Genomic DNA, 71784 nt, shown 5'->3' on the forward strand with positions numbered 1-71784 from the left:
GGGTTTGAATCTAGGAATCCCAACATCGAATCTGGTGCTATCTTTGATTTGCCCTCTTGACCCATGACTCAAGCCATTCTTTATTTAACTCCGACTATATCCATTTCAGAGACAGGATAAGAGGACCTGAGACATAGCAGATTGTATATTCCACCGCACCAGAACTTATTAAGAAATAGACTCGTGCTTATTGAGTCTCTCAATTCACTCTATCAATATTGTTAGAATATTTAAATAATAAATCACATATTCATTTAATAGTTTAAGCATTTAGAACAGTTAACAGTGATTTTATAAAATCTTACATGGTATTAGAATTGGGAGTCATGAGTTCAAATCTTTCCAGATCTCATTTGTCTTCCTAATTAAATTTTCATGCTAAGTATTGGCAAAATACCAGATTAAACGTGAGGGAGAATGTTAGAATATTTAAATGATAATCACACATTTACTTAACAATTTAAGTTTTTTGATCAATTTACAAATATCCCTAGCAACTGAATTTTCATATTCAAGTCTCTGCAGTTCATGGAGAAACAATTGACTGGCCTTTCATTGGAATTAGAGAGGTCCAAACATCTTACCAACGCGTGGAGAAGTTATATTGGGACTTTCGTCCATTAGATTTGTCAATTACTTATAAACAATAAAATGACCGAATTAAGTTTCATACATATTTGTTACATTGTGTAATAGACAATATCCCGTTGTATTATTCATAGAATGAGTCTATTGTTTTTATTTTTATATTTGTATTTCAGAGTCATCGGGCTTAGTGGTGAGGGTCGAAGGGACAATAGATGGATTGAGAGTCTGGGTCACTTGGGGTTCATATGAGATTCCAAAACAATGTCATCTATAGTAATTTTTATTTTTCACTTTTTGCTTTTTCAAAATTTGTGGCCCTTACACTTTGCCTAGTAACGGGCAATGGTTGCCGTAGAATTTCAGTAGTTCTTTTTCTCAATCTTGTGTATATATTATTGTCTGTAAGGGAAGGGGATAAGATAAGATGATTTGTTAAATTTAGCTTTTGGGGTGGAGTAGAAATTTTTTACATATATCATAGTAAAGATTTTTTTGCCATTAAATATACTAAAAAAGTAGTATTTCATCTATTGATATATACCACATGTTGGTATTAGTTGACAAAATTTGAAAAAAAAAATTCAATTACTGTGGTAACATATGATAGCATTGCCATGTTTCTCTATAATTGATTACAAGCATGATTAATATACCGACAATAACAAGGTTAATTTAGTTTATTAGAGAGGGGTATGTATAAGAAAATAGAAACATAATAGCTAACGAATTAGCTAGTAAAAAGAAATGTTTAAAGCTCATAATCAACTTGCAAGTTTAGTGAAGAGGACTTCATCAAATCAATGAATGAAGAGTTTAACCAATTGATTATATAGGTTTCTAAATAACCTTAAAACTATTTTATAGATTTCTCATGGTTGAAAATTAATTTGTAATCCCTATTATACAAATTAACAATTATTCCAGCATTACGTATATATCTATTTAATTGATTAAATGGTATCCAATAATTACACAATTGATATATTCAATCAAATTAAAAGATATTTACATTTCTCTAATGATGCAACATGTGTCATATTAATTGGAAAGTAGAGACAAATAGTCATTTTTCATTAGCATCCTATGCGTTAGCATCACATAGTTGTTTGTGATGACAAGCATAATTCATTAACGTCGCCCACGTACTAAAAATTTGATTCCATTTTCTTCCCGTCCAAAGAAAACTTTATTGAGCATTGCAATCAACGGTGACAAAAATATCCAATTTTGTTACCTTAGCGTAAACCAATAGTGACTAGAATATTATTTTTTTACTGTGGGGTACACTTAAGGGGTCAAATTAAATAGTTTGTTCCCTTAAATTGTTGTATCCGTAAATTATAGTCCATAGCGGCGAAACTTTCTTTTGTCACTTTAGGGCTGATCAAAAGTAACAAATTCTCAGGTTTGTGCCTTTGGGTTGACCAATGGCGACAAATTCTTAGACTTGTCATCTCAGGGTCGACCAAAGATGATCAAATACTAAGTTTGCCGCCTGACTAAAGGCAACAAAAAATCATGTATTGTCTCTTTAAGGTTATGAGGTTTTATTTTTGTTGCCATGGATTCAAAGTTTTCCCGCTTCGATAGTGACAATTTCAATTTTGTCACTTTGGCCTAAGCCTACGTCGACAAAACTATGATCATATCGATTTAGTTCTTAACTTAAGGTGATGAAATTTCATATTTGTCACCCTAGCTTCAAATTATCCCAACTTTGATTGAATTAATGATGACAAAAGTATGAACATGCCGTCTAAGTTTGACTAAAGGCGACAAAACTCATCTTAGTATATAATGTGAGGTGACGAACTTAAGAATTTGTTGCTTTTAGCCTTAAAGATAAATTGAAATCGAACCAAACTTCTTGAATACAATCCCGTTGAGATATATGTTCTTTGGACGACACTGTGATTCCATTCGATTCAAACGATTGTCCATCTTTGGTGGCCCTCTGCCCCATACCTGATTATGGGCTCCGAGTCATAAAAAGAGGCCACATTGGCCTGCCAATGCTAAATAGACTCGAAGACCGATTCAGACGGAATGGCCCAGGCATCAGTCATGAAGCTCGACCCGATAAGGCCAGCCATGTCCCACCTGCTCGAAACAATACTGTATAACTTTAATTTGATGATCGGATCTCGACAACGAGTGAGGCCTAACTCGAGAGTTTGGGATTGCCCCCTGTCCATATTTATGTCGTAAAGAAAATAGGATGCATGAAGATGATAAGACTATAATAAACGTAATTAAAAGCACCGATAATTGGTAATTAGAGATAATCTCCCCAATTAGTAGATTATACGATATATCAGATAGTAGGTACATGTCTTTCTAGGAGTATCATCAGCAACATTCAGTCCGATGTTAGTAGATTATCCATAATGTCAGATAAAGTTAAATGCGCATAAATTTTTATTGTTATTACTCATAAGGAAAATGACAATTATAGATGTTCTAGTGATACGGCTAAATTCAATGCTTCAGCGAAATAAATATTCTATTGTAGAATGCACATACTATATAATATAGGTATCCTTTAGAAGATTCTTGATGGATGACTCGCCATACACCTCCTTGTGAAATCAGATTGCTTTTTGAATGGTGGACCATACTCTCTAGTGAATCAACCGGAAAAAAGACTAGATACATCCTTAGATTTTTCCATAGAGGAAAAGCCTTTAGGGCTACATTGAAATATCTAGATTTTTAGTCAGTATAGGATTAGATAAGATAAATTATGAAATCTAGAGATTTTACTATGTTGTATTTACTGTTTGGTAAATTGTAGTAGTAAAATCGGATATTTTTACATCTATCTTGTCCATTGTTTATTTATTATTATTTTTCCTCTTTTTTCTTCTTTTTTTCCCCATCCATCAGTATCTAATAAAATTTTATTAAATAGTAAACTATACCGATATGCCTAAAATACTAAAATATCTAAAACATGTAATATATATATATATATATTTATATTTATATTTTGAACTTATATTATAAGATATAAAGAAATTTGAATATATAAATAAAAATAGGAATAAATAAAAATGAAGTTGTTGTTATTTTTTGCATTTTTATACTAAAAATTCAATTATTATTCTACTGTTATTAATTTAACAAGCTTGTTATTCGAGAAAAATAAATTTTATTTTATAAATATTAAAAATCCTATCCACTTTTATCCCACTTTCCAACGAAATAAATTTATTCAGACTATATCTCTTTTATATATGATTTTATCATGTCTTCTGCAAGAACCAAACACAGGGTATGATAAAATTTATCTTCTCATGAATTTTATCCTGATTACAAAGTGTAGCCTTAGATTATGTCTCATGGTGGGAGAGTTAGCGTAAGGAGAAGGTGGTAATGCGGGGTCTAATTCAGAGGCTAATTATCGAGAGCAAAGAAGCATGGTGCATAAAAAGATGAAGGATAGTATAGATAGGTGATGCTTTGGCCATACTCATTATTACTGTAGATGCACTTGCTCATTTGCATTTAATACACATTTCCATAGTGGCAAATGTCATATATCGTGGGTTTAATTTGAATATTTCAATTGATGAATATTTCAAAGTTTAAGAAAAATTGACTACCAACCTCAAAATTTTTTATGACACACAACATAGTTAATACGTATTCCGATTGATGTTTAAAAAGCGCATGCTTAATCTAAGGGGTCCTACAAGTAGTTAAAAGTCGAGGAGGGTTGATCTTTGTTAAACTTATACTTGAGTTTTCTACTATATCCATAAGTACCAACTTATTAAATCATACGCATTTGCAATGCCGATCAAACTTATTTATCTCACGTCAAAATTATTGTTTGGTATGTTTTTCATATGAAAATCAACGTAGTATAAATCAAGGATATAAAAATAAGCTCTTTGGAGTATCCTCATAGACATACCTAGTCCGCGCTTGTTATTATCTGAATTCTCTGTAAGTCAGTATCTTATTTTTTGAACTTCAATTAAAAAAGAAGAAGAAGAATTTCGTCTTTCCATGAATGCATATTATATCATCTTCCCTTTGTGTCATTTGAAAGTTTATCTCGACGCTTAATTAAGATCATATCTTTATTTGAATCTTTGGACAAATTGACATTTTTATCTTAAGTCAGCAAAAGGAATGGCGAGAGGTACATAAAAGATTCTGTATATCCACTTTATAGTAACTCTAATTCTCTACACTCATGGAACCAATTATCAGTCATTGCATCGCAGTTAGTGCTGGAGTTAGTGCATAGTGTATGATGGAAAAATGGAAGTTTCAATTTGAAGAGAAGGGCACTAGAAGTGTTAAAAGTTGTGTTTGGCGTTCAATTTAATGCAAGATAAGATTTTTTTTTTTCCGGATCACATAGGTACCATTTTTTTTTTTAATACGATAACTCAAGTGTCAACTTCGATTTGAGTCGCTTGAAATGTCTGTTTGGTAACGCTTCTATTCTAGGAAATAATTTCTTTTCAACAAATAGTTTTTTTCTATTTCTATTCCCGGGAACAATTTCTCAATAAAAGAACACGTTTGGTAACTACATAAAATTTCTATTTTTGGAATGAAAAAAGAATAAAAATGCGTTTAGTATAATTCACAATTTATAATTTCTTTTAATTTTTTTTCTTATTCTTCTTTATCACCGCCATTGTCGATCGTTGCCGCTTGTCGCCGACTGTTGTTGTCGCCGATCGTCGCCGTTGGCCAATGATGACCGTTGACGACAGATTGCTGCCTGCCACCACCAACCATGCGATGATCAATTGTCCGCGATCATCGGTGACTGGTGGCGATGGTTGGCAATGGTGGCGGTTGGCGGCGGTCTTCGGCGGGTAGCAACAACGGCCGTCGCGCCGATTGGTTGGTCGGCTAGCCGGCGGGTAGTGGCATCAATTGTCATCGGTGGTGGGTGTGGCAACCGGCGACGACGGTGGCCGGTTGTCGGCCAGCCAACAAGCGGTGGCCTCAATGGTCATTGGTAGTGGGCCATGGCGGATGGCAACGACTGCAATGGTGGCTAGCCGACGGTCAATTCGTGGGAGGGCGGCGAGAGTCGGTCAGCTGACGGGCGACAGCGGGAGGTAGGCAGTGGTGGTTGGCAACGACGGTCGACCGGTGGCGGTGGCCAGATAGTAGGGGCAACGACGAAGGGAAGGGGCATCAAGGAAGAAGAAAAGAAAAATAATTTATTTCTAGAAATTGTTTCCGAGGACAGGAAGTTACTTTTTTTTTTTCTTTTTGTTTCTATTCCAAATCTATTCTCTAGCCACTTTTCTATTCCGGCGAATAGAAAATTTAATTGACGTTACCAAACAGATTTTTGTTTCATTTTTGTTCCAGGGAACAAAAGAATAGAAATTAGGAGGAATATAAACGTTACCAAACAGGGCTTTGAAATATGATACAACCATATTCTATTATTTTCTCAATTCTATGTGACTTGTCGAAGTGCTCGGCCAACATATAGTCTTTAAACGACGTCATGTAGCAGATTTAAAAATGATTACTTTAGCATTAGTGGGTGTAAAAAAATGATCACTTCTGTGCTATTCTAAATGAAAAATAATCACTTGAGTGTAAAAAAAAAAAATGCCACCTCGGATAAAATTTTTAATGCCACGTAATATTTTTGGTGGGAATTTCTCACCGTAGGCACTTAAGTGATCATTTTTTTTTTAAAAAATTTGGCACTTAAGTTAGCCGGTGAAAATTTTTGGTACTAAAATAAGTGCCGAACACAACTTTTTGTATTTCTAGTGTCATTCTCCCTTCAAGTTCTACAATATTTTGCTTGTTCTATAGGGATAATATGAACAATAGATCATGTTTTGTAGGACTAAAATTTGGACTCTTTTTTGCTACATAATATACATGATAAAGGATATCAAGCATACTGTCGTTTGTGTTCCAATATATTGCTCAATTCAGATGAAAAATTATTGCATGAATATGATGGATGCAGTTCATGCCCGCTTTAACTCTTACAAATGCTAAAAAAGTTATGAACTTATTATACTTATACCAACTTAGTCATAAGCCTTTTAATTTGGTAAATTTAGTCTTAAACTTTTTGAAATTTTTTCAATGTGGTCCATCTAACTAATTTTGGCCAAAAGTTGATGACGTGGACGTTGACTGTCCTATGTAGCATAGTCGACTTTAATGTAATTTTTTTTTAAATTTAAATTTTTTTAATTTTAAAAATGTTTGCCCTCACTCCCAACTAAGCAAGGGCCATGAGTCCTCACCTACTGATTGGCAAGGGCTTGCAACCCTCGCAATGCGATTGGCAAGGGTCTTGGCCCTCCCCTAGTGGCCAGTGGCTCCTCGCATGCCATTAACAATAAAAAAACAAAGAAAAAAAGTTAAAATTTTTCAAAAAATTTATGTTGGCGTTGGTTGTGCCAATTAGGTTGGCCAACGTTTATGTCATCAATTTCCAATCAAAATTGGTCGAATGGGTTATATTAGCAAATTGTCAAAAGATGTAGAATTAAATTGGCAAATTAAAACGTTTATGACTAAATTGGCATAAGTACAATATTTTATAATTTTTTTTAGTAATTTTCCCACTTTACTTTCAAATTGATATACATGTATAAGGTAGTTCCTTTCAAGATCACGTTTTTTCCACTCATCTTTTGGTTTAGAAATCCTTGTCATGTGTTTTGACCAAACTATCCATTATTGGGCCCACCGCTTTTGTTACAAGTGATCCCTTTTATTATTTGGTCAACATTTTATATAGTTATTTATTTTCTTCTTTTTATATCCTTGTGGGTCCCACTTTCCTCCTTCTCATTTCTCTAGCATATTAAGTCTCAATTCTTGCGAATCGTCTCTTTGTTTTCTCTCTTCAATGCCATTTTCTTCTTTTTACACCTTCCAGCTCCTCAAGTTGCAACACGAGAAATTGAACATCTATTATGCCAACCCTACCATCTGCCACACTTTTGTCGGCATTGGCATTGGGCTCATCATTAACTTCCCCAACAAGCCCCCTTTTTTTTCTGCTGCACAAGTATTTCCCGGCTCTAGATTACACTCAAAGCAAACCCATTATCTTACAATCTCTCATAAAAGCATACTTTGAACACTCAAAAGAGAAAAAAAACCAATACTACTCTTATTTGCTTTACTATATCTAATATCGGAGAAGAATTTTAATCTCATATTTTAAACTCAGAGAGAGAGAGAGAAACTCACATAATCTTCCTATCCAAAATAGGAAACCCTGTTTAGGAAACTTATTCAAATTAGAAAATTTACTCAAATCTGAGACATGTTCTCAATACTATGGTCAATCAAGCAAACTCCAGTCGACCAAGCTATACACAACGACATTTGAACATTTTTTTTGTGTCCACAATAATATATAGGTAAATTAAATTAAATGATAGTTTTCTTTGTGCAAGTAAATTTTTTTTCTCTTTCACATTGAAAAGCCCTTTTCAAGAATATTTTGGCTTGTCCTCTCGATAATTCATTTTTCTCTTAATAACTCGTCTAGTCAAATCAAAACCTATCCACCGACCAAAAAAAAAAAAAAAAAAATCAAAACCTATCCAAGCTCTAAATGCCCCACGAAAGATGCCGAGAGAAAAGTGCACCCAAGAAAGTTGCAGGTCTTACCTAGTGGCCCTCGTAGAGAGAGAGAGAGAGAGAGAGAGAGAGAGAGAGAGAGAGAGAGAGCATGAATATAAAGTAAGCAATTGAACGTAAGAACCAGATCAAAGACCAGCCAATAAATAATTGCATATCCTTCTGAGATTTTCCTTTCCATGGAAAGGTTCCACAACAGCTGTGGGTGAATCAACTCAACTTCTATTCAAAGCCGCAAGATCGTCTACCAAAGTCACATGATATTGGCAAAATTAATATCGGCAAGTGACGGTGCGAACCTTGCACATTTCGATACGAAACCCATGCAAAAAGTTAACTAAATTTGCTTTCCATTTTGCTGTCAACCTATCAAATATCATGGCCCCCTTGACGTTCGAAACCCATCGACTACGCAACCCAAAAAACAATGAGTGCTTGGCTGGCTTAGCCAGTCAATTTGTAGGGGAGTATATACCCCCGCATTCCTCCATAGGATAAATAATTTTCCTAATTTGATTATAATGATAATCATTTCCTATGAATTGTATCGTGCCCAGCTAGTAATCAGTTGCTCCTACAGCGGGACAGCTGGTTTCGTGATTCTATACCTAGGAACCCACAAATAATCTCTCTCTTAACCCGTTTGCAACTTTAAAAGCAAAACCGGCAAATTTTTTTTTTTGGTCTTCATGTGTATTATATTGGTGGAACATGGTTTTAAGCCAAGAAATGCGAGCTTTGTCAGGGAAGAAGGTGAGTACGTATGTATTCTATGCAAGCCAAGCAAAGCAATATGTAGCATTAAGGAACCCCAAAGTATTTATAGTACTCTATTCAAATACTATTTTATTGACTGATGGTACATTGTGAGCATGCATTAAAGAATTAAAGTCGCTTTTTTTTTTTTTGGAGTTTGGTACAAGTCAACTTTTATAATTATTTATAAGATAAATCAAAGCAAAGCAAGTCATACCCAAAAAAAAGAGCGAAGCAAGAAAAGACACGGGAGCTGGTGACGCTTCACTAATTATTTTTCCTCACAGTATCAATATTTTTCAAAAATATGATAAAGGAAAAAGAAAAACAAAAGAGAAGCGTTACCTTATTTAATTAGGGTAAAAGCAACAATAAATTAAAGCAAGAAGCTACGTAAACGACGGTCGACCAGCTCTCACGGAAATGATGGACGCTCGGAAGAATCAATGCTTTTCGACAGATGAAAGCTCCCTGAGATGCACCAATCTCCGACCTTCTCGTATCTGAAAAGTCAAAACATTCCTTCAAAATGCTCTCGCTTCTTGTTCTTTTTCTCCATCTGTTTTTCCCTTTTTACCAGCTCATCAGATACCGAGCGATTCAAACGCGGAAAGCGCAGCGCTAGCTGCCTTCTCATCCCACCATGTCACCTTTCACCTTCGCCAAAACAACCTAGTCATCAAACAAATCCAGTGCTCTCACATATTACCCACACTAGGATAGTCATTATCTAACGTGGAACCCATCGTTTTTGTTTCTTTGTAGGCATTATTCCATTGCACGCCAATTTCTTCCTCTATAAATGCCCTCCCTCTCGGGTATTCCATTATCACCTCGCACACCAGCAACAAGACTCTTCTTTCTCTTCTTTTGCCTATTTCTCTCTGTTGGCTCTCTGATCTTTACACACACTTATATAAACGCCAATCCGGTAGTAGCTGTACATTTGGGAAGATGGCGAAGCTTGCTTTGACAACTTTTCTTCTGGTGGCTTTTCTCCTCAGCTCCTCCTTATTTGATGCCACCATGGCCGGCTCAAGTAAAACTCCTTTTATCTCAATCTCTCCGGGGCGTTTCAGCATTTTTGTTGGGATGGTCTTCTTGAAATTTTAATATATTGAATGTGACTTTTGCTGGTTTTGTGGGTTTTGAAGGCTTTTGCGACTCCAAGTGTGCGGCGAGGTGCTCGAAGGCGGGAAAGAAGGACCGGTGCTTGGAGTACTGCCGGATTTGCTGCAAAAAATGTCAGTGCGTCCCGTCCGGGACATACGGCAACAAGGATGAGTGCCCTTGTTACCGGGACATGAAGAACTCCAAGGGACAGCCCAAGTGCCCTTAATGTGGTCCTTTTCTCGTTATGTAGTATGGCGAATATGAATATTTTGCTGCGTCTATGATTATGCAGTCGAGGGTACGTTGTCAATATTGTTGGTGATGATTCTGTGTAATAATACTGTGGGATGTATGTCTGTTTCCCTTTCTTTTTTTTTTCTTTTTTTCTTTGGGGGGGGGGGGGTGATATCGTCCCTTTTGTCATGTTTATTGTAAACCACGTAAAGGATAAATCTCTGTATACCTTCCTCTCAAGTCACAAATATTACCATGTATTCTTAGGGAAGTTTCAGGGAAAACCATGGACATATATTATAAGAACATAAAAACGACACATGACGTGATGCAATTCAATGGAGTGATCATGCCTTGTGATTTGTATTTTGAGCGGTGATCGTCAGCGTCAAAAGCTTCCACGTGCGACCCTCAAACTAAAATAGACAAGGATGGAAATCTGTTGGGAAGCTCACTAGTGAGTTGCGTGTGTCTATAAATATATATATAGAGAGAGTCACTACTTTTATTTTGCTGATTTTCAAATTTTCGAGTCATGTGCAATATCACGTTGAGTTTGCTTTAATTATCTTACAGCCATTGCTAACTTTTCCTGAGAAACGAAGTGAATCAATGCGGAAGAAACAGTAAAAATAACATGGAAACAAATAGGGGAGAGACACTAGCGAGCCTTAGAGCAATAATCTATCACGTCAATCGTAAAAGGAATCCTCATTGAGTGTGAGTGACTTCTTTTAGGCCATATTTAGTAAATGCGAAATCCACACCAACCTGGTAATATTATCCATTGCATTTATATATTAGATTTCTCTTGACCCACATGACTCGAGCCTATGGCCAGATTCACTTAGTTTCGTCAATCAACAATTCCTCGTCGCAAATCATTTCAAGGTAGGTTTGCTACGAACTCTTCAAAGGATCAGGATACTCAACTTAATCATAGTCTAAATTGAAAGTCATAACTTCAATCTATGATTGCAGTTTAAGATAGGATACGATGAAATCGAATCATAGCAACTTCTAGCATCGGTTTAGTCCTAGGAATTTTAATGTTAATACATGTTTAATCTTCTTTAGAATAGAAATTGGATGCTGGTCGCAACTTCCTAAGGTTGAATTTGATGTGATTTTAGTCGATTGATAGTTAATTCAAGTTAAATTTTGCATGGGTTACCAAAAAAAAAAGGCAAAATTTTGCATGTTTAGTTGTTCTAGTCCATTGACCCTTAGGAGTCAAGTCTCAATAAAGCTAAATTGAACTAGATGAGCATCAATCCCTAGTTGTCCTCAGTTAGCCGAATCACCTAAGTATCAATTGGATGATGATTTGAATATTAATTAAAGGTTTGAATGATTTCTAGAAAATTCAAAACTGATATGGCCTCGCTCTATCATTTGATTTTTACGGGAAAATCGGCTCTGAATAAAAAACTTGTCTTCTAAAATTTGAGATTCATAAAATTTGAAGGTCTTCAGGGCTGTAAAAATTGAGTTTGAAATCACCGAAGTAGTCTGGAGTTAGAGGTGGAAATTTGGCTTCTACATCCACTTTAACTTGTTTTGCAAATATGAAATAAGAGGAGCGCTAATTAGCAAAAATGCAAAACATACAACTTGTGGGGGTGGTCTTGAAGTCTAATAATAAAATTTTTATAAATTCTACCTAGGATAATTCGCCCAATTTAAATGAATGAGGTCAAAGTTGGAATTGGCCTACAATATAATTACAAATTGAGTCATCTGGGTAAATTGTTGAAAGGCTAGTTTACAAAAGTACAAAAGATGAAAGTTGTGAAGCATCTGATAAGCCATCTATCTGTAAATTTTGGCATCATTTGGTGGTCGTTTACTATTTGTTTTGAATTTTTTTAAAAAGGATCAGAAGGGTAAAATCTCAAGTAATGTAGCTTAATCGATTTTTTTTTTTTTTTGTCAATTGGATCATAATTAGGGAAAATAATCTCAATGAAAGTTAAAGAGAAAATCCTAAGCTTTAACGGAGAGTTGAAATCACTTAATTTGGAATTCGATAAAATCTTCCATTGGATCAAAACTTAGATAGTCTGAACCAGGGGTAAAACTGAGAAGTTGACCTCTTGGTCAAGTAATTGATTTGGCTAATTAGCTTCAATGCGTGCCCATTTGACATTGTATGTGATTGAATTGATGATTAATTGCTTTCAATAGCGCCTGATCGATATATGATCTTTTTCCCAAGATCTTTCATTTGCCCACCGTTTGAGGATTTTATATATTGAGGTTAATAATCACTGGACATTAATTAACTAATCCTTAGTTGATTATGACGTAGATGGGTAATTTTATTGTATGTCGACATCAAATTTCGAGCCATATTCGTTTTCTTTTGGTGATTAGTTGATTGAGTGAATTTGCTAGTGTGTGGATTGAGTGATTGCATGAATAAATGAAGGTGAGAGCTTGGAGTGGCGGTCCTTGGCAGCGATTAAGCTTAGGTTTTCTAGCTTAGCTTAGTATTAATTAGACTAGTCTAGTTTATAGATTTAGGAATTGATAATAGACTTAATCAAAATAATTCTAACAAGGAAATAAAAGTCAATTTAGGTTGGAGACTTCATTATTAAAATGGGTAGCATAGTCTAATTTAGAAGTTCCATCTAATAAAATAAGTGGAAAACTAGACTCGCCTTAATCTAATTTATATATAAAATTGGTTTAGTCTCTAACCTCAAGCTTATAGGATCATGTCCCAAGGCTTAAGAACAAAGCTTCATATTATTTATGCCCGACTTGGTATAGGCCAAGCTCATGACAGTATCATGTCATGGGACTAAGAATAAAGCCATGTAGATTCTTTGCTGGACAATTATCGAGTTTTCATTTCCATAACATTGTTTTAAGTCATTCAATACTTGAGTGTTTAAGTCCGCAATTTCAATACATTGTCCATTATGTTCCTTTATATAATGGTTAGGATAAACTCTAGGATCATAATAAATCCATAAAAATCATCCCATGAACATTTAATGACTTGAATGACCTTTAGGACTCGTAATTGGTGTGGCGACTCGATTTTCCAATGGCCTCATCAGAAATAGGTGTAGAGGTATTACTTGAAAGACGGTTGAAATAGTACTTGCAAGTAATGGTCTCAAATGATCCATTGAATGATATTATTGCAAACAGTCCATCAATTAAGAGCGTGGCATCTCCCAAAATCATTTATTTCTTGAGATTGGATTTTATTTGTTGTTATTCTTAAACAACCTAAGGATCGGCTAGAAATTTAAGGATCGGGTAGAAACCAATTGAGATGTTGGAGTATTGTTTCAATTTTTGCAGAACTAGAGATTCTAAGCACATGAAATTGACTACGCTAATGTTTCTATTAGTGCCTTTTCAATACCTAACTTAAATGTGCATTACCTAAGTAGTCATGCAATCTTGATTACCAATTATTGTGCTAGTGGTATCAAAAGCCACTAAACTTAAAGTGATTAAACAAACGTTTTTGTGGAATTGGTTTTTCTAACTTCTAAGCTAATCCTAGACTAAACTAGGAAATCAATTAACAAGCAATTTATCGAAATGTGATGTGGGAATTATAAACTCAACGTATTGAAAAGTGCATGCAAATTAAATGAACCCACAACTTGTCAAGCAATGAATATTTACATGGCCTTGTTTTAGAGCCTTGATGCATGAAATCCTCATAAGCTTGTTATTCAAAACTATTGCGAGTCCAAGCTAGTCTACCCTAATAACTTATTTGAAGTAATTTAGCTAGGACTAATTAATTTTATTAGGGAAGCCTACACTAGTTAGCCCACAAATGTTTAAGCTAGCCTAATTAAGACTATTCTAAACTACATTATTACAAAGTATTACGGCCATGATGGACATTGGCCTTCCACCATAACTGGCTCTTCTCAGTTGTCGCCTCCTTGGACCGAGTGTCGGTTTCATAATTCGATCATCCAATCACATCATTCATAGCATGCACTGAAGCAAATTAAAGTATTAGCGATGTTCACATGAACTCATAAAATTGACTCAAAATTGACTTTAGGACTAATCATGCGCATCAATTGACCCAATTCACCACTGGGCTCTCTAGGGATTGTTCAATTAAGGGCAGAAGAACACCTCAAGTGCCATGAGTTGGCAAGTTGGCATGAGAGGACAAATAGTGCCAAAACTTCCAAAATGTATACTTAAGTGCCAAATTTGGAGAAGATATGAATATTTAAGTATCTATGGCGAGAATTTTTGGCCAAATAGCTTAGGCGGTTTTTTCCGGTGAAAATTTTAAATGATGTTGCATTTCTTAAAAAATATATATATATATTTTCCACGTAGACTAGGCAAACAACATCGCACTGTCCATGTAGACTACACGAGACAAAGCTAAACAATGTTGTTTTGACACTTAAGTAGTGTTCTTTTTTAAACACTATTGGCATTTAAGTAATCACTTAGACCATAACTTGACATTTAAGTGATTATTTTTTAACCACGATCGACAACTTAATTGAACATGGAGGATGATGTTGTTTTAGACAAGGACTGTTGAGTGGACATTCTAGCTAGCCATGTAATGCCACATAGGATTTTCGACAAGCTTGCGGAAGTTGGCACTTTAGTGTCCAAGTTTAAAAAAAAGTGGTACTTAGACAAGGATTGCTAAGTGGACATTCTAGCGAGTCAGACTAGAATTATTGATAAAATAACATTATGTTGGATTTGTGGCAAGCTCGCTAGAGTTGACACTTATGTGTCCATTTTTTTTTTTAAAGTGGTGCTTAAGGGCGCATTTGGTAATCATACTGTTCCGGGGAATAATTTTTGATGAAAAATAATTTTTTCTATTTTTATTCTCGGGAATATTTTCTGAGCAAAAGAACGCGTTTGGTAACTTATCAAAATTTATATTTTCGGGATAGAAATACGTTTGGTAAAATTCTTAAATTTTTCTTTTCTTTTAAATTTTTAATTCTTTTCTTATTTTTTTCTTATTTTTTCCTAGAGAGGCCGAGCCTCGCGCGGCCATGGCGAGGCTCAGGCCGATGAGCCTCACCGTGGCTTGGCGTCTCCGAGGGCTGGCAACACTTTGGCAAGGTCATTGGCCCTCGTCTAGCCGGTCGTTGATGCTGACCATGGCCAAGGCTGACAACCGGCCAAAAGGAAGAAGAATAAAAAAAGAGAAGAAAAAAGAAGAGAGAAAAATTGATTCTAGAAATTGTTCCCGGAAACAAAAAGTTACTTTTTTCTACTTTTTGTTTCTGTTCCAAATCTATTCCTAGGAACAAAATTTTTACCAAACACATTTTTATTCTTTTTCGTTTCCCAGAAAAAAAAACATAAAATTTTGTTCTAGGGAACATAAATAGATTTTAACAAACAATCCGTAAGTATACTTTTTAGAAATTTTTGCACACTTGTGTTCCCCCATGCACATTTGAGGTATTCTTGGCCTTTAATTAAGGTTAACAGTAATCGACCCACCACTTACATTCATAACACAATGAACCGATTATGTTAACCCCTAATTAAGACTAGTCACACCGACTAAGTTACCCACCAATTGACGTGCAATGATAATCGTAATTAGAATTAACATTCGTTTCGTGCAATCAGGCCAGTTAACCTTGGGAATCAAGCAATCAAGCAAAGGGTTGGGGACCCACAAAAGGGTACTTCTCTATTATTATCCCCTGTTCTCACCGATTTTTGTTTAATCAAATTGATTAAACTAATGATGCCCAATTAAGGTGAAACCAAAGCCATTAAGACCATTTATGGAATTTTGGACCTGGAATATCCGAATTTTTCAAAGTCGCCCAGCTGCCCCTAATTTAAACCCGATTCCGACCCCATTTTAAAAAAATTGGAAAAAATCAAAACCAACATTAAATTGATACAAATTTTCTTTGAGAGAAATTCCTTTTTTTTTTTTTTTTTTTTGATCATCAAAACATCTTAGCTTGATTTACTATTTAATGCAAGAGAAAGTTACACTCATAGCGTCAGTGCAAAGAAGATTAAATAAGGGAGGGGGAGGATTAGATAGCCAGTTCTGGGGTAGGGTACTTGTTCGGCATGCCTTCGCTATCCAATCCGCGGATTGGTTGGTGCTCCTCTTGCAGTGGGCCAAAGATAGGCCCGGTAGAAGTTTGAGTTGTGCTCGGGCCCGGTTCAGAAGCGGTTCCAGTTCCCAAGCCAGTTCAGTTGAAGTCTTCAACGTGTTCAGTAAAGGCAAGCAGTCAGAGTGTACTTGAGGAGAGAGAAATCCACGGCTTCGTGCGAATGTTAGGGTTTCTTCCATCGCGATCGCTTCCGCGTGAAGAGGCGAAGTGGCCTCGACTGGCTTGGCGAATCCATCGACGAGGAGCCCCCTGTGATCTCAGCAAACACCGGCGATGGCAGCTCTGTGCCGGGGACGTTCTCTAGCTTCGCTGATTTCTTCACTACTATCCGGATCTGGTTCAAATGATGCGTCGAGGTTGATTCGTATCAGTCCCGGTGGAGGTGGACACCAGGCTTCAGATAAGTCTTCGGATTTGTTCTTGCCTGTTGGTTTTTTGTTTAGTTCTGTGAAGCTCTCTGCAAGCGCCTCTGCTCTGGCTATTGTCTCTTGTGATTTTGGTGTTTGTTGGTTGAAGATGCTCCGGTTTCTTTCCTTCCAGATACTCCACAGTACGACCGCTATGTAGTTGAAATTGCCTGAGGTGACTGGGTTCCGTTTTATGTTGCAGATCCACTCTTCCAATCGGGTGAGTCCAAGTCTGGATATTCGTAGATGCAGAGGGGCGGACTTCCAAACCTTGGCTGTCCATGAGCAGAGGAGGAGCGTGTGTTCTAGTGTTTCGGCTTCCAGTTTGCACAGGGGGCAGATCGGGGAAGGTACGATCCTTCGGTGGTGTAGATTTTCCATGGTTGCGAGGGCGTTGTTGCATGCGTTCCATAGGAAAATTTTTACCTTGGGTGGGGTCGTGGATTGCCATATAAATTTCCAGAGATCGGGGTTGGCTGTGTAAGATGATGTTGCTTGTGTGTTCTGTGATGAGACGGAGACATTTCGGAATATGAAATACCCGCTTTTTACTGAATAGTTACCTGATTTTGTGTGCGGCCATATCAGTTGATCCTCTTCATTAGGTAAGCCGATGGGTGTGGCTAGAATTTCACGTACCGTTTTGTCTTCAAACATTGAATGAATAAGAGGCTCATTCCATGTTCCTGTGTCTGAGTTGATTATATCCGATACTTTAGTTGGTTCATGATTTGCTGCTGCTCCTCCTATTATGCCGCTTTTTAACCACCTCTCTGTTCTGATTGTTGTTTTTTTTCCATTTCCAGTCCGGTTCATCACCTGAGGAGCAACTGCATCCCTTGCCTTGATGAGGCTCTGCCATCCCCACGAGGGCCTTGAGCCTCTGCCAGCATGCCAGAAATCTCCATGTGAATAATAGAGACCTTTCAACACCTGAGTTACCAGTAAGTCTGGATTAGTGCTTATGCGCCACATTTGTTTTGCTAGCATTGCCATATTGAAAGTTTGCAGGTCCTTGAAACCCATGCCCCCTTCACTCTTTCTAGTTTTTAGCAAGTCCCACTTCCTCTAGTGGATGCCAGCCTTTTTTTCATTGCTTTTCCACCAAAATGCTGCAACTTTTTTCTCGATTGCTTTATAAATCGACGTAGGAATTTTAAAGATTGACATGGCGTATTGTGGGATCGCTTGAATTACTGCTTTCAGAAGTACTTCCTTCCCTGCTTTTGACAACAGTTTTTCCTTCCAGCTATCCAGTTTGGAGTTGACCCGCGCTAGGATCCATGCGAACATGTCTTTCTTGGACTGCCCCCAGTCCGAAGGTATGCCCAAATACTTACCTGTTTTTGTAATTTCTGGCACTCGAAGTGTTGATGCCATGTTTCTCCTTAGAGCTGTAGGACATCCTTTACTGAAATAGATGCCTGATTTGTTGAGGTTTATTACCTGGCCAGAGGCGAAACAGTATTGATTTAAGAGACCAGCCAAGTTTTGACATTCGACAATTGTTCCATGCAGGAAGAAGATAGAATCATCGGCAAAGAGGAGATGCGATAAGGTAGGGCAGTGGTTGTTCAGCTTTATCCCAGTAAGAGTACCGTCCTGTACTGCTTTCTTCATTATAATAGAGAGCACATTAGCAACGATGATGAAGAGGTAAGGTGAGAGGGGGTCTCCTTGGCGCAATCCTCGGGTCGGTTTGAATGATGGTAAGGGTTCTCCATTTAAGTTTATGCTGAAGTTTACTGTGTTGACGCATTGCATGATCCTCTGAATCCAGAAATCACAGAAGCCAAGTTGTGTTAGACAAGCCTGTAGAAAGTCCCACTCGATGCGATCGTACGCCTTTTGCATGTCTAGTTTTAGGACTGCTTGAAATTTTTTCTTCCTGTTACTGGTTCGCAGTCTATGTAGCACCTCCTGAACCATTAGTATGTTGTCCTGAATCTGCCTACCTCCAACAAAGGCGCTCTGTTCCTCTGCAATTATGTGTGGTAGAATTGGTTTGAGCCTGTTTGTGAGTATTTTGGAGATGATTTTATATAGGAAGTTGCATAGGCTTATTGGACGGTATTGCTCTAGTTTTTCTGGCTGTGGGACTTTTGGAATCAGTGTAATGAGTGTGTTGTTTAGTGCAGGATCTAGCTTACCGGAGTTGAAGAAAGACTGTATTTCTTGGAAGATCCCCTTGGAGATTGCTGGCCAATTCTCTTTATAGAATATTCCGTGAAAGCCGTCGGGACCAGGGGCCTTTAAAGCACCTAGCTGTAGCATTGCTGCGGTGATTTCCTCCTCAGTGAGTGGGGCTGTCAAGGTATTGTTCATCCGATCATCAACTAGAGTAGGGATGTTCTGTATTATAGGTTGCCAATCACGGAAGCCCACCGAGGTGTATAGATTCTTATAATACTGTGTTATCATCCCCTGTAATTGCTGTTCCCCCCGAATCCAGACTTCATGTTCATTTTTCAGCATAGTTATCTGGTTTCGACTTCTCCTCTGAACTGTTGTCGCATGAAAAAACCGTGTATTTCTATCGCCCCATTTTAGCCAGCTAATTCGTGATCGCATACCCCAAAACATCTCCTCTTGATGCCATAACTTATCTATTTCTTTGGTAATCTCTTTCTGTTTACCTGATTCTCCGGTGTTTTGTGTTCTGTTCATCAGGTCTTGGAGTTCTCCTTTCAGCCAGTTCACCCTATTCCTTGCATGGCCAAACTTGTGCTTACTCCACTGTGTCAACCTTTGTTGTACTTGCTTCAGTTTAGCAGTCGAGGTAAGATCCTTTGTGAGAGGGTCGTTCCATACTTCTGAGACTATGTTTTTGCTTTCTCCATCTTCGCTCCAGTATGCTTCATATTTAAATTGTTTTCTCTTCCTTCTCTTAGGTTGAGCCAAGGATAACAATATAGGAGTATGATCAGAACCTATTGCCGGGAGAGCAGTGCATTTGGCCTCTGGGTAAGTGATTCTCCATTGAAGCGAGCAGAAAACCCTATCTAGTCTTTCTTTGACTAACTGATCTCCCTCACGTTTGTTTGACCAGGTGTAGGAGCACCCCTTGCTTTCGAGATCCATGAGGGAGCATTGATTGACGAAGCTTCTAAATGCAGATAGTCTGTAAGTTTCAGCTCTGTGTTTGCCTACTTTCTCCCAGTGATTTAATATCTCGTTAAAATCTCCCAAGCACAACCAAGGTATTCGGTAATGCATGCTGACTGAGGATATCTGGTCCCATAACTCAAATCTTTCCCTAAATACAGTTGGAGCATGGGCGAAAATAATTTTCATTTCCTGGTTGATGTTTTTCAGGTGACATTGTGTGAATATGGCCGTGGCTGAGGAGGAGTCAATCGATACCTGCAAATGATCATCCCATAATAGAGCTAAGCCCCCTGCCGTTCCTCTCGGATTGACTATATAACTGTTTTGGAAATTTAGCCTCCTTTTTATTCTGAGCACTTTCTGTTCTGAGTTTTTTGTTTCCATAATGAAAACGATATTGGGCCGTTCCTGAGTCACAGTGACTCGCAATTCCTGGAATGTCAGGGGATTGCCCAGCCCCTGGCAATTCCAGCTTAAAATCTTCATGGGTAAGCTGGTGGCTTATTAGGGCTAGCCACTAGAGCCCATTGGTCTGACTTCTCTGCCACCCAAATAGGTGCATCCACTAGTTGATTAGTTTTCTCTGACAGTTGAGCTGATGTTTGTGCTCCATAGGGACATAAGCGCTTTACTTTTTTTGAAGTTGTTGGCTTGACACTCTTTCTTTTCAACTTTGCAGGGGGGGTCGTCTCCATTTCAATCTCAGCTTCCTTCATCTATTCCTCTTGGAGTGTTAAAATTGATTCTTCATCAATGCAAGTGTTTCCTCACTTCTGGGGACTTCTTTCTTCTATTCGAATGAGTGCTCGAGCTGAGGAGGGCAGGTAAATTTCCTTTCCTGTTGGGCGTGGATCACATACCTGAGTTTGCTGGGATGATGATGAGTTTATTTGCTCTGTTTCAGGCACCGGAGATAGTGGGGTTTCAAGCACTACATCTACATCGTCTAGAGGAATTTCCTTCTTTCCACATAAAATTTTGCCATAAGGGCTTAGCGCCTTCACCTCAGCACGCAGCCAATCCCCGCATCTTGCCGGTAAGTTCTGTTCCGGCCCTGACTCCTTATAAGGTATTTCAGTACAATCCGTCGCGTAGTGACTAATTCTGCCGCATGAGTAGCAGTAATAGGGCAGTCTTTCATATTTAAATTCAACCCACAGCTTCTTATTGTCTAGGTTCACGATTACTCCAGTTTTCAACGGATTTTCTAATGCCAGTGTCACTCGAGCTTTGCCCACTTTGTAGGTACTGTTTCCCTTATCCTCAAGCTTTACTTCAACAACAGTTCCTATTTTGGAGGCTATTTCTTCTATCACATCATGTGTAACTCTCCCATACGGTAAGCCCAAAAACTTTACCCAGAAATCACAGTGATTGAAGTCATAACAAAACTCTGGTGTATCAAGTTCGCACTGCCTAAGGATAAGGGGATGGCTAGAGAAGGACCAAGGCCTTGATTGGAGCACTCTCTGAGCATCTGCTTCTGAGTGAAAAGAGAAAGAGAAGAAACCTGGTTCCAGTGTTGCGCAAGTGAAGTTTTCTGTTCTCCAAGCTTTCCTCATTAGGGTTATGAATGCATTGTAGTTCAAGGCTGGGTTTGTGTAGAATCTGCCGAAGAGTGTTTTCCGGCACTCACTGAGTTTCTCGGGGGAGATAGTACCTGGGAGATCGACAACATCGACTGCACGCCATAGATTTCCCATGCTTTTGCACAGAGCCGCGAGCCTTCTGTCTTCAGTGTTCTGATCTGCCATTTTGTTTGTAGGGGTAGATTTCTGTATGGCTCGTTGATTGATGGAGTTTTGGGTCGATGATTCGTGGATTTATGGGTTGAAGGGAGCTCAGAAGGGTGAATCGGAATAGTGATGGGTAGGGGGAAGATGGCAGAAATTAGGGTTTCGAGAGGGATCGTGGTTGTGCGCCGTAATACCCAAAGATCAGCGGGAGAGGGATGGAAGAATCGAAGCGGACAGATGAGTGAAGATGGAATTTGGGTAAAGCTGCAGGGAACTACCCATTTGGTAGAGGAGGACTACACATTCGGTAGAGAGGAAGCTCCATTCGTGAGCGCATTGTTCAAAACGTTTATTTTATTAGAATTAGAGCAATTCCTTTTCAAGCTTTAAGTTTTTGCATAAGAGCTTTTATAGTTTGTCAAAATTACCGATTTTTCCCTATAGGTCAAATTGTATCAGTTTTGTAGGTCACTCCTTAACCTTGTTTGAAATTCACAAAATTGACCCTGTAGACTTTTTACACTAGGAGTAGCATTGTCCAGGTTGGGTCAGTCCACTCCCTAACCCTAGGACAAATCCGTACAATATTGATCCTCAATTTTTGGGACCAAGGACTGACCCTATTGAGCTTGGGACCAAGGATCGGACCGACCCAGTGGGTTCAGTCTAGTTTTAGGGTCAACCCGAGACCAATCGATAATTTTTTATTTTATTTTTTGTACCCCTTGAAAAAGCGATTGAAGACTGGACAGACCTAATAGGTTTAGTCCAGTTCCAAGATCAACCCGAGACCAACTAATAATTTTTTATTTCATTTTTGTATTACTTGAAAGGGCGATCGAGAACCAGATTGACCCAATGGGTTCGATAACGAGCGAGGTTAGCTAAGAAATGCAAGTGGTGAGGGTCAAGTGAGTTGAGGGTCGAGTGGGGTGAGCATTGAACAGAGTGAGCATCGAGTGTTGAGCGAGGAGGAATAAGCCAAGCGAGCATTGAGTGGCGAGAAGCACGAGTGACCCAAAGCGAGCGAGACGAGTGTCGAGTGGTGAGCAGAGAAGTTGTTTCTTTCGACTTTGGCAAATTGAAGACTAATAGGACAAATAAGACAAAAGAGAACGATGTCAAATTGAAGACTAAGAAGACAAATAAGACAGAAGAAAACGAGTACTAGAGGAGGATGCCATAAGGAGTTGTTTATGTCCTTTTGGATGCCGTGAGAACTTTTTACAAAAATATTTTTCTTTATGACTATTGACGCTTTAAAAGACATTAAAATCTAAGTTATTATAGAACAATGTAAAATTACTTGAACTCCCCACAAGAGTTATTTAATGTTGTTGACACTATTTATTTTAAGGTTTTCTCTAAATAAAAATTATAAATAATATATATATATACCAACCCCAAACTCCCAAGACTAATGACTAACCCGTACACTACTAGTCCAAAAATCCTAGGACCAAGGACCGACCCAATCTTACTGGGAATCGGACCAGGACCGGCAGGGTTGGGTCGGTCCAGGGTTGACCTTGAACTGATGCTCACTCCTACTTTACACGCATGTCCTCAAACTTGTTAGTGTACTAAATTAGACCCCAACGAACAACTTTCATAGTTTTGAGTTTTTGCAAAAAAAGATCCGTACTATGTGAATTTTGCAAAACAAAATTGACCAATGCGGGCCCCCGGAAAAAAAAAAAGGATCAAACACTAGATTTGATTGTTTGTTTCGAGAGGGCACTGGACCAACGAAATGATGCTAGATTTTTACAAAAATTCAATATTGGAAATTTCAAAATCTCAGCTTTAACTTTGATGAAGAAAGTTTTTTTCGAAATCTGAACAGACAAAATCCTAAAAAAAAAAAGGGACAGGGCGGGCAGACTCGAATTTTCGGAAAATTTATGGAAAAGTTCATGAACGTTCAACCTTAGCCTATGAACATCTAATGTATACTCAATCTATTCCCAGCAACATAGGCAATCTTCGAAGTCCAAATGTAGACATTGGAGAGCACCTTCAACTATATTCATCCGAACTAAAGCACACACCATCAAAATCTCATTAAATGTGCACAAAGCAACACCAAAACACCCCCTAAGCATCATACATCTAGCTAAGGGTCATCTAAACACAAACTAACATCTAAACCAAGTCTAACATCACATTGGATATGGCTGGACAACAAGCATATTTTCCAGAAAAACCTAGAAAATCAAATCCAAATATCAGGCGTTCCAGGTCAACTTTCTAATATAAACGAACCTAATACTGCAAATCTTATTGGGCTTAACAATACAACCTAGAGGGAGTAGATAGATTGATTGAAGATAGAATAATAAACTTTCACACAATGCCAAATCATCGCAAGTGCTATTGGTAACAGACATTGTAAATAGGAGATGAATAGATAAACATTATTGGGTGTGCTGATAATAAAGAGATAGAAGATAGCGCACTGAGCTTTATAATGGTTCGGTTTTATCCCCAAATCTATTTGATGTGAACAAGATTGTTCCCATGCCCAATACATTGTTCACTAGACATCAGTAGTGTTCCTTCCATATCTATAAAGATCCTTTCATTGGGTGTGCTGATAACAAAGACATAGAAGGTAGGACACTGAGTTTAATAATGGTTTTGACTTTATCTTCAAGCCTATTGATGTGAAAAAGCTTGTTCCCATGTCCAATACCTTGTTCACTAGACATAAGCAATGATCCTTCCATATTGATAGAGATCCTCTGTAGAGATCCTTCCAGCTTGAATTATAGCACACGAGTTCCTTCCAACTTCACTTTTGTAGAGATCCTTCCAGCTTGTAAACATCTCCATGCCCAATACCCTGTTCCATAAACATCAGCAACGATCCTTTCATATCGTCAGAGTATTTCCAAGTATGACAAAGCACTCAACATCACACCTAATACTGATTAAGACACCATATGCATTGTGGCTTGTGTATATATCACCTAGTAATTCTCAACAAGTACACACATTAGTAGCCTTCGATTGTCTTTGTCATCTTTAAAAGAACTTAAGTGATTTTCCCAACAAATCTAAGATAGACTAACCATCTAACATGGAAATGGTCTCTAGAACATGCAAAGGTAGGTTTTGTGACATTGAAAACATGTGGTCTAAACATGAAATTTCTTTAAGGCTTGCACTGCCCATTTGATTTCTAGGCCGATTTAAGGTTGACTGACCAGTTACTTCATGTCCTAGGTAGAAAATCAAACAAAGATTGGAGTTTGTACTCCAATTTTAGACTATATTCAACACCTAGCGTCCTAGGACAATCCTTAAAAATTTTGGACTAAAATAAGAAAACTTACCTTATTTTTTAGCACCAATTGGAAATGGGCTGGCATGGAAACTTCTGGTGGTTTGTTGAAGGAGCAGCCACCACCACCACGTCGGGAACAGGGAGAGGTCCCGATGGCAAGAAGAGGGCAATATGCTGAGGCCAGCAACTGGCCAAAATCCAGCCAGGAAGCTGATGGCAAGTAGCACATCCTTCAAGCCGGGAGCTCGAGGGCAAACAAGGGAGAGGGGGAGGGGGAGGGAGAGAGAGAGAGCACTCCTTGGGGGTAGCTATGGGGAGCTTTAGGGTGTTTGATGTTTTGTCTATGAAGCACAGACACATTGCTCGTGCTTCTGTGTCGTGTCCAACATGTGTCGGAGCGTATCGGACACGTCGACACGCTTGGACACGGTCGGACGAGAAAATATTGGGTACCCTAACAATGCCACGTCATCGGTGTTCTGAACGATTCATTGCGCGACACGTGTCCCGGTGTCAGTCCACGTCGTCCACTTCTCCGTTTCGAACCAGCGCGCGGGAGCTTCTCTCTCTCCTCTCTCCCTGGCCCACCTCTCTGCACCTTTTGACGCTCTGCTCTCCTCTGCTCTCCTCTCTCTCCTCTCTTTCTCTCTCCCCGTTCTCCGTTCCGTTGCGGGGAGGGAGAACAAAATTGCGACGGTTCAGAGGAAAACATAAAGTCCCCTCTGCTCTCTCTCTCTCCCCCCTTCGACAGCCCTCCACCTCCGCCTCTGCCGGTTGCCTCCATTGCCCCTGACGCCGACGCCGACGCCGACACCGACGCAGCCTACGCCTCCCTCTCGTGACCTCTTGTCGGTTTTATCTCTCTTTCGTCCTCGAAGGCGCGCCTCTCTGCCAGCAAACCGCGACGCTGACGCCCCTTCGCCGGTTGCCTCTGTCGCCCCCAACTCCGACGCCGACTTCTCTGCCTCCGCCTCCCCCTACGCGGTCGACGCTGTCGCCGACGCCCCTTCGCCTCCCTCTCGCGACCTGCGCTCCGCTCTCTCCCTCTTTTCTCTGCGGAGTGCCCTTACTGGCCAACCCCGACGCCGACGTGCTCTCGCGTTTTGGCCTCCCTCTCGGTGAGCGAAGGTCGCGCAGCTCGCTCTGCTCGCTCTTTCTCTCTTTCCTTCATGAAGCGCCTCCTGCTTCTGAATGCGGACGCCGTCGACGCCGTCGCCTTCCCAAGCCCCATCGATAGGCGGTCCATTGGCAACTCCCGTACGTTCGAAGGTTCGTTTTCATTGTTTTTTTTTGTTTTGTTTTTTTTTTTTCGGGATTCTACTTAGTAGAAATCGGTGCCATGTTAATGTTGAAGTTTAATTCCAAAGGTGTAACCCTGTTGTGAAGGATAAGATCAAAATTTCTCTCTAAGATCTACCTTCTTGGTCCACTGATCTATCAGGAATAGGTAGTTTACTTATGCAAATTCATTGCAGCTTGGGCTGTTTAAACCAACAAATACCTCTTATTTTGTTCATGTGCCAACAAGAGATGTGGTGGGACATCCTCACAAGCATGGAGCCAGAAGCTTATCTCTCTGTTTGCTTTGCGAGAGAACCACTGAAAATTGCTGGTTTCTTGTGTTTAGCTGAATTTGACACAGAGACTGACCAATTTGTGAAGATGAGTAATTTCACGTTTCTCCCTGTCTTTTGATGCATTTCTGTTCATAATCAAGTTTGGCGAAGTTGGATTGCTACATGAGGGTATTCTTTTTGGTGTATTGCTGGACACGCAACTTCTACCCATTGTGCATCCTTTTGGGGAGGAAAATTTGGTATCCATCAAGAAAATGCAAATTGTGCAAATCTAGGAAGAGGATTTAATTTTTACTGGTAGGATAGCGTGCCTTTTGGATGTTTAGGGAAAAAGACATATGATTTCTAATCAACTGGGGTATAGAGTTAACATATATATTTCCTTCTTGGATCTTGAATCCCTAGCCTGCCATACAAATTAGGATGGAGTGTAAAATATGTTCTCTTCGATTATGTTTGCGTTCTTAGAGTGCTGTTTTCTCACATTATTGCTATTGGTGGTTTGAAATTTTAGTTTGATGAAAGAGTTCCTTTGTAATTCCATTTTCTAGTATGTTCATATTAATAAGAATAATTGATTTTGTAATTGTTGATTTTTTGGTTGGATGACTTGGGCAGAAAAATATTTAAAGAATAAAAAAATCCGAGAAGCAGAAGAGGCAGCATGGCACTCAAGAATAACAAAGGTGATTTAATATTTACTCTACCAGTGCCCCTTATGATTTTGTTTTTGATGCTCAATTTTTACGTGTAGCTTGTAATCTTGATATATAGCTTGTGTTATATTGGTTTCTTGTGCAACATACCCCTAAAATTCCTCTGCTTTGTGATGCAGACTGTTATAAGGGTACGGTTTCCTGAGAATCATACACTAGAGGCTACATTTCATCCATCAGAGAAAATAGAGAGTTTGATTGTTCTCCTCGAGAAAGTGGTAGCTAAACCTGAACTGCCATTTTATATATGTAAGTTTGCTTACGTGATGTAACTAATTTGCAATATTTCAATGATTTCAATATTCATGTCTCAAGAATGTGTTTTTGGAAGCTAAAGCATAACGAAAATATCTGATCACGTTTCAGATACTGCTCCACCCATAAAGCAAATAAAAGACTTGTCTCAGGACTTTTACTCTGCCGGCTTCATTCCTGGTGCAATAGTTTATTTTTCATATGACACTCGGAAAGGTTTGTATGCTTATTATTGACCTCTAATGTAGTATCTTCCTTTTTCTTTATGCTTGCCACGGGTTGCTTCTTCGTGTTATTTAGAGTGGCTCATCTTTAAGCTGTTTTAAAGAAATAAAATTGAGTTTTACTGTGTGCTTAAGTGATCCAAAACTACCCTGAGTGCAGTTAACTTTTTTCTTAGCACCTCAAAGCTGAAGCACATTTACAGGTCCTTCTTGTTAATCTGCCTTGGGTATACTAACGCATACTGAAAGATGACCCACTCACATGAACTACCAACCGCTGCACGTTTGTGGCGATGTCAATCGGATAATTTGTTTTGCTTATCTTGTCATATGCTCTTCCTTTACCAACCTTGATTCTATATTTACAAGTAAGTCTTAAGAGTAAACATATATGCGACCTTAATGAGTGACCGTGAACTTGGGAATCCAATTCTACACTTACATTTATTTCTGTGACCGCTAGTATTGTAAGGCTCAAGTGCTTGTTGCTTCTTCCTTGGGGTGTGGCATCGACCCTGCTAACAATACTATGAACATGGATCATAATCCTTTGACATTTCTTCTTCTCTTTTGACTTCTTCCTTGTCAAATGATGCTAAATTTGACCGATGCTTATTTATCATTTGGTTGGAAACAGGAAAGGATCAAGTTTTCTCGAGAGCTGCAACCCACGAGGTGTAATTGATAAGACGCACAGTAGTATAGACACAGAATCTAGAAGTCCCCCCATAAGGTAAGACGCACTTTTGTGAAGCTCAAATTAAATATTATCATGTTACAGCATTGTAGTTCTCTTGATTTGCATATTTACTTCTTACATGATCAGAATATAGGTAACTATATCAAAATTAATGTTGTCCCTTTAAAGGCATCATATTATCTAGTCTCTTCTTCTTTCTTTTTAGGGTTAGATGTTGTTTATTTGCAGAAGCATTTGAGAAAGCAATAAAGCATGGTAACTGTGTTCTTTCGAAAAGCTATCACAATGGAAAAACATATCAATAGATTTTTGGTGAAAACGTTGCTTAGATTGACTTTGGAATCTTAGGCAGCATATATATTAATGAAGTGACGCACAATAGTGAAGCCAAGGATCTTGCATACCCTACTTGTATCATTGCATAGGTGTAGATCTTTAATCTCATCAATTTTATTTCTACTTTGCCTCTTTGTAAGACATTTTCTTCCAAATTGGAGATGTTTGTATGTAGTGCTCGATTACAAATTATAAGTTTAATTTTGATTTGTGGAAGTTTGGTAGACCGAAATGAGAAAGCTTACGTTTTTTTTTTCTTGGTTGTAGATTTATTTTGTGGTATGTCAAGTCGCAACAATCTTTAAGACGAAATAAATGACATTGGTTCTTGGCTCACGGGATTGGAGGTCTTTGAGGAAATTGAAAGCTTGCCGTCTATTTGAAAAAGGAACATTCAAATGGCTGAATCAGAGGTAATTTTTCATGCATATTATGTGAAACCTATTATACTTTCGTAAGTAACGTGTTGGATGATATCTTGCTTGTAAAAACATTATATTACTTACTTTTTATTTCAAAACTTGCAGCATGAAACTTCTCATCTTGCACATGTAATGCGTGATATGGAAAAAGATTATGAGTTTGCGATAGGAATGGTTTTTTCAAATGAACTTGAAGCATATCACACGTATGTAGCTTATGCAATTGGCAAAGGATTTGGAGTGAGGAAGGATAATTTGTTAAGAAATCATAAAGGAGAAATAACTCGACGGACTTTCGTGTGTAATTGTGAGGGGCATCCTATCAACTCATCTGATCAAGAAAAGAAATTTCAAAGGTCTGAAGTTAGATGTGGTTGTCCTGCTCGTATCAAATTTAAGGTTGACAATGGTGTCTACGAAGTCATTGAGTATGTTTCCACGCATAATCATCCATTTATTCCGGAAGGTCATAAGCATATGATTAGATGTGGAAGAATGATATCCGATACTTGTAAGGGTGTTATAATTGATATGATTAAAGCTGGTATTGGGGGGACTTCGACATACAAGTTTTTAGCAAATGAAGCGGGAGGAAGTAAAAACTTGGGTTTCAACTTGCGTGATTGTCAGAATTTTTTGCAGACCAAAAGATCCATTGACATTAGTGGGGGAGATTGTCAAAATGTTCTAAATCATTTTCATCGCATGCAAATGAAAAACCCGATGTTTTTCTATGCTGTTCAAGTAGATGAAGATGGTAAAATGACAAATATATTTTGGAGGGATAGTTTATCCAAATATGATTATGACTGTTTTGGTGATGTGCTTGTGTTCGATACCACGTATCGTACCAACAGATATAATTTGATTTGTGCACCTTTTGTTGGAGTTAATCACCATTGGAAGAATATTTTGTTCGGTTGTGCATTATTGCTAGATGAGACTGCAGAGTCATTTATTTGGTTATTTGAGGTATTTTTGAAGTCTATGGGAAACAAGGCTCCAAAGACTATATTCACTGATCAAGACCAAGCTATGGCAAAAGCCATTAGAATTATGTTTCCAAATACACAACATCGATTATGCACTTGGCATATTGGGAAAAATGCCCATCAAAACATTCCAGATCTTTATCGTAATCCGAGTTTTAAGGATAAATATTTCTCGACACTTATGTATAGATGCAGATCAGAGGATGAATTTGAATCTACTTGGAAGGAAATGGAAGACGAGTGGGGTACTAAGAATAACAATTGGCTTCAAAGATTGTACAACCTTAGACATAAGTGGAGTTTAGCCTTTGGTTGTGATACCTTTACACGTGGTATAACATTGAGTCAAAGGAGTGAGAGCACTAATAATGTCTTCCAACATACAGCGACCAAGACATCGTCTGTTGTAGCATTGGTCCATCAATATGAAGAACAACTAAAGCACATGAGAGAAATTGAAAGTCAAGATGATTATAATTCTCGTGGGAAGCCCAAGTTGCAGGTTTCTAAAAATGGGATCTTAGGACATGTTGCGAAATTGTATACTCGTACCATCTTTAAGAAGTTCAATGTAGAATTTGTGGAAAGTCTCGGTGAGCAAGTTTCAGGCACTACATTCGATGGATCGATTTATTTATATACTCTGAAGTGTTCGGGGATTGAACGTGAAAATGTTGTCAAATTTAATCCCGTAGACTTTTCAGTTTTTTGTGATTGTAAATCATTTGAATTGAAAGGGTGGTTGTGTCGCCATGCCTTGAAAGTGTTGAATGATAACATATTGGTTACGAGTGTTCCATCTTCTTATATTTTGAAAAGATGGACCAAGGGTGCCAAAGAAGGAATTGTGAATGATGAATGTCAGCAAATGTCTTCAAGTTCATCTAAATTTAATCGGTTTTCCACGTTAATGCAAGAATCTTTTGAATTGATGAGTTTGGGAGCCGAAGATGTAAATACTATGACTATAGTGAGAACAAACATGAATAAAACGAAGGCTAAAATTGCATCATACAAAGCAAGTGTGGTTGTCACTGATGATGCTGTCCCTGATGACGATGATGATATTGAGGATTCTTGTGAGATTTCAGTTTCGGACCCTATTCGAAGAAAAAGAAAGGGAATAAGCTATGGAAGGCTCAAAAGTTCAAGTGAGAAAAAGAATAAAAAATCTAAGAAAGGAACACCCCCCACGCGAATAGAAAGTCAAGGTAAGTCATGTATTATTCTACTTAATGTGATTGTTAATTTCTTCGCTTATGTTATATAATGCTAATTAACATATTTATTACTTTGTGATGTAGAATTGGCTATCCAAGCGACACATAATGAAAGTCATTATCCAAACTATTCGAGTAATTCAAATGTATCTCGAAGTGCCTTTTATCCTAGCAATGTCGACGGTCCATCGGTAAATCTAAATTTTCACAGTTAGATATATTGCAATTTGTATTTACATCTTACTAATTTTTTTTTTTTTTTTTAACATAGGTGCAGCAGCCACCATGTTTCATGCCTCCAAGGATTATGAATGGGTTTTCCCCATTTCCCAATCAGGTTTATTTAGTAGTTTGATGTATTAATTTATCTATAATGGGCCGTGCCTTTCTACGACTATAGATAACATATCATTTGTTTTATGTAGATGCAATACCCATATATTATGCCGCCAGGGAATATGAATGGATATTTGCCATTCACTAATCAGGTGATTATTATGAAATCATTTTAGATCCTAATGTTATATGATATTGTTTTTAATATTTTAATATTTATTGTTAATGGTTTCTTATGAATAGATGTTGGCGTATCATAATAGATCTCACGGAACCATTTTGAGTCAGGTATAACTCGCCCTTTCTCTTATGAAACCATAATTTAGCCCTACTTGGAATGTCTATCGCTTTTAGTTCCTATGTGAAATAATCTTCTTGTAGGGAGCGATTCTTAATGGTTTATAACATACGATGTCTGGTGCATAGGAGAGTAATATTAGAATAAAATATTTGCAAGTAATGCCGCATCTCATATGATATTATCTCACTAAAACTATAATGTTAGTGTCTTGTGAGGCTTTTGTATTTTTTAATGTTTGTCATGTCAATGCAATGGCCAATTTACAAAGAGCAAACGAATTTTTTCTGATTCAAAATGGATAATTGTATTGGTCAAGGAAGAAGGTAGAGATCTGAGTTGAATTTAAAATGGGAAAGATGCATCCAGCCTATTCATGTAAAGTGATGGGAGCACTATGTTATGCTATTACAATGAGACAATGAGAAGAGTAAGATGAGTAGTGACACGATCATATGCTTAATTGTTACATGTTCACAGCTAATTGGTGATGGACGTACTACATATAAGAGCAACCACGATGTCTTAATAGAGCATTTTTATTTTCGTTGTTCGCTTCCCCTGGCTCTTTTGAGACATTTATCTTGACATGTTGTTTAGTAAAATGTAAATAAAATGTTTATTCTATTGTATAGGGGTCATCAAACTCTATTGAGCATCCTGTGATGAATGAATTCAACAATTCTGAAGAAACACATACCGATTGGCCGAAGTAACTTACAATTCTTGGATGGGACGACCCCACCGTAAAGTCGCCTCTACCTCTGAACTATTTTTTAGCATCACTTTTCTGGGAAGGTTTCTGTCTTTTCATCCAATGAACCAGGCTGCCGCCTTTGCCATCATTTTTCATCACAGGAGAGTGACAGTGAAACTCTAGATTTGTCATCATTTTTTCCTAGCCATTTTGCTGCCTTGCAGCTATTATAGTAGAAAGATGTTGATTTTATGCCATTTCATTTTCTATATTCTTCTTGTCATTAAAGTGCAAAATCTAGGGGATTGAGATCGTCATCATGTGCACATTGGATGTTGTGCTAAGGAAGAAAGCTTTTGATGTACTGGAAAGGGTTAGTGTTTTTTACTTAAGATGTCTGCTCTTGCATCACTAAACAACAATGACCTGCTCAAGAGGAAATTGAAGCAGCGGAAGAGCTTTTGAAGCATAGGAGAGTGAGAGTGAAACTCTAGATTTCTCATCATTTGTTCCTAGCCATTTTGCTGCCTTGCAGCTATTATAATGAAAGATGTTGATTTTATGCCATTTAATTTTCTATATTCTTCTTATCATTAAAGTGCAAAATCTAGGGGATTGAGAACGTCATCATGTGCACATCGGATGCTGTGCTAAGGAAGAAAGCTTTTGATGTATTGGAAAGGATTAGTGTTTTTTACTTAAGATGTCTGCTCTTGCATCACTAAACAGCAATGAACCGCTCAAGAGGAAATTGAAGTAGTGGAAGAGTTTTTGAAGCATAGGTAAGGGGTTTTGGCTCCAATAGGTAAGGGGTTTTGGCTCCAAAATTGCCGAACTCATTATATGGCCGATATTTGCTAATTTGCCTATAGATCTTCAAGCAAAGATATTTTAACCCACGCCAGAAGGTGCTGGTAAGGTGGTCCTTGCGACAAATGGTTTTAAGGTTGTATTTATAATTGATTCGTGCAGAGCATAACTGGATACATAATGTGGACGGGGCTCCCAACGTTTCACTTGGACAAAATGTCCGGATGAGGATAAAGCAATTCGCTTTTATGAATAAGTTCAAGAAGAAAGTTCTCAGAGTGAGTCCTTGAACATTGCCTTGTTGGATTTCATTGCTGTTCTTAGTGCAAAGTTAAACTTGAATCATGTTTGCCGCATTGTTAATGTAGGTAGTAGCAGACAATTTGCCTGATGAGCAAGTGGATCATATCAAAGAGATGTTCGACGTGATGGACACCAATAAAAATGGAGATTTGACATTTGAAGAGTTGAAACATGGCTTGCACAAATATGGACAGCAAGTTGCTGATCCTGATGTGCAGATGTTGATGGACGCAATAAGATCACCTATTCAACAGCTTAGCACATTTTGAATTCTTTGACAAGAATTGAAGTGGATATATTGAATTCAATGAGTTGAAAGAAGCTTTGATAGATGACAATCTTCGTCCGAACAACGAAAACTTTATTGAAGACATCATTTCCGATGCTGATCTAGATAAGGTAATACATAACAAGAGCAACTTGCAATTTGGAATCTATGTATATCTTGTTCATATACGAAATAGACTGTTCATTATGTGATGGATGTATTCCAGGATGGTCGAATCAGTTATGATGAATTCAAGGCCATGATGAAAATGGGCATGGACTGGAAAATGGCTTCACACCAGTAGTCAAGAGCGATGCTGAACGCGCTTAGTCAGAAGATGTTCAAAGACAAACCTTCTTCTCTCATAGGCTAAAAGATGTTCCACCCATGGCTTCTCTCATAGGGTATTGGGAAGGAGGCATTGTACAAAATCATTGCATTGGTTTGCTAGTGTAGGGACATAAGTGCTGTGAAAATTTTGAAGAAATTGGGTATAAATAGTCAGATTCCTACACCGCTTGGCATTTAATTTTTATGTTTTTATTTTCCCTAATTAAAGGGAATATCAATTGAAACTACTCATCAGAGTTGGTTTGCAATGCCCATCCTAATCAACTTAAGGAATTTGGAGCCCCATGTTGCGTCAACCTGACCATCTCCATTAGCATATGGTTATCAGTGTTAAATGCAAAGACATGTCATTGTAAAGTCGCATATTAACTTGCAAATCTCATATCATAGGATACTAGATCTTCTGGCTCATATCGAGTGAAATCACCGCAAGTTTGAATACAGAACACATGATATATTGTAAAACTCATCTACGTCCGTCAATTTCATGAAGTGAATTCACACCTTAAGCCCCTTCATAGATCGTAGCACCTGTCATTTAGATAAAATACGTTGGATGATATCATCTAGGCGTGTATATCAAATATACTGACGAAATGAACCATTACATATGTACTCATATAGACCAAAATTTCAAATCATAACTTAAATATTGCAAATAAACTAAACAACTTGAGCTCATCCATCGATACCAGGAATCTATTAAAATTAAGATACATAGCTCTATATGCTTCGCAACATTCAAATAAAGCTCATAAGAGACCCATCCAAGCTTCAAAGCAACTATTGCTGTTGTCCACAAACAAACGTGTCATGTTCCCATTAAAAGTACATTGCTTTTTCATGTAATGAATGACTGAACCCATGCGTTCGTTGATTGTGCACGTTCATATGAGAACTACAATTCTACTTCAGAAAAATTATCTGTTTGAAGCCATCATACACAAGCAGAATCATCCTTTTGGTTTTGCGAACCATCTTGAGTAAAAATAGTCTTGAGTGAGAGCGCCCCTACGCATCCAACAGAATACGAACTCTGAAGTAATTCCTTTCAAAAAAAGGGTTAGATGAACTCCAATAGACAAAGTAATATGCGAAATATAAGACAAATGGAGTACATTTGCCTCTTCCAGCAGCAAATACATGAAATATTAAATGATTGGTGACAGTCACTATTTCTTTCTCTTTGCCGAAGTAGTACGGTACTAAGGATGAAACCCTACAGCCTATATACATGGGCCGGCATTATAGGCTGCCACCATCAACACACAACAACAATAAACAAAGCCAGAAGCTGTTGCTGCTCGTGCTTTAATCAGTCAGCACACCACACCAACAGTTGAGCCTCCTAATAATTGATTTGTCACTGCGAACTTCAACAGTTCATACCAATAATCCCCTTATAGGACACTGCCCATGCGCTTGAACTAGTTCCTTGTCCATGAAAGTCGTGTTTCTGGTGAAAACCATCCTTCTTTGTAGATTTTCCTGTCACTGCCCTCATCGGCAATGCTAGGAAATCTGGCAAGTGGTTGCAGATTTAACATTAGCATACGTGCAATGATTGCAGGACCAGTGAGACGGGTCATCGGTTCGGCTGGAACCAACTCGAGTGCCGGCAGTTCCTTTTCCCCTTCCACCACCTCTGCTTGGCTTGCTGCTCCCTCCATTCTTAGAGCTCGCTGCCCTGCTGCAACCACCATGGGAATCCACATCTGATAGCCCATTCTCCAATGCTCTCACGAGGTTCTCAAAGTAGTTTCTGGTCACACTGTAGCAACAAAAACAGATGTAAGAATGTCAAACGCATGTCTCTGTGCACACATGGGCTTTCCTTCTGGAAGTCACACCAGAGGCTATTAAGAAAAGTATCTACATAAACTACATTGCAGCTGAAGTAAAGAGGGCCACCGATTTTTCAATAAAAGGAGAGCGTGTTTGTGATGGGAAAACAGCTCCGAGAATTCTTGATTCCCAATAGTACTCTATGAACTTAAATAAATAAACAAATAATAGTCCAACAGCCTTATAACAACCAACCAATGCCATATGCACTGGAAGATCATATTCTTGGTAAGTCCACTGTCCAGGTTTGCCTTTCGAATCAACATGCATAAATAAATCAAAAGGAGAATTGCAGTGGCTAAACTTAGTATTTTTCCTAAAATAAGAAAAAAGAAATGACACATTTAGAATTGTTGTATGTTCAAACTTCAAACTAACATGGGTGACATCATTATCCTCTAGACAAATCATCCAATTTAGCATTATTGGATCTCCTCCAGAGAAATTATGTGAATGCACTAACCATACGATAGCAAGAACAAGCATATCCATCTATTAAGAAATTCCAAGGATTCCAAATTTAACTACAGAAAGGACATAATTGTGGAACTCCTGTATGCAGTCGACTGGTTGATTTTAGAAGGTCCAAAGGTTACACCATATATGATAGCCCTTTAGGCCATCAAATATGGTAAAACTACTGATAAAAGCATGCCCAAATAGGACTATCTATGTCCAACCTAGTAAGTAAGTCACATAAAACAGTCTTGTTTCTTGAAAGAGGAAAGACCACACAATCCGTTGTACACCATTGTCATAGAACCCAAATGATGGCAAATTCTACATGCTTAAAGTTATCTGTACTAGTTCATGTTTTCAGATTCAGCACTGTTCTTCATGATCCACTGTGCCACAGTGCCACATTCTACTGAACGGTCCTCTGTACACTGCAACAGATCAAATCAAAAGTATGTCAACACACTACTTGCTACATATTGATACAAGAAATTTCCAAGAAGAAGCTTACATTCCAGCAAAAGTTGAAAGAGCATTGGCAGGAAACATCGTATCCTTCACGGCCAGCAAAATATTCTACAGCGTATTCACAACCAGGGGCAGGACACCACTTGGTATGGCAGTAGGAAAATGAGGTAAAGGAAATTATATTTCATATAATATGCACCCAGTAGTGCAAAGTCATTATCACACTTAAAAAATAAAAGAAACTTCACACAAAGAAAAAGAATACGGTTGCACATATACCTTTCTATTGTCTTCAATGTACGAGCGAAGAAGATATTGAGAATACTTTTTCTTATCTTCTTTAGGCGCTAATAGATTTATCATGTCTTGACCGACTACAGAACCACAAGATGGATAAGGACATCTCAATGTTAAACATCCACGACCATCGTTTTTTGATGTGCTTATGTAACCTATCACAATGCTCGCATTCATTAAATGACAGCAAAGACGCAGGAGTAAAAGCATGTAAATTTCTAAGGTGCACAGTTAATCCAAAGAAATACTTCCAAGAGAGGCTGCTTCCCAGAGATGATGATATCACATGACGTGGTCATGTGGTACTTAACTGAGACTCACTTCCCACAACCCATCGCGAATCCTCTTGTTCCATCTGGCATGCGAGGTCCCAGAGGCTGCTTCGCCACAATTGCATTCTCATTACTGGTGAGACTGTTTAAAGAAGAGCCCCCAAATGATTTCCCCGATTATTCTGATGGTATTGGCCTCCTCTACGTCCTCTTCCCCGGACTCAGCCTCGGCTCTGCCCTTCCCCTGCATTGTCATGGAATCCAAGTTTTCAAACTGATGCTCAACCAATAGCGCTGCCATACAGAAGTCTAACCAAAGGTCCAAATTTGCGATTTTATTTGGCATCATTTTAGTTTTAAGATTGAGACAACACTCACCATATTCCCCTAGAAGTGAGCATCAGATTGCTCAAAAGACTCCTCAAGTTGTTGCTCTGGTCGTTGCTCAGATATAGAAGCATCTTCTTCTTCCCAGGGTTCTTCTCCATCATGTCCCTTCTTCCCCATGCTTGAGAGGGTTTTGCCTAGAAGCGGGAAAAACCAACAAAGATGAATTATCACAGTTTAGCAGAGTGCATTAAACCCAAACAAATCTTCAATCAATATTTTTATTAAAATCTCAAATGCATGCACATAACACAGTATGAAGTGAAGATCCCCAGTCTTTGTCACCCAGCTTTTAGCAAGACCGCAGTAGAAATTACCATGCATAGAATGAGAAGTGAAGTCAAGCATACATTCGAGGCTTTCAACTAGAAAGATTTTTAACTATAAGAAATCTGCCATCCCAACTACACTGAGGTAACACTGATTCTACAGAAAAATGTTAATCTTTTTACAGTCACATTCATTCAAAATTTTTTTGCACCACATACTGTGAACATGCAAGTAGCATTAATTCAGTCGCATCAAAAGCAGGATGAGCAGACCCTATATTCCTAAGTAGAAAATGTTAGTTCTTATCAGTGACTTTCTATGCATGATTTCATTTGCATGATTTCATTTCTTTTCACATCACAGACATTGTCAACCTGTAAGTGCCGTTTATTCAGCCAAAAAAGGGACAGGCAGCTTTTGAATGTGGTCATTTTTTCGATTTTCAAAATGATGGCTACCTATTTTTTTACCATGGATTTACATAAATTTGGAAACTAATGCTTTTGTGCAACTAAAGAAGAAAAAGAGGAACACATACCCTGTGTCTATGCATTAAATGAACCCTTAGGCCACTTCTCTAGTTCCCCTCATCATTTAGCTCTTCAACATGCAATAATAGGACATGTACATTTTAATTATGATGAGAACATTATACATCATGATTCATCTTATTGATAGAGGGAGTACTCACTGTTTTCTCAGCTACATTGATGGATTCATATTGCACAAAAGCATGCAACTGCATAAAATATACAATGTTAGATATTAAGGACCAATCTGGATTGACATTTACTTATTGCTTAATCTAAAATTCACGCACTTTGATTCTTTCAGTCTGAAACTCCTTTAATTTTCACAGCCCTTTAATGATGGCACATAGACTCACATCAGATTTTTCATTATAGTTTAAAAATTGAAAAATATTTTAAATTTTGGCGGAAAATTAAAAAAATACCTTTTGCTTTTACTTAAGTCCAAAAAAACATGCCTTAAACTTTCATGAGCACACTTGACTATAAAAGAACATTGATTGTGCTTAATCAAAATTCAACACGATAGGCTACAGATGATTATCTTTGTTGATATCCGATAGAAACGAACACAGAGACAAGGGCCACCAGACACTTCATCAATCCATGATTCTAAACTATAGAACAGAAACACAATACAAAATAATGCATGATGTTAGTATAGAGTCTCATGCAACCAAAATAGAGGACCAACCACTACAGTGATTAATAGTAAAAAAGATAAAAGAAAAATCAAAACAGTGATAAGAGGTTTGAATAGTTCATCTCCTCAGAAAGCTGCGAATACCTTGTTAGTATAATGCACGCCATCAGCCTTTCCCAATCTGGGTACTGCAGAAGCTCTCCCATCGGAAGCTTGAGGCTGATGGCCTGCATTATACTAACAGCATGATCTTGAAGAACTAAGTATGACAATACCTTGAAAATGCGCTACCAAAACTTAAAGGCACACAAGTTCGCCATTAACATCGCCTCCTTTTGATTAATTGGGGGTTGTTAGTATCTCCACTAAAGTAGCAATTTATGCACTGTCTGAACTGGAAAGAAATGGGGAATAGCAAATAAGAGTAAAGTTTTTTTTCCAGTTGATGGATCTAGAATTGCACAATTTGCATTTTCTTGATGGAGAGTACCAAATTTTCCTCCCCAAAAGGATGCACAATGGGTAGAGGTTGCGTGTCCAGCAATACACCAAAAAGAATACCCTCATGTAGCAATCCAACTTCGCCAAACTTGATTATGAACTGAGATGCATCAAAAGATAGGGAGAAACGTGAAATTACTCATCTTCACAAATTGGTCAGTCTCTGTGTGTCAAATTCAACTAAACACAAGAAACCAGCAATTTTCAGTGGTTCTCTCGCAAAGCAAACAGAGAGATAAGCTTCTGGCTCCATGCTTGTGAGGATGTCCCACCATATCTCTCGTTGGCACATGAACAAAATAAGAGGTACTTGTTGGTTTAAACAGCCCAAGCTGCAATGAATTTGCCTAAGTAAACTACCTATTTCTGATAGATCAGTGGACCAAGAAGGTAGATCTTAGAGAGAAATTTTGATCTTATCCTTCACAACAGAGTTACACCTTTGGAATTAAACTTCAACATTAACATGGCACCGATTTCTACTAAGTAGAATCTCGAAAAAAAAAAAAACAATGAAAACAAACCTTTGGACGTACGGGAGTCGCCAATGGACCGCCTATCGATGGGGCTTGCGAAGGCGACGACGGGAGGCGATGGCGTCGGGGGCGTCTGCGTTCAGGAGCAGGAGGCGCTTCGTGGAGGAAAGAGAGAAAGAGCGAGTAGAGCGACCTTCGCTCACGGAGAGGGAGGCCAAAACGCGAGAGCACGTCGGTGTTGGGGTTGGCTAGTAAGGGCACTGCGCAGAGAAAAGAGGGAGAGAGCAGAGTGCAGGTCGCGAGAGGGAGGCGAAGGGGCATCGGCGTCGGCGTCGGCGTCGGCCGCGTAGGGGGAGGCGAAGGCGGAGAAGTCGGGGTCGGAGTTGGAGGCAATGGAGGCGACCGGCGGAGGGGCGTCGGCGTCGTGGTTTGCTGGCAGAGAGGCGCGCCTTTGAGGACGAAAGAGAGATAAAACCGACAAGAGGTCACGAGAGGGAGGCGTAGGCTGCGTCGGTGTCAGCGTCGGCGTCGGCGTCAGGGGCGACGGAGGCAACCGGCGGAGGCGGAGGTGGAGGGCCGTCGAAGGGGGGAGAGAGAGAGAGCAGAGGGGACTTTATGTTTTCCTCTGAACCGTCGCAATTTTGTTCTCCCTCCCCGCAACGGAACGGAGAACGGGGAGAGAGAAAGAGAGGAGAGAGGAGAGCAGAGCGTCAGAAGGTGCAGAGAGGTGGGCCAGGGAGAGAGGAGAGAGAGAAGCTCCCGCGCGCTGGTTCGAAATGGAGAAGTGGACGACGTGGACTGACACCGGGACACGTGTCGCGCAATGAATCGTTCAGAGCACCGATGACGTGGCACTGTTAGGGTACCCAATATTTTCTCCAGTCGGACACATGGTTAATGCGTGTCGGAAAATCCGACACGTGGTCAAATACGTTTTGACACGCGTGTCCAGAAGATGGAGGGAGGAGGCGAGGGCGAGGGAGCAAAGACGAGCTGCGAGCGATGGCGAGCTTGCAACGAGGCTACGAGTGACGGCGAGAGGTGAGGGCGAGGGAGTAGAGACGAGGTGCGGGCGAGCCCTCGACGAGGCTGCAAGTGACGGCGGGAGGTGAGGGCGAGGGAGCAGAGACGAGGTGCGAGTGACGGCGAGCCCGCGACCAGACGGCGAGCCCACGACCAGGCTGCGAGTGACGGCGAGAGGCAAGGGTGAGGTAGCAGAGACAAGCTGTGAGCGACAGCGAGCCCGCAACGGCGAGAGATGGAAGAGGAAAGGAAAGCGGTCGTGCGGCGAGGAGGAGGAGGAAAATGAGGGCTGGCTAGGTTTTTCGATAAGAAAATTAAAAAAATAAAATAAAAAGGAGATCTGATGGATGGCGTGAGTTTTAATTTTGGGGGGAGGTAAAGTGAAGTGACGGCTTATCTGTCACTATCACGTGGGGAGGAAAATAAAAGTGTAATAATTTTGGGGGTGGACGAGGGAAAGTAGAGAGGAGGGGTGTGGGGCTTTTTTTTTAAAAAGAAAAATAAATAAATGACATTAAAAAATAATTTTTGAAAAATAAAAGTATTAAATTTTGAATAATAATAAATTTTGGTCATTCATAAAAGATCATGAATTTATTTAAATAAATTGATTCTAATTTCTTATTAATCATTAGTTTCATCAATAATTTTTGTTAAAGTTAAAAACACAATTCCAAACATAGATATACATTAACTAAATATGTTTTTCGAATTTTCAATGAATTGACTTATTAATATTATTAGTATAAATTCATTATAGGCTATTTTCTTAATTACTTTAATCAAATTAATTAAAAATATTCATTTAATATACAACGTGTCCCAACGTGTCAAAATTCTTTATTTTTGAAAAATTACACGTCGTCGTGTCGTGTCGTGTCACATGTCCGTATCGTGTGTCCGTGCTACTTAGTGTTTTGTTATGTCATTTTAGCACAATAAGGTTTCAATTGTGGCCCTCATATCAACACTTCGTGAACAAGAAAGGACGTGATTGGTGTGTTTAAGGTGACGAGGCTTTATGGAATGTTATCTTAGATGGCCATGATCACATGTCCAAGGAATGGCAATGATTGGACCCTTTATGAATTAACAATAATGCAATGGCATTTTGGTCATTTTTCAATTTAAAGGGCGATTTTGGCAACCTTTTGGAATTTTCTCGGAGCGGGGGCAAGGAGGCGCCGACCATGGTTGGTTGGACTTTAGCCATCATTTCCGGACCGGGTCAACTTTCGTTGAACTAGGTTGACCAAGTTTGACTGGCAGTCTCTCTAACCTCAATTCAAGCCCGAATTGCCCAATTCATGTCACGACTAGACCAAGGGTTGAATTGACATGGCCAGAACGATTTTTCCATGCGTGTTGACTTTAGTGATAAAAGTCAAGCGTATCTTAGACCCACTCTTGAGCTATGCTCATAACGCTTGAACATAAAACTGGCAAAAATTGGCTTGAAATTATGATCAATAATATTTCTAGGATCAAATGTCATGAAGAAAAGTAACCTAGAAAATGTCCAAAAATCAATGATTTTTGAATTTTTGGGATTGAAAGTCAAAGTCCTTGGTTCGACCCAAAAAGTCAAACTTACCATCATTTTTATGAAAAATTAACAATTGGAAAACAAACTATTTAAGAAATTGAAACTTTTTAAGGTATTAGTAATCTTTGTGACTTTTTCAGAGATTTGACTAAAAGTTAACCCAAAAGTCGATCTTTGACTTTTCTAAAAAACATCTAAGGACTCTTATGACTCTTTTTGGCCAAGAAATAGCCCCGTCACAATCTAGGATCTCAATATTTAAAAACTTAAGAATTGTCGGCCAACTTCAGGTGTCAACGATTGATAACAAAAACTGTTTGATCACTTAGATGAACAATCCAATGAAGTTAAAAGTACTGAAAGGGCATTAGTAGGAACAATTAGTGTAACCGAGTCCCCGATCCTAAGGAAAATATCTGGTTGCATGGGAAGTGAGTTAAATTTCCCACACTTCACTTAATCTTTGTTCAACCTCGATAGGTTTGTGATAACTTCCATTTCACATAAAATATTCACAAGCTAAATCGAACTTAAACTGAAATCCAATGTCGTGCAAAGTAAGTGCTTGAGAGATCTCACGCCAAATTGAGGGTTGCTGGCTAGCCTAGTTGGGCATTGTCTCTAAACCAATTTTTTTTTTCCCCAATGCTTGTTCGGAAAAGTTGCATCAATTTGTGGAACTGCAATGAAAGATAAAATTTTGTTTTTCCTGAGGGTATGTTATATGATCTCCTCGTTGTGTCATTATAAAGTTTATCTTGATCAACGCTTAATTAAGATCATAATTATTTGAATCTTTGGAGATATAAACATTTTTATCCTAAGTCAGCAAATTGAATGGCAAGAGGTACATGAAAGATTATACGTATCCACCTTATAGTAACTCTAATTCTCTAAACTCATCGAACCAATAAGCAGACATTGAAATGAACTTAGCGCATAATATATGAGGGAAAAATGGATGATTCAAGTTCTAGTAATATATCATGTTTTCTAGGACTAAAATTTCTACTCTTTTATGTTACATAACTTAGATGATGAAGGATGTCAAGCATGCTGTTGTTTGAGTTCAAATACATTGCTCAAGTTAGATGAAAAGTTATTGCACACGTATCCTATGGATGCAGTTCACGCTCTTCTGACTATAGTTTCAAATTGAAATAGATGTTTAATAGGTGGTTTCTTATATTGTAAACCAAAAATAACATTTAGTAAAACTAGAAAAGAGAAGTCTTGCATTATTTAAGTTCCTTATATTTTGAATAAATAGGAAATATCTATGGGACTTCAAATCAACGTAATTAGTAGAGGATCCTTGTTGGATTTTGTCGATTAGAGAAAAGTGCGATAGAAAAGCTATGCCAAGCTTGCGTTTGTTTTGGAGTCATGCCACTGTCGCATGATTAACTTGAACATCGCTTGAGATTAACATCACATGTTTTGTTAGGGACATAGAAAAAAAAAAAATTCAGAACCAGCTGTATCAGAGGTCTGCATATAATACAGGAAAAAAATGGATGATTCGTGTAACAAAATTTTATTTCTCATTGAATAAAAAATTAAGGGAAGTTCACCCTCTACCCCAAGCTATTATACAATTTTCATGCGATACTTGAAAGTAGAAGTATGCACCCTAAGCCAGGCTCCAAGTTCTCTTCCTCTATTTGTCCGATGAACATAGAGTTTGCTTTGCAAAATTGAGTTCCAGGGACAACATAGAACCTGCAAAAAAGTTCACTCACATTCTGAGGGTTGCCGACCACCCAGATCCTCTGAGGGAACGAAGATGAAGTCATACAAATAACTCATTTTGGTAAATCATTGATCCGACATTTCAGGGTTAGAATGCATGATGATGCATATCCTATTGAAATTAGGAGTGCTTTCCGTATGATGGACCTTTAGTCTGATGACACAAATGGGTCACAGATTAGATCCATCAATAGGATTCTTGAGGAAAATATTATAAAGGTTGACAGAACAACTTCATCTTTTGTTGATAGAGAGGAACGTATATGAGGAGAGGGGTAATATTGTGGCTCAAGAGGAACAAGATATTGGTGCGTGGAGCATCGAAAGATAAGAGCTGCATAAATAGGCAAATAATTTGCTATTCTCTTTATTGGTGGATACTGAGGATCCGGCCTAGCTTACCTTACGGAAGCACAGCACTGACTATATCTCAGGGTTACTATATGCATCTAAAAGTGATTAGAAGGATTTCTAACAATGATTAAACTCATTGGTCTCACATATTTTATTTGATATGGTTTCCGATGAGGATAGCATGTAGTGCAAATATTACTAATTATTTGTGAAAGAAAAAATAACATCTTTTTTGAGCAAACGAGAGGTAATAATAACATTCTAATCATATTGCTGAAACAAATACAGTTTCTATTTGAATTTAATAGTTTCTTGGCCACAATATTCTTCTAAGAGACATCAAAGTTGTTTGGTATTTTGTTTTTGCATATTGATTGAATTGAAGAGAGTCGTGGAGATCAAGCTTTTCACTTATATTAAGGCTCCGTTCGTTTCGTGGAAAATAATTTCCGGGAAAATATTTTATGGATTTTCCGGCGTTCATTTTACGGAAAATGAATTCCTTGGGGAAAATGTTCTCCATGAAAGAAAAAAAGTCTTCTAAATTAGGGTCCGTCCGTTTCGCGGAAAATGGGTCATTTCTGGAAAATATTTTCCTAGAAGTCATTTTCCAAGAAAATGATAATATTTTTTGGTGTTCGGCTAAAACTTGAAGATGTTTCAGAAAATGTTTTCCTTAGAAAATATTTTATGGTGTTCGGTAAGGAAAATATTTTCTAAGACTTCACCACTTAGGCATGTATTATTTACCGACCTATAAATCCATTAAATATGAACTTGCCTTTAAATTCAGACAAACTTACTTCATATCTTTGTTCATTCATTGTTACTAAACACTCATCTACTCTAAAAAATGTTCGTATGTATTTTAACAAGAAGCAAAAGAGAAAAGAAGTAAAGTATGTATAGCCCTCATGAGAATATTCCAGTTGAGTGGCATGTTTTCCCCCTGCGTCTTTCAGAAGAAAAAAAAAAGCAAAACATGTAGAGCCATTTGCTTGAGTAATGTACAACTACAGATTAGAAAAAATGAAGAAAAAGATAAGTAAGAGTGCATAGCGCAAGCTTGAAATCGACGAGCTCACTGGTCTATTAAATAAGAAAAGGACAAATACATGCATCTTCAACCACAACCATCACCTCACTTTTATGGTCCGTTAGTCCATTAAATGAGCAAAGGACATGCACATCTGTCATCTACCAAAACCATCACCTCACTATTATGGCCCGTCAGTCCATTAAATGAGCAAAGGACATGCACATCTGTCATCTACCAAAACCATCACCTCACTATTATGGCTCGTTAGTCCATTAAATGAGCAAAGGACATGCACATTCGTCATCGACCATAACCATCACCTCACTATTATTGTCCTTCCCTCTTCTACCTAATCCTCATCAAAAATAATTTACCGCTCAAAATTATTCCCTTGAAAAAGCTTCCAAAAATTATTTCTCTTTTCTCTCTAAACTCTCATCCCCAAAAAATCATTTCCCTCCCCCGTTTCTCTCTCCCCATATCCCCCACGCCACCCCAAAATCTTCCCCTGAAAAAGCTTCCAAAAATTATTTTCTCTTTTCTCTCTAAACTCTCATCCCCAAAAAATCATTTCCCTCCCCCATTTCTCTCTCCCCATATCCCCCACGCCACCCCAAAATCTTCCCTTGGATTTCTTCCCCCCTCTCTCTCTCCCCCTCCCCCACAACACCTCGATTTCTTCCCTTCTCTCTCTCTCTCTCTCTCCCCCTTCCCCCACAACACCTCGATTTCTTCCCTTCTCTCTATCTCCCCTGCCCCCATCAATCACCCCCCGTTGCCCCCTCCCCCTTTGGTTTCTTCCCCCACCCCCCCCGGCTCAGTTTATCTCTCCCCCAACCCACGCCACCCCCTCTCTGGCCCCCATTTCTTTCCATCGTCACGCCACCCCCTCTCCGGCTCTGGTTTCTTTCCATCGTCCCCCACCACCCTCCTCCTTTTCTTGCTAAAACCCTAACCACGGCCTCTTCTCCCTCCTCGTTGCATAGCTCTCTCCCGGTTGCCTTATCGTAGTTGCTCGCCAAAGGGCCTTTGACCCTTCCTCTTTCGCAGCTGTAGCCTCGCTACCAGCTTTCCATCGCCACATTGCAATCACAGCCCTATGGATCGCTTTAATCTATGCTCTTCCTCTGGCCCTCCCTCACTGTCTTAGCCTCGCCTCCACTCCCTTGGCCTCATCTCCACCCTCCATCGTCTTCTTCAACGATCCTCGACATGTGTGCAAAATGTGTCGAGAAAGGTTGACTATGTGTTGGAAAATCTGACACGTGTTGACCGCGTGTCCGAATGTGTCCGAGTGTGTCGACACTAGGGGTGAGCGGTTCCAGGTTCCGGCCCGGTTCCGTCCGGAACTCGGAACCTACTCGGGTACGGAGTTCCAAATTTTTGGAACCCGGAACCTACCCGTCGAACCAAGAACTGGAACCTACCCGGCCACAGGTTCGTGGTCGGTTCCCCAGTTCCAACGGGTTTTTTTTTTTTTTTAGTTCATTTTCAGAGTTGAATTATAACGTACGCGCATATTATCGGAATCTTCAGCACTTTGTCAAGATGCTGGTTGTCACCGATCTTTCTTTCAAACCATATGTTTTTATCAAAACATAGAAATCTTTTTGTAAGTCCGTGAAGAAGTTTTGCTACGCTTAACCTGTTAACAAATTAAAAATTACAGTTATCTATAATGCCGATGTTGGCTAATGGATGACTGTTGAAACATCAGCACACATAATTGAAACTTGAAGAAGGGTAACAAACTCTACAGATTCTATAAATTTGTTGGTTGAGGTAATGGCACTTTTCGCCAAGTTAAATCCTTTAATTCGGTTAGAAAGCACAAAGAGAGAATCGGGAATCAAGAGCTTTTGCTTCAAGATAATCAGCGGTACAATTAATGCTCATACAAGTAATCTATAAAAGCCTGTCCTTCAGCAACCTAATTAGTGAGATTCATCAAGTGCAGATTAGTACATAATTCAAGGGTTAGAGCCTGAGTTTTAGTCTGGTTCTCCTTCTGGCAACATCCAAGAGCATAACTACTTGAATAACAACGGGTCCAAAGTGTAATAGTTGTACATCTCTAATTTAAGCATAACGTGAACAAATTAATTGACATGGTATGCATACTCATCCAAAAAGAAAAACAAAACACCGAATGAATTTCCTCTATCTAGAGTCGGTGCACTTAATCGAGTGGCTATGCTTCCTAACATCTAAAAAGTGCCTATCTATCGGTGATAGTGCTTACGGCATGAAGAATTCCTTTTGTGGTGACATCAAATGCTCAGTTTGTGCCATTTGTAGCATTTATCCAGTCGATAATTCTCCGCCTGTGTGCATCTTGATTGTGATCCATTTCTCCATATGTATAGCTGAGGGAATCCCAAGTACTCACCAACAAAGCAAAGTAAGGTTCACTAGCATCCAAGTAGTCTTTGACATAGCCACCCCAAAAGCCTCTAACAAAATCGAGCCTCCATCCATCATACCCAATTTCGCTCCTGAAAATGGCATGGCACCAACAGACTTGCCATAGTAAGACCTTTAATATATTATCATCGCAGAAACAGAGTTTTGCATGAGAAGCAAGGCATAAGTGCAACCATATTAAAAGTCAAAAATCATCCGCGGAGGGTCAACTCAAATGTGGAAACTGACACAAAGAGGGTTAGAACAAGGAGAGAGGGCACACTTGGAGACACACACTTAGTCAAGAAAAACAAGGGGAATAAAGCCTCAAAAGTATTAAATAATTCACAATAATGAGGAAGTCGACACCGCAACTTAGCTCTACCAGCATTCACAACCAAGAATAAAGTAGCATGCACTTGCGGGGCGTCGGGAGCGAGGAGGAGGTCCCAGCGAGCGGGGCGTCGGGGCTTTAGCGCCGAGCGGGGACGTCGGTCGCCGGGTCTTCGGGCAACGGCGTCGGGCGTCGCGGCGTCGGCGTCGGGTCGTCGGAGCAGAGGTGGAGACAACGAAGCGGCGTCGCGGCAAGAATGGTGGCTTCGGGGCGTACGGTTGTAGCGGCGGTGGAGCAGAGGAGGACCCAGCAGCAGGGGCGTCGGGGCTTCTGGCGGTGAGCAGAGGCGGTGGGTCGCGAGCGAAGACGAGCAAAAATGCAAAGGAAAACCTACCGTCTCGTCGAGCTCGAGAACTCGTAGAGCTTGCCCCTCGGGGAGAAGATGATGAGTGCAACCTCGGCGTCGCAGAGGACGGAGAGCTCGAAGGCCTTCTTGCAGCCCGTTCGCGCGCTTCGAGAACGTCACCTACCCGCTTGTGTCGTTCTCTATCCTCTTCATCTCGCTTTCCCCTCACCATTTCCCCCTCCCTCTCTCTCTCTCTCGCTCTCTCAAGCCACAAAAAACAAGAAAGAGATCAGAAGAAGAAGAGCGGGAACTGATTGACGGCGACGAGCGCTCGATCGAAGCTCCGAATCGGAGTGGCCGCGGAACGGAGGGCGTCGCGCGGATCGGGTCCCGGAAGCGGGAGATCGGAGACGGCGCGGAGGATGCGCTCGTGAGAAAGAAACGGAGGATTCTACAAAAAGAGAGAGAGCGCAATCCAGAAACCCTAGGCGATTCGAAACCGGAACCGGAAAGAGAAGAGATAGAGAGAGAAGAAAAGAAAAAAGTTGGGGGCAAGAAGTGACGTGAGGAGGGAAAAGGGGCGAAAAGAAAGAGAGAAAAAGAGAGGGGAAGGGGGAAGAATCCGAGGGGGAAATTTGTGGGGGAAGTTAGGGTTTTTTTTTTTTTTGAATTATATGTTCGGTTCCGGTTGCCCCGGTTCCCATTTTCTGGGAACCGAACCGGAACCGAGAACGCCGGTTCCGAAAGGGGAACCGGGAACCGGAACGGTCTCCTTGGAACCGGGAACCGAATCGGAACCTCCGGTTCGGTTCTCCGGTTCCCGGTTCTACCCGGGAACCGTGCTCACCCCTATCGACACGTCAACACGTGTCGGACATGACACGGAAGCTCCGGCAACGTGTTTGGGCAACCTAGGTGATTGGAGTCGGTAGCTGGCGACTAGCAGCTTGTTGGGGGGTGGCGAACGATGGGGGGCAAGAGGCAATGGGAAATAAAAAAGAAAAAACTTATTTCTAGAAATTATTTTCAAGAGTAAATTTTTTTTTCTACTTCTTATTTTGTTCAAAATCTATTCCATTGCTACTTTTCTATTTCAAGAAATAATAAAATTTAGTTGACGTTACCAAATGAATTTTTTTTTTTTAATTACAGAGAACAAAAAATGAAGAAATAAGGAAATTGGAACAAAAACATATAGACCTTAGATTTCCCCTTATCCATACTCTCCTAAAGCTTTTTAGGAATAGCTCGGAGTCAATTATAGTACGTTATGTTTTCCTAAAGTTTACGTTATAATTTTTCAAAAAGTTGAGAAGAAGTATCTCACTTAAATACCCAAAATAAGTAGGCCTTAGTTCTAAACTCAAAACGAGAACTCCATATTTTTTGAACACTTCAGTTTTCTATTGAAAACAACTGTCAAAGTGGGACAACTACGTATGTTCAAACAAATCATGACGAACGTGAGATTTTATTTTAATTTTTTTAGGAGTATTGAGTTTTTTTATGGTTGGATGGTAGGTCATGTTTGACCACAGAAAGGAGAGAGCCGGACTGCTGGAGGCTATGGTCATTACGGACAAGGACTTCAATTTGCCAGCCTACTCCCAGGTTTAATTTCATCTGAAGAAGCTTCCTCTTTCTTTCTTAAAGCGAAAAAAGGGCATTTGTATGTATTCATCTTTCCTTGTACAGATGAAAGTCGATGAGGTCGTGAGATGGCTCACATGCTAATATTGCTTGGAAAAAAGGCATTCGTATGTGTTTATCGTTTAATTATATTTCACTAATAAGTTTGAGCTCTACTTTGCTTTTCAGTTTATGTCAAATGGTAGTAGTTTTTGGAGAGTAGTATTGCAGTTGCTACAATGATTTGCTAGTCAAGTGGTGTGAAACTTATTTTTTGGTTGATTGGACTTTGCTTGATCGAATGTAAGAAAACACTTTTGCATAGTGCATGCCGATCCTTGTTCGCTGCTATGCAAGGTAGTCTCATATTGCTTGAGAAAAGCCCTCTGACCTGTTTGATAACCACTGCGACTCCCCCACCTCATAAAACGTAACTATTGAATAGACCTAGACTTAGAACCAGGGAGGACAAAGTCAGTTTCCTGTAGTATGCCTTCCCACAATAGGCAAACTTCTAGTTCAAGCCTTTTAGGAATAGCCTTTTAGTAGAAAACTACTTAGCCCTTTAGTGTAGAGCCTAGAGACACCCAAATAGAACTATGATGATAACATTTTTAACTATTCGAGCTACATTTCTTAGATGATCCTACCAGGCTGGAGAAGAATGAGGAGTTTAGAAAGCCAAAGAGAATTTCACAAAACACTCACTTTACTTCAAGGGATTCTACCTCACACTTTACATCCTCATCACATTTTATAGGCAATAAGAGATTATACAGAAACAAGGACTGAGCTCACAAGTCCTAAAACAAATAGAGGCTTTCGAAAATCTTGGTAGAGAATTATTTGCAAGGTATAAATAGTGAACAGTGAACAGTGCTTTCCCTAGCCTATTGTTACAGTAAAAGTGAATAGTAACTTGCTACAGTGAACTTGAGCGGACATTTGGTCTTATTCAACGGTCTCGTCTGTCAAGAGCATTGTAGTCATAGTCCGAGTCATCTGAGTTGTATACTGTTGCTAGAAGATGTTCATCATATTTTTGTTTAAGTGCTTCAAGGTCTTCTGGTAAGAGGATTTGGTTAAGCTGATATGATGTGGATGCGGATGCTTCCTCTTGTGCCCAATCTGTATTGTCAGCGTCGATGTCGGTAGGAATGCTTGGCTGAGGCCAATTATATGGCTGTGTATAGAAGGATGTGTCCATACCTTAAGATAAGGACAAAGGTCCTTAGTCATAGGGGTCTTGGGAAAGAGGACCTCACCATTTAGCATAGGGGTCTTGGGAGGACTGTGCAATGTCATATGTGTCTGCCATTTCATGCACCTGTGATGATGCAACTTGTCTGAATTGTTCGAGTGCTTCTTTGGCTTCTGATGCTAGGTCATAATGATCCCATGCTGTTGGTACATTATAATTCCATGCATCTTCAGGAATTGTTTTATTTTCCTGACATAAGATTCTCTGAAGTTCTCGATACTGGTGCTCACAGTAACCAACATGTCCTAGGTAAGACTTGTGAATTTGAGCTTCTTCGCTGTGTGGTACAGATTTATAGGATGAAGTACCTATACTTAGGGGGGGCATTGATGATGTTGCCATTATTAGTGAGAAAAGCCCATGGTCGTCAAAAAAACAAAATAGTATGGATCTTAGGGTTTGGTTGTGTGGTTCTCAGTTCTTTTTTGCAAGAGCCATTTCCAATGGGAGGGAGGATAAAACCAGTTGAGGAAATCTAAGAGATTTTTGTTACTCTCATTTTCAATGTTTCCTCTGTCGAGTCCAAATATCATGGTGAGGTTGGCAATGAATCTTCTGGTTGGAATTTCAATAGCTATTAAGTACTTATTGGTTAAGTACCATAATAACCATCGAAACTGGTTAGGGAAATCATTTTCCTTCCAAATTAGAGGATGTATGAACGGATAATTTGCATTTAATCCAAAATGATAAAGAATTGAACCTCCATTAAGTTTAAACAGATCTGTGTGGCATTGCCACATGAGCTTATCCAGATTTTCAGTAAAGCTGTCTTTTTTTATTTGCTCGATAATCTCCTGGGGGTATCGCCAACTTGGTCAGTCTTTTATCTTCTCAATCTTATACTTCTCATTGTGATGAGAAGTATGGAAAATATGCCTCATGATATACATGTTGGTTTCTACCAGTGCTTTTGGTTTTGATAAGAAATTAGCAAGTACATTCCTTTTTCCTAACAATGTGTTTTGTTTCAAAAGAATATTTTGAAAACCATTCAGCCCATCGAAGCAATTGATAATTTGGAACTTGCTTTTGTTTAAACTTGGTTATATGAGGAAAATATGCCATGTCCAATTCTACTAGAAAGTGATGGCCAATGAGATTGAATTCGAACTTTTTCATCACATTCTTTACTGCTAAGATTTCTTTAAAAGTGGAATGATAATGTATTTCAACTTGAGAAAATTTTCAACTTTTGTAGGTACATAAATGCCTCTTACCATCAATTTCTTCAAACATGATGGCGGCCTAGTATTCATCACTAGCGTCAGTTTGGAGAATTCTTTCTCCTGTTGATGGGATTTGTAGAGGAGGAAGAGTTTTCATTATCTCCTTGAGTTCAGCAATTGCATTAGTCTAAGATTCCCCAAGGTGGGGGATTCTTTTTCAGCATTGTGTATGTAATAGGATCATTAGCTTTGCAAGATTTGGAACAAAATCTTTGAGATAATTGATTATCCCAAGAAATTGTTGAACTTGCTTTATTGTGAAGTTTTCTTCAGGAAATTTCAGCAATTCCTGAGTAATATGTGGCCCTAGATAATATGTCCATTTTTTAAGGTGCATATCAAGAAATTCAATTTCTATCTGGGAGATGTTCATCTTTCTTTGAGAAAGCATGATTCCATGTTTTCTTACAATTTCAGCGAATTGTTCAAGGAGTTGGCAGTGTGACTGTTTATCTGGACTATAGAGCAGAATGTCATCAATGTATACCACTGCACTTGATAGGATTGGTTGGAAAATTTGGCACATTGCCTTTTGAAAGAGGGATGGTGTAACCTTTAGGCCAAAAGGAAGAACTTTTACATTGGAAATGTTGACTTGGGATATAGAACCCTGTCTTGAATCTGTCTTTAGGATGAATGCCCAATTGCCAAAATCCAGCTTTGATATCAAATTTGGAATAGATTTGTGCTTTAGATAATCCAACAAAAAGAGAGTTTCTGAAGGGTAAAGGGAATTTATTATATTGGAGGAAAATGTTAAGAGGTTGGTAATTAATTACCAATCTCATATTTCCTCGGTTTTGCTCAGCATGCTTATTGACATAGAAGGCTTCGCAAGCCCATTGAGAATGTGAGACCTCAATAAGGCATTGCTGCAGTAGTTCTGAGCATTCCCTTTGAGCTAAAATCAAATGTTCTGGATTCATTCCCATATGACTTGCCTTGGTTGGATTGATATCTTCATTCTTTTTGAAAGGAGGGCGAATAAAGAACTTTTGCTACGTTTGGTCGTCCGGATAATAATCAGGATAGGATAGGATAAAGTAGGATATTAAATCCTTTGGATAATAAAGGCGGACATATCTAATCCTATCAAGTGTTTGGTGCACTTCAGGATAAGATTAAAAAATAAACATGATATTCATTTAAATTAAAAAATTAAAAAATTTAAAAATAGAAATTCAATTAATTAAAGGCCATGGAAAAACCCTAGATCTAGGAATTGTGGCCACCATTGAAAACGGCAAGTGATATCTTCTCTTTTTGTTAAGTTCTTTCTTTCCTTAAAAAAAAATCTTATCCAATCCAGGCTTATTCCACCCCCTCCCCGGATTTTTTATCTAGCGTTTTATCCGGATATATCCAGGTTTGTTTGATCTGGTGGACATTCCCAAACATCGGATATGATAACAAATTATCCTATCCAGATTCAAATCCGGACTACCAAACGCAGCCTTTGGGTTTTTCCATAAAGGGTGAGAACATTTTTGAGTGAACTCAGAATGAGATTCCGAATAGGATTTCAACAACTTTTGCATGATCGGCTCTAATAAACTCATATGAATGGAAAAAAAAGTCTTTGAATATTAACAAATTTAGAAAATTGGTCTTTTTACTTAAGACCTTTTCTAGGAATGATGTGTAGTTGAGAAATCTGAGTCATAATATCTCAACCAATGATCAAATCTTTGTTGGGAAGACTAGAGCCAATGATTTTTGTGGTTATCGAAGTGGTTCTCACATTTGTAGAGAAAGTATCTCTCGAAGCGGAGTTGAAATACCGGACACAAGAAATCTAATATTCTTCAAGAAGAACTTTAGTGTCTAAGATTAAAGAAGCTGCTCCAGTATTTATAAGAGTAATGACAGTGATTGGCTTGGCAAACTTTCAAGTGAATATTTTCACAGGAAAATGGGGACAATGAGTTTGGCTTGAAAATATGTTAGTACTTTTTTCTGAAGGAGTTAGAGATATGTGAAGAAAAATTTCTTTAGGATCTGAATCTGAATCGGTTTTACTAGGAGTTTGGTAACAAAGGATGACACAAAGAGTTTGTTCATATGGTTCTTCATTCGCAAAAAATAGAGATTCAATGTCATCATTTTAAAGAGAAATACTAGTTTCATTGTCTATATGATGTATCAAATAATTATGACATTTTTTTGCTTGAGGACAGTTTTTAGCAAAATGTCATCTTTTGTTGTAGATGAAGCATTGATTTGACTTTTTGTGGCCTGAGCGATCTTTTCTTTTGCGTAGGTATCGTCATTTCTTCTTTCTTTGGAAGTGCTTAGAGCCATGCCTAAATTTGTTTATCCAGAGCTTTTTGAAGTGTTTCTTTTTTCTGGAAGATTTTCCATAAGAACCATCATTGTCTTTCTTGGAGCATTTGATCTTTAGTCTCTGGCGAGAACAGGCTACGTCAAGTTCTCTATTGTCGTTGACATAAGTCTGGATCATTTGGCGTTTGATACACAAATTCTTCAAGGCACAAATGAATTTCTTGTTGGATTTCTCTAAATGAAATATCCCGGATCCTTCTCTGTTTAATCATAAGGGTTCTCTCTACTATTTGAGATAATTCTTTGGGAATGAAAGTCAGGAAAACATGGTTCAAATTTTCATCAGCTCCAATTTGATAGAAGAGCTTAAGCATTTCATGATAATGCTTATCGAGATGTTTTTTTTTTTTTTGAAAAGAGCAGCACCTTCTTTCGCTTTTGAGCTCTATGAAATCAACGGGTTTCCCCACAAAGAAATGATATAGAAGAATGATGGCATGACCAAAGTTTGGCGAGAGTAAACAATGAAGTTGATCTTGTTCTGACATAGATTGCCACCAAAGTTTGAGGTTACCTGTGAACCTTGTGACAAAGTTGAAAAAACATCATACTTGTCCTGGATGGTAATGGCTTGGTTATTCAGCAAAGTGTGAAATTCTTCCAGTCTTTCTAGCCATTTGTGATAAGGAATATCATCACTAATGAAAAACTGTTTTGATGAAATGGACACATTCTGAGAGGAATTGTTTGGCTGGACGACTTCTAGTTTAGAAGGGTTTGATTCCATGTCATGGTTTGGGGGATCGACCATAAATATTGATAAAGTTACTGGTGCTATGAGAAATGAATCAATGGTAGGGATTGAAAAAGATGACGACGACGAAAGAGATACTGAATTTGATTTAGTATCAAAGATATTTGGAAATGTTGATTCTGTTGGAAACAGAACTTGGTCTGTCGGAATCATAGGATCAATCTGTAGTGGAGGTTGCATAGGATCAGGCTGTGGTTCCTGATTACCCAAATCTCTGAGAAAAGATTCTAATGGATTCAATAGCATCAACAGATCCGGCATTTCTCTTGTAACAAGTGAAGATTCTTTGGGCCTTTTCTCATTTCTTTTTTCTTTTCTTATTCAATCCAGTTCCTTGAGACGATTTTGTTGGAGAAATTTTCCTGGAGTATTTTGAAGCTGACAAAACGTTTCCATCAGTCTAGTCTGAAGATTTGCAGACTCCACTATTTAAAGTCTGAAGACCTCCGGACTACTAGACTCAAGACTCAAAGTCTATTCTCATTGACAGTTTCTAATCCGTCGAAGAAGGGCTATCCAGGAATGGATGTTTCATTAATGATTTGACCTTATTGATTGGAGAAGATTTCTTGGTTGGATATGACATAACAGAATCCTTTATTGATTCAAAGATTGAGGATCCGATGATTGGCGAAATATACTTGGAAGGTTCTACTTATGGAAACCAAGATCCTGATTGTATGAGCGAGCAGAATTGATGGGCTATCGACATGTTCCTTAAGTAGCTCGAATGATCTTCCTAATTGATTCTGTCCAACGGGAAGATTGGAAGAATTCCTTTGGTAAGTGCCAACGGGTATGATGGCATAAAGGAGTATAAAAGGAAGACGTTCCAGTTGTTCGAGTGTGTACGCGATAAAAGAATTCCAAAGTTTGAAACTCTTTGTTCTTAGTTAATTCATTTTCTGAGCGAAATCTTGTACACAAAAGAGAGTTCATATTACTGAGAAACCTTGAGGAAGTGTGATAAGAGTATCTACACTGTGGAATCAAGGAGAACCTTGTTGTAACATCTCTTTTGTTCATAGTGAAATCCAGCCGGTGGGCTGTCAGTGCGGAAGAGTGGATGTAGGCTTGGAATAAGCCGAACCACTATAATTTCTATGTTCATTTTCTCTTCCCTACTCTCTACTTTACTTTGATCATAATTCACCTTGTTAACGAAAGAAGATCTTCCTATTTATTGTCTGCTTAGTATTGCTCTCTTATCTTGAGAAAATATTTTTACACCTATTCACCCCCCTCTAGGTGCTTATACTAGCTATCTCAATTGGTATCAGAGCCTGTGTACTCACTTTGTTTGAAGTGTTTTACTTTAGAGTTAAAGATCCATGGCTAGTATGTTAGCTCCAAGGCTGGTAGAAGGGCAAAGCAATACCAGACCGTCTTATTTTGACGGAAATGAATACAACATATGGAAAAATAAGATGAAGGCGTTCTTAAGATCAAAGGATCCTCTGGAATGGGACGTTGTAGACAAAGGAATCATTCCTAAAGCTGCATCTGTCTTAGAGAGAGGAAAATAAGCTGTTGAGTCTAGTGAAATGACTCAGGAAGAGATAACCAAGAGACAAGCTCTTGATGCAAAAGCAATTTATTCTTTATATTATGCTTTGTCACCTACTGAATATAACATAATATCTTCTTGTGTTACAACAAAAGAAGTTTGGGATAGATTACATATTACCTACGAAGGAACCAATCGAGTGAAAGAAACCAGAGTCAACATTCTCCTCGGTCAATACGAAGCCTTCAAAATGAAATCAGGAGAATCTATAACTGACATGTTTAGTCGTTTTACAAAAATCATGAATGGTCTTGAAAATCAAGGTCAACCAATTTCTGATCCCATGAAAGTAAACAAGCTTATGCGTGGACTCTCCAAGGAGTGGAATCACATAAAGACCTCAATAAGGGAGACACAAAGAATTATGCCACTATCTGTAGATGAGTTGGTTAAAACTCTTCAGTCTTATGAAGTGGAACGAATCAATGAAGACGAAGATCCTAAAGGTAAGAAATCCATTGCATTAAAATCCAATGATGATTATGATGTTACAGATTCTGAAGACGATATAGATGATGATGAGCTTGCTCTCATGATAAGAAGATTTAGAAAGCTGAACAGAAAAGGAAGAAGATTCAATCAAAAGAAACAAAGTTTTCAAAACCAACAGATTAAGTCTGTTGAGGATGATGAATCAAATAGAGATGTAGTCTGCTTTGAATGTAAGAAAAATGGACACATCAGACCCAACTGTCCTCTTCTGAGGAAAAAGAAATGAAAAGCTGAAAAGTATCGAAATGCTCTTAAAGCAGAAACCTGGAGTGATACAAAATGTCAAGAAAGTGATGATGATTATGCCAACATATGTCTGATGGCACAATCGGATTCAGATTCAAACTCCGAGACAGACTCGGATTCAAACAGTGAATTTGAGGTGAGTAACTCTAAAATCCCTATTAAAGTTTCTAAATACATTGATGAGTTGTATTTTAGTCTTAAGACTTCTCTTAAAAGGATTTCCAAACTTAAAAAGGAAAATTCTGCACTGAAACAACAGGAAAATGTTTTGAAAGAAAATGTGAAATGTTTAGACATGAATGTTTCTACTCTTAAAGAAAGAGAAGACAACCTTTCGAAAGAAAATATATTTTTAAAAAATGACATATCAAATATTTCCAAAAGATTTTCAATAGGATCTGAGAAACTTGAGAAAATTCTTTCAGCACAAAGACCTTATTTCAATAAATATGGTTTGGGAATGACTGTGGAAACCATTCCTTTAATTGATTATCCTAAAGTGAAGGAAAGAATTAAGTAAAGACCCACAAGAGATGCTTACAAAAATCATTTTAAAAAGGTCTTTGTAAAACCAGTAGGTCGCAATGCTCTCAGATGTTCAAAGTGTAAAAGTTCAAATCACTTTGAGAAATAATGTCCTATGGTTTGGAAACATGTTAAGAAAATATGGGCAAAAACTGCATATCATACTAACACCAATGGACCCAAGAAAATATGGGTACCAAAGAAAGTTTGAGTTTCTTTTTTAAATGCAGGTCATTATTAAGAAAAATGTAAAATGGTATCTGGATAGTGGATGCTCAAGACATATGGCAGGAGGTTCAAATTGCTTTATAAAGCTTATTCAAGTAAATAGTGGAAAAGTCTCTTTTGGAGGAAATAGCAAAGGAAAAATTATGGGATTCGGAACTGTAAAAATTGGAAACCTCACAATCAGCAATGTTTCCTTAGTGAAAGGACTCAACTACAATCTGCTCAGTATCAGTCAGCTATGTGATACCGGTTTCAAAATCAACTTTCAAGAAGGAATATGTTAAGGAACCAGTAAAGATTCTACTTAGTCATTCATAGGTCGAAGACATGGAAATATCGAGGTTGGGACACCTGGAGTGCCATAACTTGGCATGGATGGACACTTAAGTGCCATAACTTTAAAACGGTATACTTAAGTGCCAATATCGGAGTAAAATGGAACACTTAAGTACCACTCCGGCGAAAATCCGGCCATCGGAGTGGCATTTAAGTGTCCCATTTAACTTCGAAACTGGCACTCAAGTGTACCATTTTGAAGTTATGGCACTTAAGTGTCCCCCGGTGCCAAGTTATGGCACTTGGGTTGTTCTTCTGCCTGGAAATATCTATCTCTTGGACGTGAAACCAGATGAATCGCAATGTCTAATCTCAATACAAGACGAAGCAAACTTATGGCACAGAAAACTTGGGCACATGAATATGAAGCAAATAGCCAAAATTTCAGCAAAGAAGCTAGTTCGTGGTCTACCCAATCTGTCATACCAAAAGTCTGATCTATGTACACCATGTGTATTGGGAAAGGGTAAGAAATTTCTTTAAATCAATAAATCAAGTTTCCACTAATCGTGTACTGCAGCTTCACGCATATGGATCTCTTTGGACCAACCGAACTCGAGCATTGGAGGTAAGAAATATTGCCTAGTAATTGTGGATGACTACTTACGATTTACTTGGGTATATTTCCTGACAAGTAAGTCTGAAACCTTTTCTTACTTTGAAAAGTTTGCTAAAAAGATTCAAAATAAAAAAAAAAGGCTATGTTATTTCAAGTATAAGAACAGACCATGGAGGTGAATTTGAAAATCAAGATTTTACAAAATTCTGTGATGAATCTGGTTTTCAGCATGTGTTCTCCTCTCCATATACTCCAGAGCAAAATAGAGTTGTGGAAAGAAAGAATAGGTCACTTCAAGAAATGGCTAGAACACTTTTAATTGAAAGTAACATCTCTTCACGTTTTTGGGCTGAAGTAGTTTCTACAGTATGTTATATTATTAATAGAGTTTTTCTAAGACCAATTCTGGAAAAAACCCCCTATGAGTTATTCAAAGAAAAGAAACCTATTGTTTCATATTTTCATATGTTTTGATGTAAATGCTTTATATTGAAAAATGCAAATGATTGAGTTGGCAAGTTTGAAGAAAAATCAGACGAAGGCATCTTTCTTGGATATTCTACCTCAAGCAAAGCCTACAGAGTCTACAACAAGAAATCTCAATCTGTGGAGGAATCAATGAATATCAAATTCCAAGATTCTATGCAAAATGAATCTATTCAGACTCATCTTGAAGAATCTGAACCTACTCCGACTCTACAAAGTCAAAATCTCAAGAAGCGGCTCGAGACTTGAAAGACCAAAGATCAAATGATTGTTGAAGATTCAAATGAAGAAAGTGATCATCAACCTGACAAATCAACCAGTAACTGGAAGCATAAGTCCAGTCATCCTAAAGATCTCATTATATGAGACATTAATGAAGGAATTCGCACAAGATCCAAAAGGTGCGAAGAGTCTAGTGCTGTGGCTCTTATTTCTGAAATAGAACCCAAAAGCATAGAAGAAGCTTTATTTGATGAAAGCTGAATTGAAGTTATGCAAAAAGAACTCAGGCAATTCAGTATTAATGATGTCTGGGAATTGACTCCTAAACCGAAAGGTAAATCTATTATTGGAGCTAAATGAGTTTTCAGGAACAAGATGGACGAGAAAGGAAAGGTTGTAAGAAACAAAGCAAGACTTGTGGCCAAAGGATATACGCAAGAAGAAGGGATAGACTATGATGAGACTTACGCACTAGTAGAAAGATTAGAAGCAATTGGATTATTACTTGCTTTTACTTATTATAAAAATTTCAGGTTATTCCAAATGGACGTCAAAAGTGCTTTCCTGAATGGATTTATCCATGAGGAAGTCTATGTGGAACAACCACCTGGGTTTGGAGACCCAAGGAAACCAGACTTAGTATTTAGACTGAAAAATGCCTTATATGGTTTAAAGCAAGCACCTCGAGCTTAGTACGACAGGCTGAGTAATTTTTTAATTCAAAATGGCTTTGTCAAAGGTAAAGTAGACACTACTCTGTTTATCAAAAGAGAAAGCAAAAGTTTTCTGCTTGTTCAAATATATGTTGATGATATTATTTTTGGATCCTCTAATGAAAGTTGGTGCAAGAAATTCTCTAAGTCTATGCAGGATAAATTTGAAATGAGCATGATGGGTGAACTAACCTTCTTTCTTGGACTTTAAGTGAAACAATTGAAGGAAGGAACCTTTATTCATCAAGAAAAATATGCTAATGATCTTGTCAAAAAGTTTGGACTGGAAAATTACAAAAAGACTGATATACTAATGTCAAGCTCTTTGAAGATAGAAAAAGCTGAAGGAGGAAAGAAAGTTGACCAGAAGCTATACAGGAGTATCATTGGTTCACTTCTTTATCTTATTGCTTCTAGACCTGACATCTTGTTTAGCGTTTGCATTTGTGCCAGATTTCAAACAGATCCAAAAGAATCCCATCTAAGTGTTGCAAAGCATATTATCAAATACATTGCATCAACTTCAACCCTTGGTCTTTGGTATCCTAAAAAATGAGACTTTACTCTTCTTGGATACTTAGACGCAAATCTAGCCGAATGCAGAGTTGATAGAAAGAGCACCTCGGGTACCTGTCAACTACTTGGAAGCAGGACAGTGTCGTGGTTTTTAAGGAAGCAAAATACAGTGGCTCTTTCTACAACAGAAGCATAGTATGTAGCTCTTGGAAGTTGTTTTTCACAAATTCTGTGGATAAAACAACAGCTAAGAGACTTTGGAATTGAAGATTCATGCACGGAGATTAACTGTGACAACACCAGCACAATCAATCTCACTAAGAATCCAATTCTTCATTCAAGAGCAAAGCATATAGAGATTCGACATCACTTCATTAGAGATCATGTTCAAAATGGAGAAGTTTCGATTCAGTTTGTTGACTCAAAGAACCAAGCGGCGGATATATTTACAAAGCCTTTGGAGAAAAATCAATTTGAAGTTATTCGTACCAGACTCAACATCTTGAGGTTTGAAGAAGTAAAAGTCTAGAGTCTCTCAGACTCAGATAATCAAGATTTTTGATTGTAAGTTATTTCATTCTCTCTCAGATTAAATCTTGAAAAGGTACGATCATCTGTCCATAAATGATTTTTGCTACTTTTAATATCCGTGATTAGTGCAATCTTTCTTTTTCGAAAATGGAGTTAATTTTTAAATGGTAGTTATCTAATTCTTTTTAAAAAGGCAGTTATTTTTAAAATGGTATTTTTTTTTTTTTACTTTCCATTACGACGTTTTGTATGCCTCTCTTCGACTGACCTATATACTGTCGGTTCCTCTCCGTTTAACTCCAAAAACCCTAAAAAGCATTGATCTTCCACTTCTGTCTTCTTCTCTTGTTTAATCTTCGAAAAGTTGTCATCTTTCTTGGGAAAGTCAAGTTTGGAATCTTTCAAAGACTGTGAAAGATGTCGTCTCAAAGGAAGTCTTCGAGGATCGCGAACAGGGGACCGCAGCAAATGCGTGAGGGGCCTACGCACTTTGATCTCACCAAGGAAGAAGAGTTTCCTAGTCAGCAACAGAGCCCACAACATTCTCAACAGCGTCCATCTTCACCATCTAGTCCGCAGAATGTTGCTTGTCAAGAAGAAGAAGAAATAATCGAAGATGCAAAACCTGTAAGAACTCTTAAGCCCTCTTTTACCTACAAGCTTTATCGTTCTTTGAAAAGGGGTGGAACTCCTTTGAACTACATTGATGAATTTCTGAAAGACAAAGGGTTCAAAAATGAAACATTCTTTTTACGCACAATGGAACGGTTGGGAATTGCCCCTGCTGGGTTGGCAGAAGAGGCAATGGCAAACATTCCAATCGATCCACATGTTGGAGGGCTAAATCAGCCATATGGGAATGATGATGACAAGCTTTACAGTTAGTTTCAACCGAGAATGGGTGTTGCGTCAAAAATTCAAGGCAAAAGGACAGAGTTGTTTTGATTGGAGGAACACAAGCATCTATACTCTAAGTTGTTGAAGCGTGGGGTCATAAACCCTAGAAGTGTGGATTTTGATTTCCTTGACGCTGTGAACGTTAATTTAAGGGAAAAATTCAGTCTTCTTCAACTTGAACAGTTCTGTTCTGAATCTACAGAAGCCTATGTTGAACTCACTGCATATTTCTATTTGAATCTTAGTTTCTTAGATGCGAATAGATTCTCTTTTTGTGTCCGAGATCAGGACTATGTGGTGGATGTAAATATGTTGGCTGATGTGATTGGGGTTGAGAGAGGAAGATATCAACCTTTCAATGTCTCTATTGCTCATACTACGTTGGAACTTGTTAAGGATAGAAGGACAGAGAGAAAGGTTTCCTACTCAAGGATTAGTGCATTCAACATTCTGCTTCACAAGATTGTGATCAATTGTTTCAGACCGAAGTCTACTTCAAGAACTGATGTTTCAAACTCAGAGGCAAAGCTGATGTATGCGATCAATGCTGGAAAAGAGTTCTCTCTTCCTCACACTATTATATTCCACATGTATAGAGCAGTGGTGAAGGACAATGGTCAACTTTCTTATCCAGCTCTTGTGACAAAGTTATTCAGACATTTGAATGTTCAGCCTCCCCGGATTCTCTGTGTTTGAACTTGTGATCAAATGGTAGTGGGACTGAAAATGGTGTTTAAAATGCGTCTGAAGGAACTCAACAAGGCGTTGGAGAGATTCAAGGAGAAAACCCTTGTCAAAGCTCATCAAATCTCTTCGGCAGCAAAAAGAAAAGGGAATGAGCCCATGGTTGCTCCATCCAAGAAAAGAAGAGCTCTCATTGTTGAGGATGAAGAAGATGAGGAAGATATCACCATTACTGCAATGACATTGAAGAATCTGAGTTGTTCTGTTCCAGAATCAATGGAACGACAAGAGAAAGACTCTGAACAGAGGACTGGAGAAAGAGAAGATTTGGAAGCAGAAGAGAAAGAAACAGAGGAGAAAGAAGCTGAAGAAAGAAATGTAGAGGAGGAAAGAATTGAAGAAGAAAAGGAAAGAGGAGATCAAGAGGAAGGAGAGCATGAGGAACACTCTTCTCCACCTAAAGGCATGGAAACAGGGGGAGATCGTGAGAAAAGAGGAATATCCTCATATCCTGCTACCAGTGAAGCAGTCAGCCGCTCTCCAGCAGATCCGGAGGACATCTATGCTTTGCAATTTCCTGAGGAGGGACATGATGTTTCATCACCCAATTTGTGTGACTATGATGATCTACCATCGTCTGCCTTTACTCCATCTGATCGTGCAGAAGCCAGTACGCAGACTGATAATTCAGCAGATTTTCGCAGAATTCTTGATGTTCTCCTAGAAATGCGGGGTCAGATATATGCTATGGGATGCGAAGTACAAAATTTACAAAATGCGAGTCAAGCTTCTTCAGGTTCTTTGAATGATCAGATTCAAGCCCTTGCTCTTCAGATTCAAGCAAATGCTAAGAGTGAAGAGGTGACTCAACTGAAGGAAGATTTGACAAAGCTGGAAGGCATTGTCCAGTCAATGAGAGATTTCCAGCTTGTTCGTATTCCCAAGCATCCTTGATTCCATCTCAACCTTTTTTATGCTGACAAAAAAGGGGAGAGATATGATTTGAACTTTGAACCTTGAACTTTTCTTTTTTGAACTTGAACTTCCTTAATTTGTTTTGATGATTGACTTGACTTTTATGTCTGGATGTGGACTGGATTTGGGATTTTGGATTGACTGCTTATATTAAGTACTATTGATATCTTATGGATGTCTTTACTTATATGCAAGACTAACCTATTTTCTGTGGTTGCAGATTCTAGTGTTTCTAGTGTTATCAATAAGCCATCTATCTTTATGAGATATCTGTATTTGCTTGAGTAATGTTTTGCAGGTCAAAGTTATCCAAATCTGTAGGAAAGTTTCGTCACCATCAAAAAGGGGGAGATTGTTGGAGAAATCTTCCTGGAGTATTCTGAAGCTGACAAAACGTTTCCATCAGTCTAGTCTGAAGATTTGCAGACTCTACTATTTAAAGTCTGAAAACCTCCGGACTGCCAGACTCAAGACTCAAAGTTTATTCTCATTGACAGTTTCTAATCCGTCGAAGAAGGGCTATCCAGGACTGGATGTTTCGTTAAGGATTTGACCTTATTGATTGGAGAAGATCTCTTGGCTGGATATAACATAACGGAATCCTTTATTGATTCAAAGATTGAGGATCCGATGATTGGTGAAGTATACTTGGAAGGTTCTACTTATGGAAACCAAGATCCTGATTGTATGGGCGAGCATGATTGATGGGCTATCGACATGTTCTTTAAATAGCTCGAATGATCTTCCTAATTGATTATGTCCAACGGGAAGATTGGAAGAATTCATTTGGTAAGTGCCAACGGGTATGATGGCATAAAGGAGTATAAAAGGAAGACGTTTCAGTTGTTTGAGTGTGTGCGCGATAGAAGAATTCTAAAGTCTGAAGCTCTTTGTTCTTAGTCAATTCATTTTCTGAGCGAAATCTTGTACACAAAAGAGAGTTCATATTACTGAGAAACCTTGAGGAAGTGTGATAGAGTATCTATACTGTGGAATCAAGGGGAACCTTGTTGTAACATCTCTTTTGTTCATAGTGAAATCCAGCCGGTGGGCTGTCACTGTGGAAGAGTGGATGTAGGCTTGGAATAAGCCGAACCACTATAATTTATGTGTTCATTTTCTCTTCCCTACTCTCTGCTTTACTTTGATCATAATTCGCCTTGTTAACGAAAGAAGATCTTCCTATTTATTGTCTGCTTAGTATTGCTCTCTTACCTTGAGAAAATATTTTTACACCTATTCACCCCCCTCTAGGTGCTTATACTAGCTATCTCAGATTTCGCATCTCAGCCACATCTGTCTTATCTTGCATGATAGGAATATCTATGATAGTTGCAAAGATATATGTCTGAGGTGGTGGAAGAGGGAGAGGCTCTACTCACAAAGCAGTTGGACATGGATTGAGTCTTCATTCTTCAAGGATTTGGATTTGCCTTTTAAGCTTTTCTATTTCTGCTCTAGGACTTTCAAGATGATGATACCCTAAATGTTGTCTAGATTCCAAGTTATGAAGCCTCTTCTAGAAATCTAAAAGTATCTTCTTGGTGGTTTCATCATATCTTCGCGAGTTTTGTTGCACATTTTCAATCTTGGAATCAATTGCTTTGAAGGAATTGTTATGTGCCAAAAGAGTCTCTGGTTGCCAGTTTAGGACAGCTTCAATAACATGAGTTCTTTTATGTCTTTCATGCTCATCTACATCAGTGGGTGCAGGTATCTTAGAGACATGCCTATATATGCCTTGTGGATCAATAATCTCTTCTAGAGCGAGAAACGAGAGTTTGGAACTTTCCTGAACAAGAGGAGGAAAGTCTGTATTTTGGAACATAGCGATGGAAGAGCTAGGTGGTGTTTCTACTGGAACATCAAATGAGTGGGAATGTTTCTTTGCCCATTTTACAATTGGCTTATAAAACGGGGAAATGGCCGGTTTTTTCTAAGGAGGAGATGGAGGAGGTGGTGTCGATGGAGTTGGTGAGATTGAGGGAGATGACATGAACTCTGGTATTGTAGTTGGTGCATATGAAACCATAAACTGAAATTTATCACATTCACCAAGAGTATCAACGGGGGAATCTCCATTCAAGTAACTTTTGGTACATAGGATCTTTTGGCTTCTTATGCTTCCTTCGTGGTGGAGGCTTTGCAAATGGATCTACCTCTTCGGGAGAATTTGTACAGTAAGAGCATTAACAGAAAGGATCCCAAAAACAATGACCATACTGGTCCTCGTAGTAATGCACAAGATGTCCATCACTTTTGAAATATTTGACAAGCTGTTCTGCATCTAGCTCGGAAATTGACTTAGGGACACATGGTTCAATTATAAAAAGAGTCTGGAAGATAGAAGGATTTTCTTTCTTTTCCTTGTCGAATTTGATGGAAATAGTTCCATCTTTCTTTCTGACGAATTTAGAGTCTAATGACTGGAAATGCTTGTTGTTCTGATGCAACTTTTCATAGTTGGTTATCCAAGTCTCTGGAAGGAGTTTGGCCAACTTTTCCTTTGGGATTTGTCTAGGAACATGAATGTAGAATGCTTGGTCATTTTGCATGGAAATTAACAAAGCATCTTCATTTCTATTGTGGAAATTTAAGTCAAGAGCATGGTTTTGTACTTGGTAAACCATTTGGTAGTGTAGTGTTGCTGCTACAGAGTCAGTAGTTTAAGGGACTCCGGTGAGCTGAACTTAGACTTTTAGAAAAGAGAGTAACTGAGGGTCTGAAAGAGCAATATTGAAATTTGGATACAAAGTCACAAAGACTGTTCCAGCATTCAAAGTGGTTTGAACAGTACCGATGCAAGCATGCTGGTATTCCAAGAACCTGGTATCCAATAGAGCAATTCTTGCTACAACTGGCAAGCCTTTACAACCATGAAAAGTAAGGGTAAGACGAACAACTCCATAATGGACATGAGAATATCCTTGCTGAATCCACTGTCTGGGAAACTCTGGAAGGATCTAGAGAGTAACAAAGTATTCTTTTTCAGTGGCAGGAATAGGATGTTGATCAAACTTGGAGGACTGAACGTACTCTTTTACTTCCTTTGGAGTCTGGCGAATGAGTTGGCGAACAGCACGAATGGGAGAGAATGACGAAGTGGGTTAGCAAAAGCAGAATAAGGGTTCATTAGGGGAAGTTGCGTTTCAGAGATCTTCGTTTCATCACAAAATAAAAATTAAGTAGACCTAGCCCATTGAATCATCACTATATCCACTATTATGATATTCAAATTCGATAGAGAAAAAATTGTAAGATTGGATCTTTTATTTATTTATTTGGACTCCGCAAGAATCTGTCAACATTTCCGATTCCATTTTCTTGAGGCCTAAGAAGACATGATCCCAAGCGGATACTTGGCATGTTCCCCCTAAGAGAGACTTCATAGAGATAGCCTATCTTAGAAGCATTTGAAACACGAAAATCTAAAGGGATGGAAGAAGATGGAGTTGCAACAATGGAAACAAGTGCTTCTAGTATTTTTAGATGATCTGCCATAATGTGAAGAGTTCTTCTTAGCACTGGATTCACCTACTAAACGCATGGAACGGATATTATTACAAACGAAACCATGGCTCTAATACCATTGAATGGATCTAGACTTAGAACCAGGGAGGACGAAGTCGGTTTCCTGCATGTATGCCTTCCCACAGGAGGATTGGTATCAGAGCCAAGTTAAGGTGGATCCAAGTGCATGTTGATCCCTATTTGCTACTATGCAAGGCAGTCTCATATCGCTTGAGAGAAGCCCTCTGATTTGCTTGATAACTGCTACAACTCTCCTCACCTCATAAGACGTCTTTTAAGGTTGAGTCTCCCCAAATTGGCATCAGAATATTATTGATAGATGATTACAGAAACTTCCCTTGTCTCATATCTCTATGAATGGTCTTACTTTTTTTTTTTTTAATGGTTTTTGGCTTTTAGTGGGTGTAAAATTTTTATTATTGCCTTATCTTAAATTTATTGAATATGTATTGGTATTTGTAGTTTAGTTGCATCATTATCAATGAATATGTAATTTGAAATGGTAAATTTTCCTTTTTAGGGAGTACAAAAAATGAAACAAAAAAGATGATAAGTTGATCTCGGATTGACCTTAGAACTGGACTGAACTCATTGGATTGGTCCGGTCTTTGGTCCCAGGCTCATTAGGATTGGTTCTTGATTCTAAAAATTGATAATCAATATTGTGTGTGTTGATCCTAAAATTAGGAATGGACCGGCAAAACCTGCACCATGTTCACTCTTAATATTCTAAAAAGCAAGAGATCCATGTGCGGTTACGCACGGGGGACTTTGACTTTGACTGAAAATAAAGCCTAGGAAGCATTTAATTCACGTAGATTTCGATGCAGACGTACATAAACAAATTAATGGATGATCACATGTCAGTAATGTGGGTCTCATCCACATGATAAAAGCGTGGAGAAGAAATGAACAACTGGGCTCCCATGTCAGTGGTTTTTACATTGTCGGCAACTTTATTTTCGACAGCTTTTTTCGATACAGAGATAAATTCAAACTGACTCCCATCTTTATAACCAGTTCACACAAAAACAAAAATTGAGAGAGAGAAAAGGCGGGGAGGAGAGAGAGAGAATGGTGAACACAGTCAAGCTGTACCAGGCCTTGTTGCGAGCGACAATGAAGCTCGCCGGCTTGAGACCTCGAAAGATTGAGATCGAACCCGGAACCATCATGAACTTCTGGGCTCCAACCCAAAGTCAAAACAACACCAAGAACGCTGTCGTCTTCCTTCATGGCTTCGTCGGTGACGGCATGATGACATGGCATTTGCAGGTCCTCGCGCTCGCGAAGAAGTACGCCGTGTATGTGCCAGACCTCCTCTTCTTCGGCAGCTCTGCCACAGGTGACAGCCGCCGGACGGTGGACTTCCAGGCGGAGTGCGTGGCGAAGGGCTTGCTGGCACTTGGGTTGCAGCGGTGCACGGTGGTGGGGTTCAGCTATGGTGGGATGGTGGCGTTCAAGTTGGCCGAGTTGCAGCCCGAACTGGTGGAGTCGGTGGTGGCAACGTGTTCCATACCGGCAATGACCGAGTCGATGAGCAAGGAGTGCTTGGAAAAATTGGGGTGTCCGACATGGTCAGAGCTTTTGTTGCCTAATTCCGTAAGTGGGGTGAAGAAGGCCGTTGGGAGCCACAGGTTGCCTAGAATCCCTAATCGTGTTTTCAAGGACAGTTTAGAGGTATGAGCTCCATAAACTTTTCTAGTAACTAAGGCACAAAAACACCTTGAAACTCATAGGTTCCTTACTCAATTAAATATTCTCGCTTTCACACTATACTCAAAAAGAGAAATCCGAAAGATATTTTAATTATTTAAAAATTTATAGATTAAGAGCCTGTTTGTTAAAAAAAAAAATTATGTTCCCCGGAACAAAAATTTCTATCCTTTTGCTCTAGGAAACAAAAAAAGAATAGAAATGTGTTTGGTAAAACTTTTGTTCTCAGGAACAAAAAAATAGATTTTTTGTTTGCGGAAATAAATTTGGAATAGAAATAAGAAGTAGAAAAAAATAGCTTCTTGTTCCTAAGAACAATTTTTAGAATCAATTTTTCTCTCTTCTTTTTTTCTTCTCTTTTCTTCTTCTTCTTCTTCCTTTTGGCCAGTCACCAGCCTTAGCCATGGCTAGCATTGGCAATCGGCCATATGAGAGCTGGCGACCTTGCCAAAGCGTCGCTGGCCCTTAGAGATGCCGAGCCACGGCGAGACATGGCCTCACTTGGGTTGGGCGAGGTCGACCTCACCCAGCCAAGGCGAGGCAGAGCCTCGCGCAGCCACGATGAGGCTTGGCCTCCCTAGCTAGCATGAGGATGGGCCTCGCCGCCAGTTAGGCGAGGCCAAGGCTTGCCTTGGCTAGGCTTGCCTTCAGTGAACTTGCTAGGCCTTGCCTTGGCTTGGCGAGCTCACCAAATCTCGTCCAGCCAGTCACCGGCCATTGCCATAGCTGGCGACCTACCAAAGAGAAAAAGGAAAAGGAAAAGGAAAAAGGAAAAAAATAAGAAAAGATAATAAAAAAATTAAAAAAATTAAAAGAAATAAAAATATATAAGAATCCTATCAAATATATTTCTATCATAGGAATAGAAATTTAGGAAAGTTATCAAACACGTTCTTTTGCTCAAAAATTGTTCTTAAGAATAGAATCAGA

The 71784-nt window shown here is 38.8% G+C and overlaps 4 protein-coding genes and 1 long non-coding RNA gene across 15 annotated transcripts in view; 4 read left to right on the plus strand and 1 right to left on the minus strand.

Moving 5' to 3' along the window:
* The first annotated feature begins 9803 nt into the window (after positions 1–9803).
* Positions 9804–10429, plus strand: LOC104453337 (peamaclein). The gene is made up of 2 exons (XM_010067864.3): positions 9804–9994; positions 10110–10429. The coding sequence occupies exons 1-2, from the start codon at positions 9910–9912 to the stop codon at positions 10292–10294; spliced, it is 270 nt and encodes an 89-aa protein (XP_010066166.1). The 5' UTR covers positions 9804–9909; the 3' UTR covers positions 10295–10429.
* A 16697-nt stretch (positions 10430–27126) lies between these two features.
* Positions 27127–32929, plus strand: LOC104431406 (plant UBX domain-containing protein 1-like). 2 transcript variants are annotated; one of them, XM_039316791.1, is made up of 4 exons: positions 27127–27230; positions 27380–27509; positions 27627–27731; positions 32679–32929. In XM_039316791.1, exons 1-4 carry the CDS (start codon positions 27150–27152, stop codon positions 32696–32698), a joined length of 336 nt encoding a protein of 111 aa, XP_039172725.1. In that variant the 5' UTR covers positions 27127–27149; the 3' UTR covers positions 32699–32929. The 2 variants fall into 2 exon arrangements, with proteins under 2 accessions (XP_039172725.1, XP_039172724.1); XM_039316790.1 differs by lacking the exon at positions 32679–32929 and adding an exon at positions 28377–28483.
* A 288-nt stretch (positions 32930–33217) lies between these two features.
* Positions 33218–34643, plus strand: LOC104453335. The gene is made up of 3 exons (XR_001988742.2): positions 33218–33828; positions 33919–34252; positions 34348–34643. It is a non-coding gene; the product is annotated as an uncharacterized LOC104453335 (long non-coding RNA).
* A 510-nt stretch (positions 34644–35153) lies between these two features.
* On the minus strand, positions 35154–41917 carry LOC104453333 (probable E3 ubiquitin-protein ligase ARI8). 10 transcript variants are annotated; one of them, XM_018859881.2, is made up of 7 exons: positions 40666–41916; positions 39159–39206; positions 38189–38334; positions 37521–38054; positions 37285–37389; positions 37122–37204; positions 35515–36243 (listed from the first exon to the last, which is right to left on the minus strand). In XM_018859881.2, exons 4-7 carry the CDS (start codon positions 37746–37748, stop codon positions 35985–35987), a joined length of 675 nt encoding a protein of 224 aa, XP_018715426.1. In that variant the 5' UTR covers positions 37749–38054; positions 38189–38334; positions 39159–39206; positions 40666–41916; the 3' UTR covers positions 35515–35984. The 10 variants fall into 10 exon arrangements, 7 of the variants coding, with proteins under 7 accessions (XP_018715428.1, XP_018715426.1, XP_039172303.1 ...); XM_039316369.1 differs by lacking the exon at positions 39159–39206 and adding an exon at positions 39785–39867; XM_018859880.2 differs by lacking the exon at positions 40666–41916 and adding an exon at positions 39785–40562.
* A 28295-nt stretch (positions 41918–70212) lies between these two features.
* LOC104455486 overlaps positions 70213–71784 on the plus strand; it is a 4413-nt gene continuing 2841 nt past the window's right edge. Inside the window, exon 1 of the mRNA XM_039317752.1 lies at positions 70213–70818. Within this exon, the coding sequence (XP_039173686.1) occupies positions 70213–70818 (606 nt within the window). The remainder of the gene's footprint in view (positions 70819–71784) is intronic.

The sequence above is a fragment of the Eucalyptus grandis genome, chromosome 7, assembly GCF_016545825.1.
Source record: "Eucalyptus grandis isolate ANBG69807.140 chromosome 7, ASM1654582v1, whole genome shotgun sequence".
Taxonomy (NCBI): domain Eukaryota; kingdom Viridiplantae; phylum Streptophyta; class Magnoliopsida; order Myrtales; family Myrtaceae; genus Eucalyptus; species Eucalyptus grandis.

Coding starts and splice junctions, on each gene's coding strand:
- LOC104431406 (XM_039316790.1), top strand. CDS start 27,150: ATGACTTGGGCAGAAAAATATTTAAAGAATAAAAAAATCCGAGAAGCA. Junction 27,231..27,379: donor GGCACTCAAGAATAACAAAG/GTGATTTAATAT, acceptor TTTGTGATGCAG/ACTGTTATAAGGGTACGGTT. Junction 27,510..27,626: donor TGAACTGCCATTTTATATAT/GTAAGTTTGCTT, acceptor ATCACGTTTCAG/ATACTGCTCCACCCATAAAG.
- LOC104453337 (XM_010067864.3), top strand. CDS start 9,910: ATGGCGAAGCTTGCTTTGACAACTTTTCTTCTGGTGGCTTTTCTCCTC. Junction 9,995..10,109: donor TGCCACCATGGCCGGCTCAA/GTAAAACTCCTT, acceptor TGGGTTTTGAAG/GCTTTTGCGACTCCAAGTGT.
- LOC104453333 (XM_018859882.2), bottom strand. CDS start 37,748: ATGCTTTTACTCCTGCGTCTTTGCTGTCATTTAATGAATGCGAGCATT. Junction 37,390..37,520: donor ACATTGAAGACAATAGAAAG/GTATATGTGCAA, acceptor TCCTACTGCCAT/ACCAAGTGGTGTCCTGCCCC. Junction 36,244..37,121: donor GAATCTGAAAACATGAACTA/GTACAGATAACT, acceptor TTGTTGCTACAG/TGTGACCAGAAACTACTTTG.